This window comes from Gastrolobium bilobum, unplaced genomic scaffold (genome assembly GCF_033153095.1).
Source record: "Gastrolobium bilobum isolate Gb01-03AN ecotype WA unplaced genomic scaffold, APGP_CSIRO_Gbil_v1 utg33326, whole genome shotgun sequence".
Taxonomy (NCBI): Eukaryota; Viridiplantae; Streptophyta; class Magnoliopsida; order Fabales; family Fabaceae; genus Gastrolobium; species Gastrolobium bilobum.
In genome coordinates, this window is record NW_026895554.1 from 22,325 (window position 1) to 94,413 (window position 72,089).

Genomic DNA, 72,089 nt, shown 5'->3' on the forward strand with positions numbered 1-72,089 from the left:
ATCATTTGATTTGGATACCCGAGTCAAAAGTTATTGTCTTTCAAAATTTTACAATAACGGGACTAACGAGATTGTGCCACGTGGCACAATCATATGAGTTCCCCAGGGGATGAGGCGTCACTTAATTGAAAAAAAAAGAATGTGTGAGTGACGTGGGGGGTGGTTCGCGGCACTCAGTGCCGCTGGGTCCTCCTCGCGTCACGCAACGACCCCCATTTGTAAATACCATGAATCAAATACCAAATTGGTACATTAAAATCTCAAAAAAAAAAACAATGGGTCAAAGAGCCATCTTATGACTCCCTATTCTAATAGTTTTCCTCTCTCATTCCTCATCACCATTGATTAACCATAAATGATTAGAGTCATTCCACGTGACAAAGTCATATTAACTAACAGATGAGAAAATTCATTTCCGAGAAAACTTGATGAAAATTGAGACACAATGAAAGAAAAATACAGCTATAGACTTAGCATTTGAACTATTACTTTTAGGTATTTATGTTTTTCTACTAACGCAAGAAGGAAATTTAATTTCTCTCAAAGGATTGACCTATTTATTTTAAGAATTTTTAATTCATGGATCGAATGAAATTAAAAATTAGTTTATTTCATTTATTATTTACATATAATTTGAAGGGGTTACAAAAACAATATATGGAAAGTGTTTATATAGTGAAGGCCCTTGTGTCAAGACCTCAAGTGGCTTATGTTGCATGATTGTCTCCTATATAGAGAGATCAGGACAATGGAGTCAAGATCCAATCACTACCCTTCTTGCCCTATGAAAGAGGAAAATATTACAAATGTAAATGTAAATAGCGGAAAGTCAAGAGTGAAGAAGGACCTTGTGTGGACAAGAGACTATATCTTCTAAAAGAAGATGGGTTAGGTTTGGGGAGTTTAAAAGAAAGAGAACATAACACTAGTAATAAGGAGTCAAAGTCATGTAAAGAGTGCAAGTAGCAATACTTTAGGCACGTGGGTCTCTGGATGGCTGTATAATAAGCCTTAGGGGGCGTTTGGTAGGAGTTTTTTTCTCAAGATACCTAGGCATTTCAGAATGGTATTCCAGGTTATCCATGTTTGGTACAAGTTTTTAAAAAATTCACCCAGTAAACTGATTTGCCCATCATTTCTCGTTTCTTTGAAAATTGTGATAAAAAACATTATTTAAGAATACCACTTCGAAGGTGGTATTTTGAGATTACTGGCAAAATGAAAAAATGAGCACAGAGTAGATGACGAAAATGACCCTCTTCTAACCCTATTCATGTACCATGCAATATTATTTAGTCAAGGGTTACTTTCATAATTTCACCCTATTTTTTCATCAATATTTTATATTCAACCAAACATAGACTTAGGAAACTTAAACCAATAAACAACTTGTTTTTGGCTTACCAAAAAACTTTTTTTTAACTTTCCTATAAAACTCACTTTTCCACCATATTCTCAGTAATTGTAATTCCCTGGTAAAATTTTTTTTTCTCTTCTATCAAACGCCCTCTTAGAGTCTGTACTAGGAGTATAAATGAAAAAACACAATAAACAATTTTGTTATCCTTCAGTTACTACCTTGACCATTCAGTTATAGAGTTTGCGTCTCTGTAACAAATTGGTGCTTTCATTCAGATTCCATCCACTATGCGGGTTCAAGAACTGGGGAAGGAATTCTCCAGTCACCGTGATAAGATCAACCAGTGTCTGGCTCAGATCACAAAATCCATGGACACAAGATTCACAGCTATGGATGTGCATTTCCGAAAAAAATTCGCTAAAGTTTCTCAATAGCAATCGTATGCAACCCAATCACCATAAAATCATTCACAACACCGTCACTCGCAACAACAGATGCCTATAAATTCATAGGATCGGCGTTCCTTATTGTGGTATGTCAAGATGGAAATCCTTTGTTCAAAATCCAGACAATTGTATTTTTAAGATTGAGCTTTTCTTTAGTATACAACAAGTATTGCAACGACCCTTTCTAGAATCGGGTAATTATCATCAATTATGATATTAAGCGTAATTACAATCACCGTATTTAATTAAAATAGGCGGATATAATTTTTCTTTTAAAAATAATTCTTTCCTTCTTCGTTACTTGACATAATTTGATTCTAATTACATTTAATTTAGATCTATGATTGCAACCTCTGTTTCATATGGAATTATTCCACAATTGCTTAATATCAAGTGCCAAATGGCTCCCATAAGCAAACAAGGCAATTAAATTGAAAAATACATAACTGCATCGGCTCGCTCTAGCGAGCTCCCTCTTCCTTGCTGAAGCAGCTCGCTGGAGCGAGGAAAAGAGCGAGCTGAATTAATTTGAAGACCGAGAGCAAACCCACTGCAGGGGCTCTATAACACCTCGTGTCGACCCAGTTTGTTAACATCAGAATGATATTAAGCGTAACTAATTAATCAAATAAATGTGGAAGCTAAACTCATTAGAACGTGGATAAAATTTTTCCATTCTTCATAAAATTATAATCATTACTTGCATGTCAAGTTAACTGCATATATCATTTGTTCAATCTCTTACTTACAAATTACATATATGCTTACTTACATAATTCATAATCTATGTCTTACAAAAGAATGTCCATTAGTTTAATGTCTACTCTTAGCCATTGGTTACTCCATTATACCTACTTCATTCTTCATATTTACACACGCCAAATTAAGGTATTACAATTCTTTTAACCTACATCTTTTCTCTACATAAATTTCTTTATATCTTAGTTAATAAGAGTGATCCTTATAAATCTTAGTGTCTCACTTAGAACATACATTTCTTGTTATCTAAGTTATCATATTACTTACATTCTTGGCATAATATATCTTCTTAGCGATCCATTAACTAAGTTACTCATTCCCTGCAACATTACTAAATTCATTAATTTCTTAGTCATCCATTACATAGACTTCATATTATACAACTTCTATCTCAAGACATTAATATATCCAACATGTCTGAACTATATCGCCTAGAATCCATGGCATACGCGTTACATACATAACATAATCTCAATCAAGACAACATAGGTAATTATGTCATATGTCCTATAACCGAAACATCACAAATACTAGGAGTGTTCATCAACCGATCCAAACCGATTCAAACCGCGAAAACCGAACCGAAAAACCGATAACCGATAACCGAATAAACCGAAAATCGAAAAATCGGAAACCGAAAGAAAATCGCAAATTTTAATTGGATTGGATCGGTTTTCGGATGGGTTGTTGAAAACCGATCCAATCCAAACTGATCCAATATATTAATTATCCTCTACCTACTTGTCTTTTGTCCAATCATAGCCCAAAAATTTCTAAACTCAAGACCTATTAACTCATCAACTAAACCCAAAAAAAAACTTAGTCACCTCTCATCAACTATAGTATTGTTTACTGATATTTTTGTATTTCAATTTTTTTTTTTACAAAGTCAATATATACAAAAGATGTTATTTGCACAATAATCACGAAACTAATTTTAGGATATTCAAAAAACCGAAAACCGATCCAATCCAAACCGAAAAATTGGATTGGATCGGATCGGATTTGAAAAAAAGTCTAAACCGAATGGATGATTACATGATCAAACCGAAAGGATTGGATCGGATGAGTTTTACTTCCAAAACCGATCCAATCCAGACCGCGAACACCCTTAACAAATACCCAGCATCATAAGCTTATACATTATCCTGATTAAGTAAACAAGTTTGTAGCAACATGGCATAGACAACCCCTATGCTCACATCAAATATAAATATACACAATAGGATGAATCACAATTATGTCTCGGATGAAGATACAAATATCAAATGAACGCAATGCAACATGTTAACACCTCTAGATGCACCCATCTCATGAGCCTCAACACTTGAAAAATGGTCTCCAAATGAGGTGAGAAAATAATCTCAGTAACTAGGGGTTCTCGAAGGATTCGTCTGCCCCTAAGTTTACTTTAGGTATAACAATATAAAAACAGTATAATGTCATGCCACACACACACACACACACATATATATATCATGCATGTGTGTATAAAATTCTACTGGCCAGAGAATAATGTAGGCATTACGCACGTCTGCAACCTACCCAAACACATCATACTTATGTATTCCCATCGTTTGAGGACATACCCCACTCAGGGATTACCATCTTATGTAAAAACACTCCCCACTTAGGAATTCCCGCCGTGTATGGACACCTACCACACTCAGGGATTTCCATCTTGTGTAGAGGACACACCATCGTATACATGTATAAGAGTGCATCATTAACATATCCATGTAACAACATACCACACCAAAGAACCATCATCCCTTGGAGTCTGGTAGAACAAACAAGAGATTAACCCCGAGAACCGAAAGCTTACCTTTATCAGCAATATACTCCAATGTACTCTTAGTATCCAAAGGACCACAACCATAGGCCCTCAAAAAATCAGAACATATTTCAAAGATGTAAAGGCAATTAGCAAATATACTAGTTTACAATATTCTTTTCAATATTGTCTTTTACGTAGTCATTCTTTATGTAGGGACACCTACTCAAGATGAGAGAAACTAAGTCAACTCTCTAAGGTTCCATAACTCAAGTGTTTGGTGAATGGATGAAGAAAGGTAGTGTCTTTAATGGGAAAACAAGAGTTTTCTTGGAGAAGAGAGGAATGGAAACCATGAGAGTGAGAATGAGTGTTGTCTAGGGTTTAGAAAATGAGAGAAATCAACTACAAAGTGAGGAGAGTGCATGTGTTAGTCATTTAAGTAGGTCTCAATATCTTAATGGTTAATTATTCACTTAACACACCCATCAATTCTCTTCCTACTTAACTTAGACATTTTTATGATCATATTACCTCTCTAACAATTATGAATAATAATTAATAAATTATTTTTAGATTTTCAGGTAATTTCACTAGTACTCATTTTTACCATGAAATACCCGGTATTTATATTTTCTCTCAAAAAGTGATTTAATTTAAATAAATAAAATTCCCTCTAATTATTCTATTTTAATTATTGAATAATTCCCTAAAATCATAATTCATAGGTTTGGGTTATTACAAGTTTCACCTCGAAACGCACAATATCCTCAATTTTCACAGAAAATGGTTTAATTTTAAATACTTAGAATTTCCTACTAATATTAACATAAATATTTTGTAGTCATTTTTTTTATAAAAAAATATATATTTTGTAGTCATTTTAACTTCATAAAATTTATGGAATAATAGTCACTAATTATCTTTAAGATTCAGGTAATTTTGTCCGCTGCATTTTTATCGCGAAACACTCAGTATTTACCTTTTTCTTTATATTGCTTTTTTTTTACTTTGAATGTCAACCTAATAATGCAAAAGGAGGACAATATATAAGAGTTTTGGCTATATAAGATTCTACGTATCCTATTATGGTTTATGTGTGTGACTATGTAGAGCTATAATTATAGGGATATGTTATACTTACTACCATTTTTTCTTATTACCAACTTCGTTATCGTTAAATCAAAATCATATCAAAGGTTACAAAGTAACATCAAGTGAGAGCTGTTGATTTGATTTTGATCCAGTGATAACAAATTGATAGTAAGAAGTGGTAAGAAAAAAAGGTAGTAAGTATAACATATCTCATAATTATAATATGCTATAATTTGGTTCCAATTTTCATCTAAAATGAAAGCACTTAATGTTTGTTTTATTCACATCATTTCATGAAAGACTGTTTATGATGTAGGATCACGGTGAATTGTTATTGATGGATGGAGAAATGAGATTTGATGCTTACTTATTGGATCATACATCTAACTACTTCTGATTCACCAAGAATTTAGCAACATAGAAATATTGGAAGTTACACATTTCCTGGAGTCATTTCATTGTGTAATCTCTTTGATATAATTTCTTGTTTCGTTAGTGGACATAGTACGAGTTAACTATCTTCATTTTGTTAATATTTAGCTAATTTTGTAAACTTTATAGTATTCAAGTAAGTAATATTACTCATCCTTCGTAAGGCGACAAAGAATGAAAAAAACTTTCTATCACACATCTTTACCCTCATCTTTTTTTACCTCAAACAAAGCCATTATGTGACATGTGATTTGAACCTTCTAAAGATGTTGTATGTTGGTTTCAACAAAATGTTGGTATGCATGTATATTAACATGAACTAATTAGAATTAAATTAAAATAAAATCATATTCCCATGAACTACTTCATGATCTCGGTGAGAATTGAGTTTTTGAGCTATTTTTAGTAGATTGCAACCTTTATGCATAACCCCCTTCTTTTCTTCACTCTATTTATAAGATAAGCAAAACATGTCAATGTATAAAAATGGGAGAACAAAACAGCACAAACACAATGAACAAATGTAACACCCTTATTTGAATAATTAGCATTACCTATAATATTTAAACATTAATAGATTTTTCGGAATTAATCCAATAGCTAAAAAGATGTCTTCTCCGCAAGCCTATCTACCTCGATGGGTTGGAAATCACAAAATGGGAAAAATAATATGAGAATTATAAGGTTTCCAAGAACCATGATCTAGGTGGTTATAGTGGTTTGTTCTAGCACCTTGAAGCATGACCAATAATGGAGAACCACGTGTGAATTATAATCTGAACGTAGGTCATGGTGGTTATGACCGAACCAAGATAAATTGAGTTTGCATTCTCTCTATCATTTATCTCTTTTGGTTTTTTCAAACAGAAATATTTGGTTTTTTTAAACAAATCCTTTCAAAGAACAAAAATATTTCCTTCTCAATCCAAACCTTGAAATTTCCTCCTTTACTTTGGTTTTTTCTTTCTCTTTCTCTTATTCACCATTTTCTCCCTATTTTTAATTTCTTTTTCTTTGTAAAATCTATTAGGACTAGGATCTTTTAAGAAACATAAATAAAAAAATTAATTATTTAAATTTGTAATCAATATTTGACCTTAAAATTTTTTTGAAACACTTGAATCTCGATAAATAATTAAATATTTAATAAAATAATTGATCATTTGAAAAGACAAATAGTTGAGGACATCATGCCTCAATAAATAATCGATTATTGGCAGAAACTTTAAGACTTTCATGTGTCTCATGTATAAAGTTAGTGTTCATTTTGATTTAATGAGTAAAGGGCACAAGGGTAACTTGACTTAAGGAAAGTGAAGATATAAAAAGAGATAATTGTTGATAAGTACAGTTATCATAAAGTGAAAGGATTTTTTTTTCAAAAGGAGATAAAAAAAATAAAAAACCTTCATGGTCTACCCATAAGATTTGTAAACACTCATTTTTTACAATACCCCATGTCCTTACTTCCCCCAACCCCATATTTTTCTTTCGCAACAGAAACCACTCTGAAGAGTTGTTACTATTGTTGATGCACAAATTATCTTATCATGATGATGTAAGTCATCTCTTGTAGGCCATGAATATAAAGGAGGGAAAAATAAAAATAAAAATGTGCGAAAGAGGCAACCTTTTTCACCACCGAAAATCGTAGCCAACACACTAGTCATCATCCTTCCTTCTCTTGAGTCTAGCGACCTCCATTGAAGGATATTGGGTGTTTGAAAAAGCATTTTTCTCTTACAAGACAACAAGGTGGTGTGGACTTCCATCAGAGGACTTGTGTTCTTGAAGTCTCAAGTTGTGATGAAGAACACATTTGATCCAGAGTTTTAATCCGAACAAAGGTAAGTCTTTAACCCTAACATGTCTAATTCATGATTCTTGGGTTGAACATGTTGAGGGTTTATTTTTCCCTCCTTTATGTTCATGGCCTACAAGAAGCGACTTACAATTGGTATTAGAGTTTGTTTCTTTACTATCAACAAGTTAGGATACTTTTGTTTAGTTAAAAATGTGATCTTTGCATTTTGATTGATTAAAGATTTAATCTTTTATGTTTTGATCGGTTAAAAATGCGACCTTTACATTTTGGTTGGTTAAAAATTTGATTTTTGACGTTTTGATCGGTTAAAAATGTGACCTTTACATTTTGGTTGGTTAAAGATTTGATCTTTGACATTTTGATCGATTAAAAATGTGACCTTTGTATTTTTGTTGGTTAAAGATTTGATCTTTGATGTTTTGGTCTGTTAAAAGTATGACCTTTGCATTTTGATCGAATAAAGATTGGATCTTTAACATTTTTTGTTCGGTAAGAATGTGATCTTTGTATAATTCTTGAATTTTAGCGCAGTTTCCCTGGGTAACTTATGAGATTTTGAACACTACCTCCGAGATGAGTGTGGATGATGTGTTTGGGCTCCCTGTCGGGAAGTTGGAGAATTATGATATAGTTTCTCCGCGAGAAGATGAGCCAGTTTGTTATGGGAAGAATTCAGATGAACCTTGCTTTTTCTTTTTCTACCGGGATCTGGTTACTCAACTCGGCATTAGGTTTCCCTTGACCGAGTTCCAGATTTGTGTTTTAAACTATCTCCATATAGCTCATTCCCAACTTCATCCCAATGGGTGGGGTTTCGTTAAAGCTTTTGAACGTTTTTGTGCCTATCTCTCCTTGCCTAGTTTCGTTTCTGTCTTCTTTTTCTTTTTCCAAGCTATTACACCTCGAACTGGCAACGAACCACCAGAACGGAAGGGTTGGGTCACTCTCCGGGGTATCGCTGGTCGAAAACTTTTTCATGTTTATTCTGAGTCGTTTAAGAACTTTAAGGAGAAGTTCTTTAAGGTTTCTGCACAACCCAGAAAGGAAGCTTGGTTTCTCAAAGCTTCTGATTCGGAAGATGTGGAAGGGAAGTTTCCCTTGTATTGGTCGTCTGACCATTATAATTTTGCTTCCTCGTGTTACCATTTTAAGGAAACCGAATTGAGTTCTGCTGATGTGAACATTATCATTGCCATGGGTAAATATATCAAGTTGCATGGCAATGCCAGTGTTGCATCCTTTATTTTCAAGTCTCGAGGAGCTTGACTCTGAAATAAGTATAAATTTTGTTTGGGCACTTACACATATAATTATTATTATGTGCCTTTATAACCCGGTTCTATGTCTTTACTTTGCAGTTCCAGGTATGTAGAATCAGCAGAATGAGCAACCCAGCTTCCTGGCTACCCTTAGCCGGGGTAAAAAAGATGAGATTGTCAACTTGAAAACCAAGAAAAGAAAAGCTCCTGACCCGAAGGCCAAGAAGCCTGCTGTTGGCGATAAGGTCAAGGGAACCCCAGCTAATAAGGGTGCCTCTGCCTCTTCTCAAGCTTTGGTCGCTGCCAAGGGTGTTCCTGCCTCTACTCCACTGGTCAAGACTCCTGCCCCTCCTTCTGTCACTAGTCTCGCGAAATATGCCTTATGGCAATCCGGGATTAGTGGTGATTTCCGAGATATTGTTTGCCCGCCAGAGCATTTTTTTAGTTCTACTCCCTTTACTACTTCTAAGGTGAAAGAGTTAGAAAATATCAAAATTAATTGCATGAAGATGGCTTCGTTGGCGAGGCCTTTACTTTCCTTGAAAAACAAGTATGTTCGTACCTTCAATGAGGTGAACGTAGCTAGGGAAGAGAGGGGTAAGACTTTTGCCGAGTTGGTGAAAGTGAAATAGGACTTCACCACCCTTCAAAAGGATCATGATAAGACCGTTGTGGAGCTGGCGAAAGTGAAGGAGGACTTGACCACCCTTCAGAAGGATCATAATGCCCTCCAGTATTTGCACGCTTGCAACTGTCAATCATTGTAAGATTTTAAAATTATTCATGAAGGCGTTGAGGCAAAGTTGAAGGAAGTCGAGAATGATGCCCAGTTTTACCAGAGAGAACTTGAGAAGTCGGTTGTCGGTTCCTTCAATAATGCACTTAACTAAATTAAGGTCCTCAACCCTGGGTTAGAGTTCAACATCACCGATTTACATCCGAAGGCCTACGTCTGCAAGGGTCAGATTGTTCCTCCTCTTTCGGAGTCTCCAGCCGATGATTCAGTAACTCAAATTGAGGGCGACCAAGTTGAGGGAGGTGAGGAGGTCACTAATCAGGCTGCTGCCAAGGTGGGTGACATTCAGCCACTGAATTTCGGATTTAACTGTAATACATCTTCAGTTTATCCGCGTTCCATGTTCTCTTGATAGGCTTTCCTTCTTTTGTTTTAAAGATACATGCTCCTTTTCTGAGCTTTTCTTTAACCCGGTAAGGGTCTTCCCAGTTAGCAGCTAGATTTCCATCTCTGGCATTCTTGTTGCCAATATCTGTCCTTCTGAGTACTAGGTCATTTTTCTCAAATGCCCTTGGTCTCACCTTTCTTTTGTATTTTGCCGCTATCAAGCGCTTTGTTGTCATATCACAATAATGTACCGTAACTCTGACTTCATCAATGAGGTCTAGCTCAGTTGTAAGTATCTTGCTATTTTCTTCTTCCTTTTGTTTGATAGCATTCATCCTTCTCCACGAAGGTTCCCCTATCTCAATCGGGATCATAGCTTCGCATCCGTAGGTAAGCCTGAATGGAGTTTCTCCTGTTGCTTTTTGGGTACTTGTTATGTATCCTCATAGAACAAAGTATAATTGATGAACCCAACTTTCTTTGGCATCTTTCATTCATTTTCTGAGTCCATCAATAATTACTTTTTTTGCAGCTTCGACTTGCCCATTCAATTGAGGATGTTCCACAGACGCAAAATAGTGCTTGACTTTTAAGTCTTTCATCAATTTTTGAAACCTTTTGTCAGTAAACTGAGTTCCATTATCCATCACCACCTCAGTCGATATTCCAAATCTAGAAATAATGTTTCTTTCAAAGAATCTTTGCACATGAGTCGAGGTTATCATGGTAACGGGTTCTGCTTCTATCCTTTTGGTGAAGTAGTCAATGGCTACAATTAGCCACTTCAGCTGTCTTTCAGCAGCTTTGAAAGGTCCCAGCAAGTCCATTCCTCATTTGAAAAAGGGTCACGAAGCCGAGATGTATTTCAACTCTTCTGGAGGTGAAAGAATTAATCTAGCATGTTTCTGGAAGCTGTCACATTCTTTAACATGCTCTTTAGAGTCAGCTTCCATTGTTGGCCAATAATATCCTGCTCGAAGAACTTTTCTAGCCAAAGCTTTAGCCCTTATATGCTGGCCGTTGATTCCTTCATGTATCTCGACTAGGACATATTCTGCTTCCTTCGAGTTTAAGCATTTCATCATCGGGGTGTGCAACCCTTTTCTATATAAATGATCCTCCACTATTGCATATTGTGTTGCATCCCAGATCATTTTCCTTGACTCCACTAAGTCTTCTGGCAATGTCCCTCTTTCGAGATATGCCACTATTGGCTACCTCCAATCATTTGTCGAAGTGATTATTATCACACAGCTCGGTTCGACTATACTGTGTTGGACCACGGTCCTGTGATTTCCCGGGTTCTTAGTACTTGCCAGTTTGGACAAGATGTCAGGTATGTTATTCCCCCTCGAGGGATATGAGTGATTTTTACTTCTTCGAACTCGGCCATGATTTCTTTGACCTTGGTGAGATACTTCATCAGCAGAAGTCCTTTGGCCTGGTATTTCCCTTCAATCTGAGAAGTTACCAGTTGGGAGTCACTAAAGATTTTAATTTTCTTGGCCCCATGCTCTTTAGCCTGCATCAATCCGGCTATTAAAGCTTTATATTCTGCTTGATTGTTTGAAGTCGGGAAGCTCAAGTATAAGGAGTTCTCTATTGACACTCATTATGGACTTTCAAGTATGATCGTGGCTCCACTCCATTTGCCATTGGATGATCCATTGACGTAGACCTTCCAAATGTCTTTTCCTTCTTCAGTTCCAATATCAACCAGGGTGAGCTCCATTATGAAGTCGACGAAAGCTTGTGACTTGATGGCTTGCCGACTTTCATATGTTATGTCGTACTCAGAGAGTTCTATTGCCTAGTTAGTCATTCTCCCAGCTAAATATGGCGTGTGCAAAACCTGCCGCATGGGTTGATTAGTTCTGACTATTATCTGATGTCGTTGGAAATATGGCCTTAGTCTCCTTGAATAATAAGCAAGGCAAACACCACTTTCTCCAGCTTCTGGTACCTTAATTCGGGTCCTTGCAAGGCCTTGCTAACGAAGTAAATTAGCTCATGGCATTTACTTGTTTCTTTGACTAGCACAACACTTATTGCTTGTTCTCCAATAGCCAAGTATAAAATCAGGGTATCTCCTCGTTCTGGCTTCGACAGTATTGGTGGGGCTGCCAAATATTTCTTTATTTTGTCGAACGCGGATTCGCATTCCGGGTTCCATCCCTGTACAGCTTCTTTTTTCAGCAACTTGAAGAATGGGAAGGCATTTTCGGCCGACTTAGGTAGGAACCTGGTTAAAGCAACCAGTCTACCCGTCAAATGTTGAACCTCATTTTTGCTCTTAGGAGCTTTCATATCGATTACCGCCTTACATTTGTCGGGATTTGCTTCAATTCTTCTATGGGTTAACATAAAACCCAGGAATTTTCCTATCGGGACTGCAAATGCGCACTTTATCGGGTTCAGATGAATGTAGTAGTCCCTAAGCTTCTGAAATGTTTGTTCTAGATCTCGGACATGATTTGTCATATCAAACGAATTAACAATCATGTCGTCTATGTATACTTCAACTTTTTTGCCGAGTTGATCCTCGAACACTTTATTCATCATCCTCTGGTATGTAGCCCCATAATTTTTGAGCCCAAAGGGCATCACATTGTAGCAGTAATTTGCCCTTTCAGTAATAAAGGCAATTTTTCTTGATCTTCCGGGTGCATTGGGATTTGATTGTAGCCGGAATAAGCATCCATGAAAGATAGCAATTGGAATCCGACTGAGTTGTCTACTAGCTGGTCTATGTTGGGCATAGGGTAAGAGTCCTTTGGGGATACCTTGTTTAGGTCTGTATAATCTGTGCAGACCCTCCATTTTCCGTTAAGCTTTTTCACCATAACGACATTGGCGAGCCAAGACGTATATTTGACTTCATGTATGAGCCCGGTATCAAGTAACTCTTTGACATGTTCTTCTAAGACCTATTTTCTTTATGGCCCCAGTTTTCTTTTCTTTTGTGCCACTGGCTTTGATCTGGGATAAAATTTCAACTTGTGGCAGCAAAATTTGGGATCAATGCTGGGAATCTCGGATAAATTCCATGCAAAGACATCTGTGTTGCTTTTAAGGAATTGAATTAATTCTTCATTGACAATGGGATTAATGGTCTTACCAATTTTGATAAATTGACCGGGTTCTTCCCCTAATATAAGGTCTTCCAATTCTCCATCTGGTTCTGGTATGTGAATCGCTTCTTCCCTCATATCTAATTCAACCATATTAACTGATTTACTCAAATGGTGAGGGGCTTCCTTTTTCCCGACTTTGTCTCCTGGATGAATCCGGGGTGTACTCAAGTGCTCGCCTTCATTTCCCTTGACGGCTTCAAAGTAACACTCTCTTGATTCTTTTTGATCCCCATGAATAGTGATGACTTCATTCTTATTGCTTACCATCTTTATCTTTTGATGTTTCGTGGAAACCAGCATGTCCCATTTATGTAGGGTTGGTCTCCCAAGGATGATATTATATGGAAAGGGGAAATCGGCCATAATGAACCTTACACGTTCTGATTTGAACGCCTCTTTTGTTCCTAGCGTTAACCTGAGATCTATATAGCCTTTGGGAGGTGTGTTTTCCTCGTTAAAAGCTATCAGGGTTGTCTTACAAAGCTTGATATCCTCTATATCCAAGTTTATCTTTTTGAAGGCATCCCATAGGATGATATTGACACATATAATAACCCTAATTATATGACTTTTAAATTAGAGGGTTATAATGAGGACCTTATAGTCATAAATGGAATGAGCATAAAATTATAAGAATTTTGATACCCATATTGAGGTATTATGCACAGATGAATTTTTATCTGTTAAATTTGACTGCTGACGTAATAACAGTTAGTAGAATAGCTCCAAGTTAGCAAATTATAGTTAGAGAGCTAATTTAATGATATAAACATCATGAATGAGGTTAGGATATGATTTGGTGAAGATTGATACCCATATTGGGGTATTTTTGAAAAGTCACTTCTGCCAGGTATTTTGTACTGCTGTAGCAGCATCCGGTATAAGAAAATAGAAATAAAGACCAATATATGCCTAACAAGTCATAATTAGACCAAAAATGTTAAAGTTAAGAAGATTATGAAATCCGGGTACAGTTAAGAACACCGGTAAAGACTACAGTGCAATTAAACAACTGTTAGTGGATCTGTGATCTACTAATCAAATTTTTAAGTTATGAACATGATAATTAGACAAAATTAATGTTAAGTACTTAAAGTTAGAGTCTTGAGAGTTTCCGGGTAAAAATTTGACGACGGATCAGTTAAAAATTACACCGGGTCTCACTAAAGGACGAATATCACTTAAGTGACATGGCACCCCTCATTAGGGCACCCTCCTCTCCTTCCCTTCCATTTCAGATCAGCAGCCCCTTCACCTCCTTTTCTCTCTAAGTTTCAAATTTTGAAAACTCTCTCACTTCTCTCTAAGATTTCTTCACCTAAATCTCTCTAAACCACCAAACTTCCTTCACAAAGATTGTTCCCCTCACTCTCCTCTTCACAACCATACCATTTTCATGGTGTGAATCAAAAATTTCGTGTCCCTTATCATCCCAAACAGCCATGGTTTTGTGGAGAGCAAAGGCTATGGAGTTGTGTTCTTGAGCTCTCTTGAAGAATCACACTTGCTTACTTGTTTCCTTTGATTTTTGGGTGTGTGCTTGCTTAAATGTGTGTTCTTGGTGGAAAAAGGTGGAGACTTGAGCTAAAGGAGAAACCTTGAAGATGTAAGCTCCCACTTGGGAAATATGAACCAAAAAGCCTCCCTTTTTCTTGTTGAGTGCCTTGGTTTTGATATGTTCATGAGGAGAATGTTGTTTAAAATTTCGTAATGTCATGGTTTGATGATGATTCTTAAGTGTGTGTGTGTTTGGAACCATGGAATGATGGATTGGATGACTAAAGGTGCCACCTTTGGACCTTTGAGTGATGTTCATGTAAAAAGATGACTATGAACTCAAAAATGGACCATGAACATTTCAGCCATATCATGTAAGGATAGGGTTTGATGACAAAAAAATGTGATTAAGTTGTTAAGTGTGGAAAAATGATTAGAAAGATTAACTAGGTAGGTTAACTCTAAGTAAAACTCACTAATCATGATTAATAATGGCTAAAAATCCTAATTAATATAGCTAATCAAATCTGCCCCATAAAGTACATAAGGGTTTAGTTGTGTTAAAATTAAGGAGATGATGAATTAGGTGATTAATTAAGGGTAGAGATTAATTAACAAAAGTAATCAAAGATTTAACTCTAAAATTGGACTAAAGTAAGGTTTAGGTACACTAATTAAATAATTAGTAAAATTTAAGTATCATGACATAATGGGACTAAGGATATTTCATAATGTGACTTAATAATAGAAAAAATCTAAGAATTAATGTGAATTAGGATTTATAATCAAAAGTAATTAAGGTTTGTTAAGTAAACACATTTAAGGCTAAGTAACCAGTTTTTAGGCAACATTTGGGAGAGCATATCTCCCTCCACAAAGGTCATATAGGGATGTTCCTTATATCAAATTGAATATTGAGATGTTATCTACGTGGTGTCAAAATTTGGTATCAATTGAAGATATATTCCATTCTGTATGTTCGTTTGAGTGAGAACTGCACATGGAGGCATGTGCAGGGGCGCTGTACATGGCTGACACTTCCATGAATTTTTTTCTCCCTCAATTATTACTCAAATTAGGCTCATAATATGTCTAATTAAAGATAAAGGTGTCTAGTTGTCTACATAAATTTTTTAGAGCAATTTATTTAGTAGAATTTCCATAATCGCAGAAATGGTAAAGGATGTTTAGGGCCCTGTTCAGAGTTGGCAAACAGCTTTGTTTGTCCAACTTCAAATGGTGATAACCGGAGCTAGGAAACTTCAAATGAGGCATATGATACCTTGTTGGAAATTTAATTGAGTCTAGATTAACATACTAAAATATGAGAATTTTATAACAAGTGAGTCACGCCCTGTAACTAGAAAACAGAAGCATGTACAGTTATGGAAAAACCGTAAAAGTGATATTTAAGCTAAGTGGGCTTAGGGGAACCCTTAGTAACTTATAATAATCATAAATATGACTTGGATGAGTTGAAAATAATCTAAGTGAGCCTTGCATGTGATTCTAAGCTATGTAAGTAATTGAAGATTAAAGTGGCTTGTAATAATGCACTAAAATATGTAATAAGTAATAATTGGTCTAGGCTTGTAATGGGCATATTATTGGCATATGAGTATGAAAAGTGGAATCATTAAATGATTAAGTCGTGGATATGATTTGATTAATTAATATGTAATTAATGATGTGAATGGTTCCTACTCTAGGTGTGCCTAGAGAACCGTGCACTTGAGGATTTTGTTGGAGCATACGTATTATATTGGAGTGTGGGCTTGTGCTAAGCTCCCTAAGGTAAGCTCCTAGTTCTAGTTGACTCCTCTCTCTTGTGGCCCCACCGTGATGGTGGGCATTATGGTTATATTGTATGGAAGTATATGGTATGATGTATATGTGCATTCATTCACATTCATATAGATGTTATATGATCTTGATGTTATGATGATGCACTGATGATATATGTTATGAGGATCCTGGCCAGTGATCATGGTATGTAGGCTGCCTATGACTTGACTCTGGGAGCTATTTCATACTGAGGTTGTGTTGACTGTCTATGGCTTGACCCTGGAAGTCACACATGTGTAACCGTCTATGGCTTTGACCCTGGGGTTACACAAGGATGATATGATGATGCTATGTTTATGCTGTATGTCTGTATTATATGCTTTATATCTGACTTGTTATGCAGGAAGTGGGCTCGAGGGTTAGAGGATCCTCTATGAACCTTGAGCTTACTGAGATGTTGTTATCTTACCCCGTTTGGGGACATCATTTCAGGTACCCAGAGTAGTGGTGATGCTTCTAGGGGCAAGGCCCCCGCATTGGAGTAGTTGATGATGCAGCTGATGATTTTATATTATGTTTAGATTTGATGTGGGCATGTAGACTTGTTAACATGCTTAATTATTTTATGGAGATTATTGTATGTATTTATTTAGGCTCATGATAGTATTCTTAGAGCCATGGATTATTTACTGATACTTTTATACTTCGAATTAATATAGACTTGATGCATGTATTCAATTAATTTGGGCATGGAGCCTTATTAGTTGTATTGACCCATTAAGGGGATTGCAGACCGTGTGGGACTTGCAAGCTATCTGTTTAAATTGTTGTATTAATTAGGTTCTCTGTATGTGTGGAATCATGTTTCTAGTTATCCGAAATACAGCCGTTATGCTGTCCGTGAGACTCCGTCAGGAATGACACTTGATGTCATATCTTGATGGTCAATGGCCACTAATACTGGCTCATGGGATTAATTAGTAGATGTATATTCAGATTTACGCTTTCGCAGAATCTGACGTGAACGTTTTTAGAAATGTTTTTATGAAATGTTTTGGAAAAAGTTTACTCGTATTTTTATAAGATGCTTTATTCCTTTTCAAATAAAGTCTTCCGCTGTGAATGTTAAATATCATGTATGTTAACAACCAGAGTACTATGGGGTGTTACAACACAGCTGCCTGCATCTATGAAAATCTTTTTAACCCGACAATTAACCAGGGTTCCAGTGATGACCAGACCATCAACATGCCCTGGAAGCACACCTTGCATATCTTCCCTAGTGAAGTAGAGTAAAATGGGATCTGGCTTATTGGGGTCATCTTTAAATTTCGAACGATCTCTGATTGAAAGTACTTCTCTGAGGTAATTTCGTCTGGCACTCACTGTATCTCCTCCTCATCCGAGGGCTCCACTAATCACATTGCAATCGAATTCGGCTTCTGGGAATTCATCATTGTTGGAATCATCTTTTTGTTTTTTATCTTCTTTCTTTTTCTTTTCAAGTGCTGGGCTCTTGCTTCTATTCTGGCTGCCGGGTTTCCTCTTATTGCTTTTCAATCCCTGTGTGTTAAGGACATATTGACACAGCTTCCTTTCTCTGACAAACTTTTCCACAGTATCTCTGAGATCCCAACACTGATCAGTGGTATGCCCCGGTCCATTGTGGAAGGCACAATATTTGGACTTATCCAAGCCTCATCTGTCAAATATGGGTCGGGGTCTATCTGCTTTCTTCATGTCCGTCATTGCCACTTCCCTCCATATTTGAGAGCGTGGCACATTCAACGGAGTGTACTTTTCATATCTTCTAAACTGGTTTCTATCATCCAGAATTCTCCCACGGGAATCCTTCTTTTTATTGCCGGGTCATTCTTTTCTCTTGGGGCCGAGCTTCTCCTTCTTGGGCTTGTCCTCTTGTTCTCTTCACCCTGCGCATTTGCTATCTCCATTTGTTTGAGTTCCAAATACTCCTTTGACTAGGTGCTGGGCTTCTCTTTATAGACTGATTTTGCCAGCCTAGATGATTCATCCAACCCGGCTACAATGAGGTGGACATGGACGTTTTCCTGCAGACCCGGTACCTGCAATGCCGCATCTTTAAATCGGTTCAGATACCTCTGGAGTGTTTCTTCGGGTTGTTGTAGTATCTTTCCAAGTGCGAACTCGAACTTCGGATGTTTTTTGCTTGTTGCAAAATTCAACAAGAACTTTTCTCCGAATTCTTCAAAAAATCTAATGGAATTAGCAGGTAGGGTTGAAAACCATGCCTGTGCAGCTCCAGTTAAGGTTGTAGCAAATATCCGGGATATTATTGGTTCATCAATTCCTCGGATATACATGTCCGTGTCGAATGTATCTATGTGGACATGAGGTCTTGGTTTCCGTTATACTTTGGCAAGTGTACTGAGTCAAATTCCTTCGGGAATGGAGCATTTAGTATTTCACCAGTAAAAGGGCTGCTATTATACTGCACCCTACTGTACTTCCTCCTGTAAGCACCGGGTTCAACACGCCCTCTGACAGGTTGAGCATCTTGGTTAAGATGTGTCCTATACCTATTTCTCTGCATATTTTCTCCTGCTTTAGCGTTTTGGGCCGGAGGTTAGATATTCACATTCTGGCTTTTAATTCCATGGGTTCCCAAATTTGGGTCCATAGCAGCTCCAACATTTTGCCTTCCCTAGATCTTAACCTCCCTAACCCAGATTTGATTATCCGGGTTATGATCCCTATTCTGACCATTACCATCTCGGCCCTGGATCCCTTCAGATCCCAGTCCCCTCAACTCCAGTAAGTGTTGCTCCATATCTTGCATCCTTCTTGTGTTTTCCTCCTGAAGTCTTCTTGCCGTTGGAGGTTATTGTGATTTTCCATATCCTCCATCCGCCGTATAATTTCGGCGAACGCGTTTTGAGCAAGCGGGACTCAGGATCTGTAGCCTGCGCAACGCGGGCAGCTACGTCCATCGAATTTTGAGAAAGAGGGGGAGGTGGAGCTGGGTCTGTAACTCAGTTGCGGGGGCTGGCGTGGAGGCAGTATCCGAGACGTCCTCACTGACATGGATCGCATCATAGTCCACCTCGTTTTCTGGTTGGTTTTGAGGTTGATTCACCTCTTCCAAAACCGGATCCAATGGATGATTGGGAGGCTGCGGTTGTTGGCTATTACTCCTCGTATAGACTGCCATCTCTAGTCAGATCGTGGGAATATCAAATTTGTTGATTCCCCACAAACGACGTCAGTGTTTTGTCTTGGAGACAAAGATGTCTAGCCCAATAGACTAGTATGTTGATCTAGGATCTAGTGCCCTCTCCAATGTATCTATGGAGGAGATACCCTTGAGTCAAGCAGATCACTGTGCACAACAAAACGATAACGGCTTTGCCAAATGGGGTGTATCTGTGCGCACAGTGACAACATAATAGTAAGAGAGATAGCATAACGTACATGTAGATTTTACCTCTTATTTATAGGATTTACCTATAGATAGTAGATTCTGGACTTTTAGTGCCTCTGATGGTGGCCCAGGCCTATCTATCATCCTGTCATATTAGGATTGATATTCTTCGTGGATGTCCTTCCGTAATTATGTTTAATTTAAATCTTAGATTGCTTCTTATTGGACTTGTCTTTCAATGGAGCTCCTTATATGAGTCCATAACAATTATTTACATCAATTTAATTCCATAATTATAAAAAAAGACATACTTTCAAATATTTTTTATATGCAAATTGTAAGAATTAAGTAATCAGAACTTTTAATTTAACAAATAAAAGTGGCATACAAATTGATGAATATTTTATTATGTGAGAATTAGCTGGTACCATGATCCATGATTGAAACTATTCCATGAAATGCAAGTGGATTTGTTATATAGTTTGTACCCCACACTCTATCTAATTTTATCTTCTTCTATTTTTCTTTTTCTTTTCTATTTTTCTTTTTCTTTTCTATTTTTCTGTATCTTTATTGACCAATCTACCAAAGTAGATTCCCATTTTGAATTTGTGGATACATTCTTCCCCCCGCCAGCTAGAAAGGTTAACACAAACTTCAGTAAGATATGGATCACAAATTTCAAATGCTGAAGTTATCAAAATAATATACTCCGACTGCTCAAACAGAGTAACCAGGCACATTAAAAATCAAAATCAATGATCCGACCCTTTTAAAACTATTATATAAAAATCTACATAAATGTATTTGAGTTTATATAAAGAGAAGAGAGAAATTTTTTTATATATAATTTATATGTGTGTAAGAAATAAAATTATTTTTTAAAATATAAAATACATTAATCCTATATAAAAAAAATAAATATAAACTGACGACAAAAAGTGAAAGAAAAATATATTAATAATTAAAGAAAGAAGTAAGGGTGTAAATATAAAACAAATAATCCCGAGAATTCATATAACGAATTGTACTTCAGTATCGCAGACTGTACAGTTATTATTATTTTTTTAAATCCTAAATATATATTCAATGGTTTATGTATAAACCATTGAATGTGATAGTCTTTTGTGGAGAAAAATTTTGGTACATGGGAAGTGTCGAGTTTGATGTTTCTTTCTTTTTATTAAAAATAATTTTTTCTTTCTTTTTTAATTTGAAAAGAAACTCGAGTTCTATACTTTCGGTGCACTAAAATTTTTCGCGTTTCCATTCATATAAATTATAAAATATTCCACACGTGTAATGTGCGAAACACATACTGATATAATAAAGAAAATAAAATTTAGGGTTTGTTTTTTCTTGCACATAAGTTATCTGCAGTGAACTCAATACGATATTGTTTTGCGTTAGAAATCATAATATTTTTATAATTTTAATTTATTTCAGGGTTATTATAATTTTTATAATTATAATTTTTTAATTTTTCAATCCCAAAATAACATCATTTTGAAAGTAAATGCAGATGCAAAATATTTTTCTGTAAAAATTAAAGAGAAAGCAAACAAAAACAAGGGCCGAAATCCTCTGTCCGGGATTGTTGGTAAATAAAAATAAAAATCCTCTCCCCCTTTATGTCTGAAATAAAGTTTCTTTTAAGGTCGTTAAAATGAAAAAAAAAATATAGATTGTTTTATATTGGTACTTAATATAAATTTATTTAAACATTGAAAAATGCAAGTAACATAGTAATTGACAACTTTTTCAACAATTATTTTTATTATTTCGGAAAATCTCATATAAGTCCTATTAATATTAATTTATTAAGGAAAAAAAGTATGTAATATTACTTTAGACAACTTTATCTAATGTTCATCGAAACGACGTCATTTTGGAGTTGAAAAATTAAAAAATTAGAATGATAAAGATTATTATAACCATGAAATAAATTAAAATTACAAAAATATCACGATTTCTGCCCCAAAATAATGCCGTTTCGATGAACGTTAAATAAAGTTATCTAAAGTAACTTTAAAAAAAATAAACCCATTTATTAATTACTTGACTATTTCAATTCGATCATTATTTATCCATTATAGAATGCAATTCTCCAAAACCATTTTCTTTAGTCTAACATTCATAATTAAATCTTTACATTTTCAATTTAATCCATTTAAGGCCAAAGTTAAATGAATCAATTATCTATGCTAAAAAATTTCATAAGGTAAAGTAAGGAGCGGTGAAAATCTAATTCGTGATCATTTTTAGTTATTAATTCTCTGATATCATATAAAAAATTAATTTAACCAAAAAATTTAAGTTGTTGGGTGAAATTATATTAATAATTTTTATATATCTAACACTTCCATTATTGATAGAATACGCGACTACATGTAGAAGGATTGGTCTATTCATCTAAGCCATATCTTTGAAAATGCTATTACGTACTGGTTAGCTACACACACCAAAGAACACTACTAAGAGACGGTAGTTTTAGGGCCCATTTGAATGAATTTTTTTTATCTCCAAAAGCTATTTTTATTCTTAAAAAAAAGCACTTTTTATTTTTAATTCATTTGGATGTTTGCTTTTAAAAAAGTGAAATTACAAAAAAAGTTAAAAGTATACTTTTTTCAGAAGCTGAAAAATTTTAACTTTTAAAAAAGAAGAAGTCAAAGACTAAATATTTTTTTTCAAAAACTAAATATTTTATAAAAATATAAATAGTTTTAACTTTTGCAAAAAATACTTCTAAAATAAGAAAGAGATAAAAATTACTTTTTTGAAAAGACGAAACAAACGGGCTCTTAGACAACTGACTCTCGACTTTATATTAACTAATTCCCTTGTATTAATTGGTTAAACAAATTAGATCGTTAATCGATTATGTTATTCGTTCGAATATTATTCGATTCAATCATAGTTCAATAATAGTGTAATCACAAATTTAACTTGTTAAACCAATTGAACATTGATCGAAAGGTCTCATCAATTTAATATCCAATTTATGTTTTAAAACATTTAAATGATAATAACTTAGTTGACGCATGAGAATTGAGCAAGTGAGGGTAAGAACATATAATCGATTATCCCAAATACCCTTTTTGAAAAGGGTATAAAGCCTAAATTCTGGAACTCACCTTATTTCTTGTTTTAATACTTGAGAGGATTACGCATTTACTTTTTTTATATTATATTCACTTAATTCTGGATAACTATTCAAAAAAATTCAAAATTATGTCATTTTAAAATTTAAAATAAATAATACAAGATATTTTTTTATGATAAATTTTATTATAATATCATATATATATATATATATATTTGTTTTTTTAAAATAACTTCGTTTTGGGTCACCAAAAAAAATATTAAACTCAAAAAATTATTACTACCTTATAGTATTCAAAAACAAAATAAACAGGAATTAAAATTTAGAAAAGTTTGATAAATTTATTCATTCAGATGAAAATCGTAATAAGAGTAGAAAAAGGAAAGTAAAAAAGAAAGAGAAATTGAATTTTAAAAAATATTTTTTCTATTATGTGCACTTTATAATTTTAAATTTTCTCTCATTTTTTTTCTGTTTTCTTTCTTGCATACAAAAAAGAAAAGGAAGTGAACCACCAAAGACAACAAAGAAAAGGACGTGTTTATCCAGTAAAAAAATAACGTAACAATTTTCGGATTAATAAAATACTAAAAATTTAAAAATGAAGTGGAAATATAATTATAAATAGTTCTTTTATTTTCTTAATTTACCCACAATTTTGAACCCACACACAAATCTATTAGTTTTCTCAAATTAACGTACAGTAATAATGATAGTAATCTTACTTATTATTTGATAAATTTTTTTCTTTTTTAATAATTAGAATAAAAGTATTAAATAATTACATGTCAATATGATTTATTTATATTAAGAGTACACACTCTAAAAGACCATTACATAATAATCTTAATTAACATTTATATTTCTCTCTCCTTTTTAGATTCTGATCTAACGGTGTTGGAGAGTGGTAGACAAAGATATATAAAAAAAAGATAAGTACGATAGCTTATTCATAAAAGTAGGAATAATCTATTTTATCTTTTTTTTTTGCTTACCTTTGCTTATCACTCTAAAAGACCATTAGATTAGAATCTTAATTAACATTTATCTTTCTTTCTCCTCTTTAAATTTTTATCTAACGGTATTAAAAAGTGGTAGACAAAAGTTGACAAAAAAAATAGATAGAACAACTTATCGTTTACTTATATTCATAACAAATGAAACAAGAAATAACGAGTTATTATTATTTCTGTTTCTTTAATAGAAAATAGAGATAAGTTATTTTACCTATTATTATTTTTTTGCTTATTTTTACCTACCACTCTCCAATATCATTAGATCAGAATCTTAATAGGAGAGAAGAATAATAAATATAGTTGAAATTCTGATCTAACAATATTAGAGAAGAGTGTACAATGTTGTTAAATCGAGATTTTAAGTAAAATCGGAATATGACTAAAAAATCGTAAAACGAAAATTATAAGGTAAAAAAATCGTAAAAAATCTTAAAAACGTAAAAGCGTTTAAAATATGGGTAAAATTATTTTGATGAAAAAAATCATAAAAACGTAAAATTGTAATGATAAATTGAGATTTTAACAACTATGAGAATATAGACAAAAGTAAACAGAAAAAATATAGGCAGAATAACCTATCTTTAGAAAATATCACTTAATACAATAAGAGAGAAATCAAAGAGAAAGAAATTATTAAAAATTGGTTTAATTTTCATTTAAATCTTTTTTTTCCTTTCTTAGAAAAGAAAAAGGGTAAAGTAAAAGTAGTGTCTAAAATAATGCAAATTTTCCGGTTAATAAAAATATTAAAAAGATGATTATAAAAAAAAAATATATATTAAAAAGATAAAACTTCAAAAATAATTGAAAAAGATGGCAAGAAGAGCCGTTAAGTCTAGAAAAGAAAAGTAAAAAACATAGGGACCCGGGACATGACATAGGAGTCAGCAAGTGTCTTCTCTCTCCCATGTGATGCACTGAACTCGCAGACTTGCTTACTTCATTCAGTTCAGAGCTCCCACTCTCTCTCTCTCTCTCTCTGTGTGTGTGTTTGTGTGCACAGAACTTGAGAACAGATTCAGTGAGGATCACGATGTCATCACCATCTTCTTGGTTCTTCACAACGCTTATATGTTTCTTAGATGTTGCTTTTGCAGGTGACCCTTTTGTTTTCTATGATTGGACTGTTTCTTACACCTCAGCATCCCCAATTGGAGTTAAACAGAAGGTTGGTTGGTTTTCCTTCTCAAAATTCTGTTCCCATTTATTATCTTTTGGCAATTCTGGTAGTTTCTTGAATAGTTTGCCTTTTTTTTTTTTTTCTCTTTCTTTCATATTCTTACCGTTGGATGTAGTTAAAGGCCAAGAATTGTTTTTCAAAGTTGAGTTTTGGGCCATTGGATGCAGTTATGGCCAAGAATTGCTTTTCAAAGTTGAGTTTTGGGCCATTGGATGCAGTTTAAGGCCAAGAATTGTTTTTCTTTGTTTTTCAAAATTGAGTTTTGGGCCATTGGATGAAGTTAAGGGCAAGAATTGTTTTAGCATTCTGTGTCATGAATTGCAAGTTACAGAACTCAATTTGCTTTTAGTTGTGAATAAGGATACAGCTTGTAGTGATCTGAATCTTGGTTTTTGCTTTTGGATTTATAGTGGAATGATCAGATTTTTCCTAATTAATGCTGGTAATTCTGTTTTTAGCAAGAAATACTACTAGGCGTATACCTTAGTTTCTATCTACACTGTTAATATGCCACTTGATATTTATTGTTATTTGTTGCAAAGCTCATTGATAGAGGCATCTCATAGCACCGAGTGCTATAAATTTTTTTCTTCCTTCTCTTCTTGCTATACTTTTTGTGTCTTTGTTCTTCTATATGCATTTTTAGTGTCCAATTGAACAAATCTCTACTTTCTATTGGGAATTTAGAGTAAGTGAAGAAGTTTCAATTTGGGAAAGAATGAATTAAGTGATGTGCATATAAAATGGAATGATCCGTGGACTTGATGTCTTAAGGTTTTAGGTCAAGATTTCGTTTTCAATCCACAAGAATGGTTCCTTGCTAAGCCTGTAAAATAAGTCTCTATGGTGTTTTGGGTTCTCCCCGACCTAATTCAGCTTCATGATTATAAGTTTCTAACATATATATCATGATGTCTCTAATTTGATTTTGCATAACGCAATGTTAGATCATCAATTAACTCCAAAATTCATTAAACTACTGATAAAGTAGCCTAGACTTTTTCAAGCTTTAGATATGCCACAAACTAGCAACCAAGCCCATTTTGACTGACCCTTACACAGCTTCCTGTACCCAAATGCCAAACGAAAAGTAAGGATACTGAAACCTTTTCATTCTCTCATATGTTTGTACATTTAGAATTCTATTTGTCCCACATTCAATTTTACTTCAGTTATATATTATATTAAGGGCAATTAGTTTGATTCCGTCATTTTTATCGTACTAGTGCATGTCCAAAATGTGGTTTGTTTCTATATTTTTTGTTATATACTCTGTAGCTTATGGTTTTTACATGTTTCACTAATACTTAACCAATGAATGATTTACAATGCTGCCTCTCATCCCACTTTATTTGTAACAAAAAACTGCTACTTCAGGTGATTGGGATCAATGGGAAATTTCCAGGACCAATTCTGAATGTCACCACAAATTGGAATGTAGTTGTCAATGTCAAGAATGATCTTGATGAACCATTACTTTTGACATGGTAGCACAATTATGTTTTGTCAAGAATGATGATGTAACTAATAATGACAATGATAATGATTATGTTGCGTAGTTAAATGTAGGGATGGTGTACAACATAGGAAAAACTCCTGGCAAGATGGTGTTTCAGGAACTAATTGTCCGATACCAGCTGGTTGGAATTGGACATACGAGTTTCAAGTTAAAGATCAGATAGGGAGTTTTTTCTACTTTCCTTCCCTAAACTTCCAGAGGGCTGCAGGAGGATATGGAGGAGTTATTATAAACAATCGAGAAGTTATTCCTGTTCCCTTTGGATTGCCAGATGGAGATATCACTATATTTCTGAGTGACTGGTACACCAAGAGTCATAAGGTCTTACTGCTTGCTATGAATTACTTTTTTTTAATATTATCTATTCATTCAACGGTTGTTGACCATTGCATATGGTGAAACAGGAACTCAGGATGGTTGTAGAAAATGGGGTTGACCTTGGAATCCCTGACAGTGTGCTTATTAATGGACTAGGTCCTTATCGCTATGATGACACACTTGTCCCAGGTGGCATTTCTTACCAAATAATAAATGTGGAGCCGGGTAAGTTTATAGACCATACATTTTTTTCTTTCTTGTTTTATATGTGGGGGAGAAATACTTGACGTATAGGGCAACAATATGCCCTCTCCTTTGAACGTGGAAGTTTTTTACCAGTGAAGTTGATATGCTCTTTTTGTTGAAAGAAGAGGAATAGAAAATTAGACAATGATTTCTCTATCAAGGGATACTCCCTTTCACTGTGCCTACTCGCAGTTAATTATATGATGCTTATTAGAAATCTGAGAGTTGCATGGAGAAGAGAGAAGAAGATCTGAGAGAGAGAAGAGAGCAATCTGAAAAGAACCCATTTGTATTATTGAAGAATGAAAAGTTACCATACGTTTCAGATACAAGATGATATATATACAAACTACAAACTGATGACTCAGCATTGAAGCTTACAACTGTCACACACTTAGCTTACAGCTGTCACTCTAACTAACTCAGAAGTTCACTAACACATTTATATAAGCTAGAGTCTAATACAATGAGACCTATAGCAGAAAGCTACGCTAATACTCCCCCACAAACTCATCAGGGCTGGAGCTGCAAGGCAGAATCCAGGACTGTGAGTTTGGCACGAAAAAGAGCAAAGGGATATGGAGAGAGTGGCTTAGTAAAGATGTCAGCTATCTGGTCTGAAGCAGGGACATGAGCAACAGTGATCTGTTTGAGTAAAACCTTCTCACGTACAAAATGAAGATCCAACTCAAGATGCTTGGTGCGAGCATGAAGAATGGGATTATGAGCAAGTGCTACAGCACTCAGGTTGTCACAGTAAACCTGAGGAACAGAAAGAGGCAGATTCAATTCTTGGAATAATGATTGCAGCCACAGAATTTCAGAGAAAACTAAAGCCATGCTGCGATATTCAGCTTCAGCCGTGGATCTTGCTACAAGAGGCTACTTCTTAGACCACCAAGAGATGAGATTTGGACCTAGGAATACACAAGCACCAGAGGTAGACCTCCTATCATCAGGATCACTACCCCAATCAGCATCACAAAAGGCTGCCAAGCGAAACAGAGCATCCGAGTGAGGTGTTTGAGCTGCAGTCAGAGAGAGACCAAAGGATATAGTACCTTGGAGATATCTGAGAATTCTTTTAACTATTTTCCAATGATCCACAAGAGGTTGGCTCATGAACTGGCACACTTTATTAACTGAGAAACTGATTTCAGGTCTTGTAATGGTAGCATATTGGAGAGCTCCAACCACTGATCGATATAAGCCAGGATCCTCAAAGTAATTGGAGCCAAACTTGGATAATTTGCAGCTAGAGGGCATGGGGCTGGAGATAGCCTTAGCTTCAAACATATTAGTTTTGTGAAGAAGTTCTCTAATGTATTTTGTTTGAGTAAGGAAGAGAGATCCAGGGGACTGTCTTCTGACTTCAATTCCCAAAAAGTAGTCCAGGGCACCCAAATCTTTGAGAGAGAAAATGGAATGGAGCCGAGAGATTAGGGACTGTATGAAGTTGTCATCATTCCCAGTGATGATTATATCATCAACATAAACATAAACAAGCATATAAATGCGTTGAGGACCAGAATTATAAATGAAGAGAGAAGAATCACATCTACTGCCTTGAAAACCAAATGAGAGAAAAGTATCCTAGAGTTTGTCAAACCAAGCCCTTGGGGCTTGTTTGAGACCATAGAGGGATTTATGTAGTCTGCAAACTAAGGACTTGTCATCACTTTCAAACCCAGGAGGTTGTTGCATGTACACCTCTTCTTGTAGAGTTCCATTTAAGAAAGCATTGTTGATGTCTAGCTGTCTTAGTGTCCAGCCATAGGTAAGGGCAATTGTGAGCATAGTCCGAACAGTTACAGGCTTGATGACAGGGGAAAACGTTTCTGTATAATCCAAACCAGGTCTTTGATGAAACCCTTTAGCAACCAACCTTGCTTTATATTTGTTAAGGCTGCCATCTGAATTTTCCTTTACTTTAAAAACCCATTTGCATCCAACAGCTTCTCTGCCAACAGGTAAAGGAACAAGAGACCAAGTTTTGTTAGATTGTAAAGCATCATATTCAATTTCCATAGCCTTTAACCAATGAGGACTATTGAGAGCTTGTTTGACTGTAGTTGGTTCAAGATGAGTGAGAAGAGCCAAATTTCTAGCCATAGTTTTGGACTTGGTAATAATAGAACGAGGAGGAGAAGAGGTGTGAAGGGAACCGGATGGGACATACTCAGAAGATGAGGATGTGGAAGATAAAGATGAAGTGTGAACTGGAGAGGATGGAGAAGGAATTGGACTGACATCAACAGGCTGTCTAACAGGGGATTGATCTCCAATAATAGGAGAGGAGGGTGTATGCTGACTTGAGGGAGGAGGATCATTGGTGTGCAGTGACTGTATGGGTAATGGGGAAGAGGGCTGAGGCAGAAATGGGGCATTTGGTGGAGAGGATAAATGTGGGGAAAGAATAGTAAGGGGAACAGAGGTAGAGGTGGGTTGTAAAGTGGGAGAGGATGTATTGTTTTTCCAAGAGGTAAAAGGAAATCTATGTTCATTGAAGAGTACATCCTTGGATATGTAAATTCTGCCATAAGGACTAAGACACAAGTAACCTTTATGGTTTGAAGAATAACCAAGAAACACACATTCCTTTGATCGATATTCCAGTTTATATTTATTATAAGGTCGAAGCAAAGGAAAACATGTACACCCAAAAACTTTTAGGGAGGTATAATCTGGATTTTTATTGAACAGTTTAGTGTATGGAACAGTAAAATCAATAGAAGAAGAGGGCAACCTGTTTATGAGATATGTGGCTGTGGTAAATGCATAGTCCCAATAGATCATGGGAAGGGAAGAGTGTGCAAGTAATGCAAGACCTGTTTCAACAATATGCCTATGCTTTCTTTCAACAACACCATTGTGGTGATGAGTATGAGGACAAGTGACTCTATGATGGATCCCGTGAAGTTTTAGATATTGGGTAAAAATTCTGAATTCCCCACCCCAATCTGATTGAAATGACTTAAGGGGTGTTTGAAATTGGTTTTTAATCATTGCATGCAACTGTTTAAAAATGGAAATAGCATCAGATTTTTGTTTAAGTGGATAAATCCAAGTATACCGTGTACAGGCATCAACAAATGATATATAGTAGTTATTACCAAGAGTAGATTTGAAGGGTGATGGTCCCCATAAGTCACTGAACACCAATTCAAAAGGAAATTTATAGTGAGAGGTAGAAGGTGATGAGGGTAGTCTATGAGCCTTTGCAACACAACAAGAAGAGCATAATTCTCCAGCTACTTTATTACTTAAAGGAATATTGCAAGTTTTCAATACATTTTTGAGAGAATCAAAGTGTGGATGTCCTAAACGACAGTGCCACAATGTCCTATTTTCAGTGTTGACACAACTATTTTTACAATCAACACTACTGTAAACTGGAGCACAATCAGACTGAGAATTACAAGAATCAGTAACTGTAGACAGGCACTTAATTGGAGGACAACTATTACTGGTCACTGGATCAGTTTGTGAAGTAAAATGAATGTCAGAGAAACGATAGAGACCATCAGCTCCTACAGTTCCTTGAAGTAAGACTTTATGAGAAACCTGAGATTTGACATAACAGACATTAGGATGAAATTCAAAGAAGACTGAGTTGTCTCTAGCAAATTTACTCACACTGATCAAATTATTAGTAATAGAAGGAACCAACAATAAATTGTTTAGATGTAAACAAGTGGTAGCATCAAGAGGAGAAAGAAAAGAAGAGGATCCTATGGCTGTAATAGGCAAACCTTGACCGTTTCCTATCAAAACTTGGTCTGAACCATTTAGCTGTTGGCTGTGAGAGATGTTTTGTGCTCCTCCAGTTACATGGCTAGATGCACCAGAGTCTGGCAACCACTCCATCAGTGGTATGGTATTTGGAGTAGGTAACAGTCCTTGTTGTGCAGTAACAAAGGCATGTTGCTGATTTGAAAAGGCATGTTGCTGATTTGAAGGCCTGACATACTGAAATGATCGTGTGTTTTAAGGTTGCTGCTGTTGAAAGAACTGAGAATATGGCACATGTTGTGGAGGTGGCAAGCTACGCGCAAAGTTTTCATCAAACCGGTGCCAACAAGTAGTGACATCATGGCCAAACTTGAAACATAACTGGCAGTGAACATTAGCTCTGTTTCAACGTCCTCTTCCTCGATTGTAGCGTGTAAAAGAGCGTCCACGACCTCTGTTTTGATTAGTATAAGCATTGGAGGAAGGAAAAACAGGCTGTGAAAATTGCTCTGTTCGACTCTGTTTTCTGGTCTCAGAAACAGAGTCGTCTTCTTCGTTAGTAACTTCCTGGAGCGAACTTGGAGAACGTTGGGTGAGGTTCACAGCTATTCCTTCAGTTAGGAGATTATCATTTTGCTTGACTAGAAGTTGTTCATGAGCCATTAGCTCCACTGTCAGATCTGCAACAGAGCAATCACGCTCACGTCCGTGTATCATCATAACAAACGGAGTATATTCTGATGGTAAGCCTTCAAGAATAGTTTCAGTGTGCTCCTCAACTGATATAGGCTTTCCAATCGATTTCAGCGAATCACAAAGAGTTTTGATGCGTGCTAAGTATTCCTTGATGGACTTTGAGCCTTTCTTCATCGTTTTCAACTCAGATCTGAGTTGACGAGCATGAGATTTCATAACTCCATGAAACAGCTTATGAATATTATTCCAGGCCTCAAAAGAATGCTTAACAGGTAAGATATCATTGACAATAGATTCAGAAATTGTTGACAGAAGCCATGTAAGTAACATCTGATCTTGATTAAGCCATGTAATATATTCTGAGCTCAATTGATCACTCTCTCAATCTTCGTCTGAATCAAATTTAAGAGGAATTTTTGGATTAACAAGAAAATGATGCAACTGATGTGATGTGATTACCGGTTCGATAATTTGATTCCAAAAAAGATAGTTATCTTCTGTCAGTTTGGCAGAGATCTGAAGGTTAAACAGAGAAGTTGTCTTGATCTTCATTGATGAGGAAGTAGATCTGGAAGATCGTTGATTCTGAGATTTAGATCTGGAATGTGGTTGATTCGAGTCAGATGCGTTTGAATCAGAGTCGGAAGCGGAAGACATAGTGGAGTTCTAACTGGATCAGGCCCTCAGAAAGAGAGCTCTGATACCATATTAGAAATCTGAGAGTTGCATGGAGAAGAGAGAAGAAGATCTGAGAGAGAGAGAAGAGAGAAATCTGAAAAGAACCCATTTGTATTATTGAAGAATGAAAAGTTACCATACGTTTCAGATACAAGATGATATATATACAAACTACAAACTGATGACTCAGCATTGAAGCTTACAGCTGTCACACACTTAGCTTACAGCTGTCACTCTAACTAACTCAGAAGTTCACTAACACATTTATATAAGCTAGAGTCTAATACAATGAGACCTATAGCAGAAAGCTACGCTAATAATGCTCAAGATACCCCCTCCTCCCCTCAAACCAACCTATTTATTATTAGGAACAACCCTTCATTTCCGAAACTAACGCACTCAATGCCTCCCCCTTATTTAACATTTCTTTTATTCACTTAACATAACTTATTATTCTCCTTCCCCTTCAAAGCATTTATTTCTTCTGTTATAAACACTTGAAAAAGGTAGTGAAATATATTATTATATTATTGAATTGTGTTTTACAACTGTACAAGAGCTCTCTATTTAAAGAGACTAAACGACCTAATGGGCTAAGCCCAAAGAAGATTCTAGAATGAATAAACAAATAACTAATTACAATTATTTACAACACTCTCCTTCAAGCTTAAGAATATATATTTATCATTCTCAGCTAGCTCTTGAAACCTTTCTGAGGGAAGTTCCTTCGTTAGAATATCATCTAATTGTCGTCCAAAAGGAATGTATGGAGTGATGATCAACCCGCTATCAAGCTTCTCTTTGATGAAATGGCGGTCTATCTCAATGTGCTTAGTCCGATCATGTTGAACTAGATTATGAGCTATACAAATGGCAGACTTATTATCACAAAGCAGCTTCATAGGTCCTTCACATCTTATTTGGAGATCATCAAGTATAATTATCAACCACAATAATTCACAAATGCTTGAGCCATAGCCCGAAATCCAGCCTCTGCACTTGACCTGGCAACCACATCCTGCTTCTTACTCCTCTATATCACTAGGTTACCAAAAAGAAACATACAATAACCAGTGGTAGATCGGCGATTAGTTACAGATCCAGCATAATCAGCATCAGTAAAAACTTCTAAAAAAAGATTGCCATCACGTCGGAATAACAGTCCTTTACGAGGAGTGGCTTTAAGATGCTGAAGAATTCTCTCCACCGCCTGCATGTGTTTTACCTTTGGATTATGCATAAACTGACTCACAATACTAACAACATAAGCTAGGTCTGGTCTAGTATGAGCCAGATATATCAGTCTCCCAACTAGTCGCTGATATTGTCCTTTATCAACTGGAGGACTCTCCTCTTCATAACCCATCTTGTGATTCTGCTCAATAGGAGTACTAGAGGGTTTACACCCCAGTTTTCCCGCTTCTTTAAGAAGATCAAGGACATATTTCCTTTGACTGATAAAAATTCCTTCATTTGAACGAGTTAGTTCTATCCCTAGGAAATATTTCAATCTCCCAAGGTCTTTAACTTCAAATTCAGAGGCTAGTCGTGCTTGTAGAACATATCTCTTCACAATATCATCACCTGTTATAATAATGTCATCGACATACATAAGGAGCACAGTGAGCTCCCCATCTTGAGAGTGCTTAAAGAAAAATATGTGATCTCTTTGACTCTGTTTGTATCCTAAGGTCATCATAACCTTAGTAAACCTCCCAAACCAGACATGAGGAGACTGCTTTAATCCATACAAGGCCTTCTTTAACCTACAAACTTTATTTTCTCCATCCATAGAGTCAAACCCAGGCGAGATCTCCATGTAAATCTCTTCTTCTAACTCACCTTTAAGAAAAATATTTTTTACATCAAATTGATTGATATCCCAATTGTAATGGGCAGCAAGAGACAACAAGGCTCTCACAATATTCATTTTTTCAACTGGGGCAAAAGTTTCTTCATAATCAATGCCATAGGTCTGAGTGTAACCTTTGACGACTAATCGAGCCTTATATCTCTCAAGAGTACCATCAAAATTATACTTTATAGCATAAACCCATCTACACTCTACTGCTTTCTTTCCATTAGGTCTATCAACAACCTCCCATGTTTTATTTTTCTCCAAGGCATTCATCTCCTCTTGCATGGCTTGAGCCCAATTCTTATTTTTTAATGCTTCATGTACTGATTTTGGGATTGAGATAGAATCTAGTGCTGAAATAAAGCTTTTGTGCTGCACAGAAAGGTTAGTAGAAGAGACAAAATGAGAGATAGGATGCTGAGTACAAGAGGGATAAAATCTTTGGATACAAGATCTTTTTTCTTTCCTTAGGACAATGGGCAAGTCATCAGAGGTATTAGAAGCAATAGGCAAATCATGAGAGGCAATATCAGAAGCAATAGGCAAGTCATTAGAGACAATAATATTAGAATCAGAAACAGGAGATTTAGGAGTTACCAGTGGTTCAGACGATTGAGGTTGCTGGTGAAGCCGTATGAGTTGTTTCCTCCTCTGATATACCAATTCATGTGTCAAAATCTTTCGTATCTCAGGTGTATTTGAAGGTTCTGACACACCAGGAGCAGACACACTAGGAAGAGGTGTAGGAGTAGACAAAGACGATCCAGACTCAAAGAAGGAAGGGGACGAGTCTTCTGAAGAATTGCTCTCCTCCTGAAGATGAAGACCTAGGAAATAAGATTCAGATTCATGAAAGGTGGCATCCATAGAAACAAATTTTTTTCGATTTGGTGGATGATAACACTTGTAGCTTTTTTTATCAAGGGCATAACCAAGGAAGACACACTTAAGAGCCCTAGGATCCAATTTATTGCGATGTTGTTTGAACATGGACAAAAGCAACACACCCAAACACTCGTGGTGGAAGACTCTGCAAAATGGGAACAGAATGAAAGAAGGAAGTCATGGAATGAATAAGACTGGTATTGTTAATAAGGACCCGTGAAGGTAAGCGGTTGATCAAAAAGACTACAGCTAACACGGCTTCTCTCCAATAAGAACTAGGAACAAATGTCTGAAAAAGTAGTGCTCTAACAACTAGGAACAGACGTACTCAGTACCATTATCAGATCTTAATATTTTAATATTCTTACCAAACTGAGTCTCAACCATGTGATAAAATAAGATAACTATCCCTGGTACTTCAAACTTGTCCTTCATCAAGAAAATCCATGCCACCCGAGTACAATCGTCAATAAAAGAAACAAACCACCTTGCACTTGAAACACTATGCACTTTAGAAGGGCTCCAAACATCAGAATGGATAAGAGAAAAGGTTCACTGCTTTTGATAGTACTAGATGGAAATGACACTCGATGGTGTTTTGCAAATTCACGAACATCGCAATGGAAGGTCTCAACTGACTGATTTAGAAACAAAGAAGGAAACATTGACTTCAATAAATTGAATGGTGGGTGCCCCAGACGCTTGTGATAGAGCCAAATCATAGACCCTGTAGTAGAAGGATGACATGTCATCAATAGCTGATTTTTGGTATCATTTGTAGCATGTTCTGGAAGGAGATAATACAACCCACTTTGCTCCTCTGCAACTCCAATTGTCTTCCTCGTGGTAAGATCTTGAATAACACAATGAGAAGGAAAAAATGTGATAGAACAATCCAAATCAGTTGTAAGCTTTTGAGTGGAGATAAGATTAGTGTAAAGCTGAGGAACATAAAGAACATTTTTAAGAAACAAGGAAGGTGGAATTTGAATGTTACCATAAGCAATAACTGATTTATGGGATCCATCAGCTACGGCTATAGTATGACTACCAACAATAGGATGATAAGAAAGAAAAGACTCAGCAAGACAAGTCATATGATCAGTTGCACCAGAATCCAAAATCCATGAGGTTTTAAAATCAGTGCAAGAAGCAAGAAGAGATGTAGAACGTGTGTTCTTACCAGACAAAATCAAAGAACTATCAGATAGCTTACACAAATTATCAATAGCGGCCTTAAGCTGCTCCAACTCCCATTGCCGAATATTCACATATGGAGTAGCACTATTACACTTCCCATGAAGACGAAAACACATGTCTCTTTTGTGTCCAGCACTTTTACAATAGGTGCACCAATGTCCCATGGACAAATAAAACTAATCAAAGAGAACAACCTAAAAGAAGTGGGTAGTTATCAATGAAGTCAAAAAAAAAAATCTACAGAGAGCCCAAACAGCAGAACCACTTCAAGTTTAAGTCCAAATAGAAGCAAAATTATTAGATCTGCAAAAAGAGGAACCGGAAAAAGCCAAAAAAATCTGTAACTTGTGGCAAAAAACACACAAATGCACAACTAGACAATGTTGTAAAAGCCTATGAACGTCCCAAACAGCAACAAAAAATTAGATCTGATCAAAGGAGGTTCGAGTAGCCAAAAAGATTCAATTTTTATGACGAGTAGAGGTCTTTGAATGTCCCAAAGTAACAAAAAAAATCAGATTTGATCAAAGGAGGCACGAGGGGCCAAAAAGATCCAATTTTTATGACAAGTAGATGTCTCTGAACGTCCCAAACAAAAAATAAATAAATCAAATCTGATCAAAGGAGGCGCGAGTAGCCAAAAAGATTCGATTTTTATGACGAGATCAAAGACCCATTGCTAGAAACGTTCATAGATTGATAGATCTGGAAAAACGGAGTCAAACAGTGGTCCTCTTGGTCCAAATGGTCCTCGAAATTTTTTTCCGATGGCGGCTAGTGGTGGCGAGAGGCTAACAAATAGGATTTCGCTCTAAAGGCGGCAGTTACAGAAGTAGAGCCCTCAGGATCGAGAGCTCTGATACCAACTTGAAAAAGGTAGTGAAATATACTTTTATATTATTGAATTGTGTTTTACAACTGTACAAGAGCTCTCTATTTAAAGAGTCTAAATGAACTAATGGGCTAAGCCCAAATAAGATTCTAGAATGAATAAATAAATAACTAATTACAATTATTTATAACATAATCTCTCCAAATAATAGTTGACTGTTGGATATCCCTAACCCCCTAATTGTTTCATTCACGTTAATACCGCCCTCCTCTGAAACCACCTTGTCCACATTGTAGTGACATCCTAATGAGCATGAAACTGTCCCTGCATTGTAGTGACATCCTTCCCCGAATCTTTCTCAGGAGGAAGATGCTACTACTGAATTAAGACTTGAGCGACCGCTCTCCTTGCTGCTGAACAGTGTGTCTCCCTGTCATTGGAGCAAAGTGATGCTGCACAGCCTTCGCTGGCAACTCTTCTGGAAGGTGCTTCTTTGTTGGAAGTTTGCTTCCAGCAGCCTGATAGAAAAACATCAAAATTTGGAATAAAATGTTGCTAAAATAGTTAGAGATATCACTCAAATCAGGTATTTTCAACGTCCATGACTATTGAACCCCTGCTCCCTCAGATCTGACACCTATTAGTAAGCATTCAAACTCTATTCCAGAAATATAAACATGATAAGCCATATCAAATAAGCATGGTGCAAAAAAGCTAATCCAACTGTGCCCCTCAATAGCTGAAGCTATATCAAGTAAACCTCTTATAGTTGATCGAGAATCAGATCCCAAAACAAGAACTGCTTGTCTTGCCCCAAATACAAAAACAAATAAGCATTCCACAGAATTCTGAATTTCCTGTGTTGATCATGTTGAAGGATTATTCTGATAACAACCATATAAGAGACATCATATATTACTTCAACATTAGCATTCTTTAGTAACATTGTCACCATATCTAATGACCCAGCTACCAAACCATCAGTCTGATTTTGGGGTTTATTTAAAATTGGTAGAATATATGGAAAAATTCTTGAAACCAAAGGATTTATTCATCCAGGAAGATTTCTAATTACCATAGAGGGGGTTTTAAGCTTGAAAAACAAGTCATCAAGATGAAAGGATGCTCCACTAAATTAATGAGTTAGGAATTAAAAAAAGGATTTGCATTATAACACCTTAAAAGGATCTTCATGGGAAAAACGATTTGGTCAAAGATAGCTTCATGAGATGCTTCACCACAACCCCCAACATATTCAGCCAACAAAGTCGAGATTGCAAGATGAGCATGTAACGTGCTTCCTCATCCTTCCCTTTCTCATTCATGATACACATGGATGCCGCCACAACCAACTGTGCTTACTCCTTCTCTTTCAATCCTCCACTTCCAGATGGACAAAGGGTTGGTGGGACAAGCAAATTTGGTGGAGGCCACTTTGCTGGCAAACGTGTGTCCAAAACCATCACCCACAAGCCGACATGAACTCTAGGAACGATCCTCTCCTCGTTGTGCCTCGTAAGATTCTCAGAGGTCCCTTGTTCACAAAATTAGTCAAATCGGTAGAGCTACGGGGTCTTTGTGAATTACACCCATTTAAAATGGGTTTAGGCCTTCACCTGATTTCGTTACTTGCATTTGCTAATGGGTTCATTGAACCAAACAACAGATAACTTGTCCGAGCACCGACCCAAAGACCTGTTCAACTTCTCTTATGTTGTAATATGGAATCCCACTGGAGGTCCACGATGTTTCCATATCCTCTTCCACTGCTTATGAGTTTTCCCCTTTCAGCTTTATGGTCACTTCGTCATCCTCCATGGATAATTCTGGGTCTTCTTCCATCGTCATCTTAGTCGGCACGAGATTTTGAAAATCATGAACTTGGTAGTTATTTTAATTGCCTCTCCATCTTCTTTATCAATTTTCTTTGATACTGGTTTGAAATTTGACTTTGTTTGTATATCTTCTGACAAATTGAGTTCGCCTTCCGTGTCAGTCTCCTCAACTCCATGCTCTGCTTACAAGCCCATCTTCCACCGAGTTATGCTGTACTTTTTTCTTGTTGTCATGTTTTGGTCTTAGGTCTCCAGCACTCCTGACCAAAAAAGCTGTGACTATCTTTTCTGGCTCATCAACCCCTTCAAGATTGACTTAAGAAGAAGGTGGTTCAACTACTTGGCCCAAGATTGTGTCCTTTCGAATTTAGTGGGTAATTCTTCCGCCTTTTCTTTATACTCGTCAATTTTTTAATCTCCAGCCACTTCTACAACATTTCTTTCATTTCTGAAATGGTTGATCTCCATTAGTCAAGTATCCAACGAGTACTATTGACAATATGGAATGCAGTATCTTGTTGGGCCACATTACTAATGGCCATATTGGGTTGATTTAGAAGCCTCTGCAGTTGTTCAAATTGGGCCTTGCTAATGAATACACCACTTGAATCACTTGATGCGCGAGGCTCCTCTGTCTTGTCTTTTGCTAAGGTCTAGTATGCATGCTTTTATTTCGCCCCTTTGGTTTTTTTTTCCCAATTTGCTGGTTTTCCATGTATCCCCAACATTTCTCACGGGTATGTCCACCCTTATTATAATGTGAACACCAGTGGTGGTCATCACGTTTTGAATCTCCAAATGAACGGCCAATTGACCCTTTAGCAACTAGGGTAGACACATTAGATGTCCTCTTATTATGAACTGGTTCCTTTTGAGCATAACTCGCCTTCGACTAGCTTCTCTTCGTACCTCGGCAAAGGCATCAACAAGGGATGGTAACGGTCGCTATCCTAGTATTTGCCTACGTTCTTTCTCCAATTGCCTTTTGAATTTTGTATAAACTCCAAGCCTCCAAGATTGGTGGCATAGTGAAGGTCTAGTTCCTGCTACAGATTTTTTAATTTTATTAAAATATTCAGTAATAGTCATATGTCCTTCATGTAGGTCTTTTAACGTGTTTTTCAGTTCAAAGACTTGAGAGGTGTTCTTGGGGTCTGAATAATTTTGCTCGACCGCATCCCAAATCTTCTTGGTAGTGTTGAGAAATAGGTACGTTTGACTGATTTGTGGCTCCATGAAATTGGTTAACCAAGCCATCACTAAGGAGTTATTTATCTCCCAATCTTCATATTCAGGATCATTCTCAATAGGCTTCTTGATTTTTTCCATTGATATAACCCATTTTACCCTTAGCTTGGATGACCATTATGACTGATTGTGACCATTGTATAAAGTTTTTGCCATTCAATCGATAACTGGTAGTTTTCAAACTAACATTATCTCCAGAGGACTACATATTAGGGGCAAGGGACAATGCTGAAGAGTTTAGGGATGACGCCATTGAACTAGTGTGAGATGCAGAATGACCAAATTCATGTAGCTCCGATTCTAGATCTGATGGCCGAAATGGGAAAAAGGAGGTTTGATGAGTCAGATGGGACCAACGACGAAGAAAATAGACATCAGCAAAGTGGTTTGTGGGCTTCACTCGTCGACGAGGGATGCAGCGCAGTGACGGCACGTGACGGCGATGCTTGGTGGGTCGGCCGGAAACATGCGTCTAAGGTTGATGGTGGCCTTACTTCTCCGGTTCGAGTTGTGTAGGTGGGACTTTTCGTCCTTGGCAATGGCTGAACCAAGTTTCTTTTGCACGTTTTGTGCTTTCCAATCCGTGACTAAGGCTTGGATAGCTAACTAAGGCTTGGATAGCTTTGGGATTATGTCGACTCTTGATACCATGTTAGAATTCTAAGAAGAAAGGTTTCATTGAATTGTATGGTGTGTGTATATATACACACACCATGTGTGATTGAAAAAGGAAATAAAAATAAGAAAAGAAAACTAATCAATCCTAAATAAAAATGGAAAAAAACTTATCCTAATTGATTGAATACCATCAATTAGGGATTTGACAAAATCTCTTAATAAATGCGGAAAAAATCTTTAGATTTGCTACAAATACTTGTAACTATTGAAATTGATACCAACATTTGCCATTGTTCCTACGCAGATGAGATTTCAGGTAAGGCCAGGTATATGCATCACATCCGATAGATTCTTGATTGTTCCATCTTTCATCTTTAGCATTATCTTCCCATGCGCTACAGTATCAAGAGTTGTGTCATTCTCTCCGTAACTTTAGAATATAGCTCATAACAACAAAACCAATACCTATGAGGTGTCATATGAAAACATGCTTCAGTATCAATTATCCAAGTCTCCTGTGTCGTCCTCATCATTCTTCTATGTACTAGAAGATGACTAATCGTCTCGTTTCACAAGACCTACGCTTTTATTTTGCAATTCTTTTTCAAGTATCCAACTAGTTTACACTTCTAGCACCTTATTTCAAATTTATCAGAGGATTTAGACCTTCCCCTGGATTAGACCTTACTTCAGATTTTTCACTACTTATCCCTTTAACAAATAGAGTCTCATTCGTGGTGCTTTTAGAGCCCACCCTCCTCAGACAATAAGATAGCAACAACTGTCTCAAAAGAGTCTACCATCACTAGTACCAATTAAAACAATGATATGCTCCCAAGAATTTGACAGTGAACAAAGTAAAGTGCTAGCGTTATCTTCCTCATCCAAGTTGATAGCTATAGATGTATGTTTTTCACAAATAATTCATATAAATGTGCAGAAAAGGAATCACCTTCACTCATCCATAGATTGTATAGCTGCCTTCATAGAAACATCTTATTCACGAGTGACTTGCTTTGATAAAGACTTCTTGGTTTCATTCAGAGATCCTTCGTTGTCTTCTCTAAGGTCACGTTCACCAAAACGTTATCTGCAAGTCAAAGTCAAATCAGACTTTTGATCATCTTGGGTCAGCTTTTCCATCTTGTCAGAAATATCCGCCCCGGACGCTCCATTTTTGGTAGTTTTTTCTAATGCGAAAGGTTTATCTTCTTCAATCATGTAGCACACATGTGTCAATGAGCAAAGCCTCCATCTTCAATTTCCATGACTTGAAGCCATTTCCCCTGAACTTTTCTACTTCAATTCGTGATTGATCAGTAAACATCTTTCACGGATCAAGCATATAGTGTAACACCTCGTGTCGACCCGGTTCATTATTCATTATCGTATCATAACCGCAACTTATGATTCACAAAAATATGGATTGAACAACAATTTATATCCTTAAATACAACCCCGGACTTGAACTAAATCTATGCCAAACAACTCATCAAAGTCCTTTGCTATAATTAAAGTAAATGATGCATAGATTCTTAACATTATGTGTAGCATAATCACCATAACAATTGCAACATGCCTATTAATAATTCAGCCTTTCATAGTACACATATAACATTTACTTGCTAGTTACAACAGCCCCCACAAGGTACTAAAGCAAACTATTAAAATTGACGTCAAACAGAAAACAACAAAGTCTGACAGTACTGATTCAAATCTAAAATGGGACTGCATATTAGAATTTGCTTCACAGGTTTCTTTTAATCAAGAGACCTCAATTCGACGAAACCCTATTTGTAAAAGAAACCCTAATCGTCGAACCAAAGCTCTTGATGCCAAATGTAATGAACAGAGCAATCACATACACAAAGGTAAATGAAAAAAAAAAAAAAAAGAAGAAGAAGAAGAAGAAGAAGAAGGGAAGAAAAACATGAGACAATTTACCCTTGTTCAACCCAATATAGGGATATGTCCAGTAAATCTGTCACTAAATTCTCCTCAGTGCACTCGTTATGATGCACTTAGTTACAAAAGAATATAAATAGGCTAAGAATATCCTAAGATATAGCAGCTATTCATAAGTCCAAGCTCGGACTACTAAATAAAACAAATTACAAAGAAAGGCCCACAACATGCCGCTATGAGCTGAGACCTCATTGACTTTATCTATGTCAAGGGGACATGAGTAGTCAACTAGATGCAAATTAGGAGCCATACTTATGAGCTATGTAAAAGTAATTTGCTACCGAAGTTTTAAGTTGTTTAATTTTGCTGTATTCATTTATTGTCAACTGATTATCATTCTGTCTGAAACAGGGAAAACATATCGCCTGCGGGTCCACAATGTTGGTATCTCAACAAGCTTAAATTTTAGGATACAAAATCACAACATGCTTCTTGTGGAGACCGAAGGATCATACACAGTTCAGCAAAACTACACAAACATGGATATTCACGTGGGTCAGTCATATTCATTCTTAGTTACAATGGATCAAAATGCCAGTACTGATTACTATATTGTTGCCAGTCCTCGGTTTGTTAATTCATCATGGGCTAGGGCTACTGGAGTTGCCATTTTGCACTACTCCAATTCTCAGGGACCTGCTTCAGGTCCTCTTCCTAGTCTTTCTGATCAAGATGATCCTTCTTTCTCCATAAATCAAGCAAGATCAATAAGGTTATTATTCAGTACTTTGTCTCCTTTTTCGATTCCGGAACCATTACTTGATCTCATTAGAATCTTATATTGATTGGAAACTTTTTCTTTTATAAATAAACAAGTTTAATACTAATATGGGAAATCCAAATTAAAGATGATTGATTTTATAATCTAAGACCATAGTCAAGTCCCTACGTGATTACAATTTTTATATGGCATTGGAATTTATGGGGACAATCCCTAAGAAAGCTGTTAATATATTTGCTTCCCTTTGACCACACTTTTGATTGTATGGTTGATTATAGGAGTATTTTAAGATCATAAAATCCTGACAGTTCAAAGTCTCATCCAATGATGGTATATTATAGGTGGAATGTGTCTGCTGGTGCTGCCCGTCCAAATCCACAGGGTTCCTTCAGATATGGTGATATTACTGTGACAGATGTATATGTTATTCTTAATAGACCTCCAGAGCTTATAAATGGAAAGTGGCGTAATACCCTTAATGGTATATCATATTTACCATCTTCAACACCTTTGAAGCTTGCGCAACAATTTAAAATTCTAGGGGTCTACAAGCTTGATTTTCCAAATAGATTGATGAACAGACCTCCAAAAGTTGATACTTCTCTGATTAATGGCACTTACAGAGGTTTTATGGAAATAATCTTTCAAAACAATGACACGACAGTCCAGACCTACCATATGGATGGCTATGCATTCTTTGTTGTTGGGTGAGATTTTAGCTTTAAAATTTTAATTTACCATTTCTTTTTGTTATCTATTCGACTTTAAATTTCAGAATAGGATTTAGTAAATTTCTCATTTGAACTGTAGCATGGACTTTGGAGTATGGACAGAAAATAGCAGAAGTACTTATAATAAGTGGGATGGCGTGGCTCGTTGCACTACACAGGTATTCCTGTCTTACTTTCTTGACCCTATTGTAATTCTCTTACTCCATGCATTTGCTTAGGAAATTAGGTGAGAGCTATATCGGAATGGATAGAGATGTGCATGGGTCGAATCGAATCGGATTTTTTGAAAGCCGAACCTAATTGGTTTAAATGGTTTGGTTCGGAAGTGGTTCGGTTCGGTTCAAAACTAGTTTGGTTCGGAAGTGGTTCGGTTCGGAACCGGTTTGGGTCGACCCTCTCTCTTTTGAAAAAAAAAAAAAAAAATTTAAAAAATAAAGTTATAAAAATCAATTTGGTTCGGTTTGAAAAGGATTCAGTTTGGTTCGGAAACGGTTCGTTCAGTTCAAAATGGTTCGGTTTTTAAACTGGTTCTAAAAATCGGTTCGGTTCATGAACTGGTTCTTTAAAAACCGGTTCGGTTCATGAACTGGTTTTTAAAAACCGGTTATTTTAAGGGGCGGTTCGGTTCGGTTCATAGTTCGGTTCAGTTTTTTGGTTATTTTGTACATCCCTAGGAATGGATCACTTCAATATGTTACAAGAGAGGGTAATAAGACAAATAGTAGAGGTTGTTCATTCATTCAACCAACAAATGCTTCATTTCTCCTTGCTTGGCTAAAATTTAAAGATTTCCTTTTAATTTGACCATGTTATTTTATCTACTTTGCTTCCCCTTAATTAGAAGAATCCATGTTTGGTGGGTTTGATGGATTTACAATTTCTTAATTTTGTTCAACAAGTAGTACTAGTATTCCTACGAGTTTCATATATATGTCACCATGCTGAACTTTTTGTTCATATGTTTGTTCACCTTCGAGTACATTTCCCCCTCTTTGAACAAGCATAGGAATATAAAGTGGCATAGGAATATAAAGTGAAATATCTGGAGCCTAAGATATTAGGAATGTGGCCTCCATACTCAAGAGGGGGGTGAATTGAGTATTACAAATTTTTTAGCAAATGCCCCCTTCTTGTTTTTAAATTACCTTTTCATGGACACTTTGATAATCTACCACAATTATATAACACCTACTAGTACATACATACTGTCAAAGAAGCAATTAAAGTGCTGGAAATAAAGAGTTTAGAGTGTACAGATTTGCAAACACAATATGTCCTGGTTAGGTCACCACCACTTGTGACCTACGTTCAGACTGAAGCTGCTCGATCAACTTTTCACTAACTATCAAGCTCCACAGGTGCTTGACAAACCACTACAATCTTCCAAGACTTTGGGTTCTTGGATGCCTTATAATCTTCGCTCCAAATTTACTAAGGTATTTCGGTACCTTTCAAACTCAATGGGTCTCACAGCCCTCTCAACTCAAGAATAAAAAGAAAGAAGTGTTTGGATATAAATATATACTTTCAAAGTATGGATATACAACTTGAATCATTATGGGTATATGGATTTTCAAGATATGAGCTCAAATATGTTTGATTTTTGAAAGATATGGAATAATATGCAAATGATAATGTAAAAGCTCTCAAATCATCCTTAAGATGTGTAGGAATAGTGATCAATTGGTTTAGGGCCATGCGAAATGTATATATAATGTTTTTACCTAAAACTAGCCGTTTATAGATGTTCTGGTGAAAACGGAATTGATTCCCATGCCTTGGGAATCGATTCCCAACCCTCTTAAAGGTTTGAATTTTGATAGCAAGAATATTGTTTCGTATTTTGGACATAACTTGAGTTATTCTTGTTGGATTGATGTGGTCTTGGTTTAGTTGGAAAGATAAAAAAGAGATCTATAACTTCTATGAAGAACACAAGATTCAAATCCATCATCTTGGATACAAAGAATTGGCTGGAAGATAGCATTAGAGAGATCTTGACATGATATGAAAAGATCTTTGTTTCAATTCTTTCATATATTCAAGAAAGCTCACATATAATTATCTCAGTGTGGATATTAATCCAAGCAAGGTTTTCACATCTCGATATCACTTGGAATAGCACTAAAATAACTTGCAACATCAAGTAAAATTTAACAACCTGCCTAGGCTATTCTTTCTTGAAATGGTTGAAACATGGCCTCAAGGTTTCATCATTTTCACAAGCATTCCAATAATCATTTCATGGTCTATTCTATACCACCCTATACCATGAGTAACATTCATCATCAAATCATAACCAAACTAACTTCCTACATAATTTTAATAAACATAGTCGAAACATAACATATATGATTCAATGACTTCTTAAGCTTTTCATTAGCCATTTCATAATCTAATGGAACTACACAATCCAATGACCACTAATCATCATTAAGACAACACAAACACATTTTCAACATGCATTTTTCAACACATGGACGAATTGGACATTTAGAGAGTTCATGAAATTTCCATGGTTTCAATGCATATACTTCCATCCATTTTGACTCAAAACCATTAAGGATAACATTCCACATCAAAACAACTCCAACATGCATTTAGACATGATGACTGAATCATGGAGCAAGAGGGTTCATGAAACTTACAAGCTTGCAATGACTCATATATGGTTCATTTAACTCCCAAAACTATCAAGGAACATATTTCATCATCAAAATATAACATATAAGCATGGTCTAACATTATCAAAGTTCAGCCAAAACCATTAAAACCTAAGATTCAAACTTGAATTTCAACCGTTTAAAGTGAGGTTTCTTACCTCCAATGACTCCTATATGGTTCATTTAACTCCCCAAACTATCAAGGAACATATCTCATCATCAAAATATAACATATAAGCATGGTCTAACATTATCAAAGTTCAGGCAAAACCATTAAAACCTAAGATTCAAACTTGAATTTCAACCGTTTAAAGTGAGGTTTCTTACCTCCAATGACTTTTAGATCACCTAGAGACCAATCTTCAAGCTATAAACCATCAAAAAGCATTATCATTGTCTCCTTCCAGAGACTTTAGAGAGAGAAAAATCTCAAAATATGGCCTCCCTTGATGCACAAGTACTATGATTTTCTTGCCTAGGTGTCAAGGAACATTTCTTGTGAAGAAAACTAAGTGTTTTAATGAGTAAATAAGAAGATAGAAATTTGGAGAAGTTTAGCTATGGAGGTCGTGGGGCTACTAGACATGGAACACAAAGAAGAAGAAAGGGAAATGAAGGAAACATAGTCTTCTTAATGCTTTAAGTTAACAAAAGTTAATAGTTTGACTTTTGACCACCAAGCTCTCTTATTGGCCAATAATTTCCCTAGACTTTAACATATTATTTCATAATTTCTAATCAAATTCCACTTAAACTAATCTCACTTAGAATCTATAAAATTTCCTAAACTTCCTTAATATAACATTAAAATAAAGTTTAGGCCAAGTTTTGCCTATTTGCAATTTGACCCCAAACTTTTCCCATATTGACACTTATGTCCCTAATCTTTTCTAATAATACCAATTAGGTCCTAAATAACTTGTTTGACGTGTATTGTATCCTCATTCATAATTAACTCATTAATCCCATGAAATTCATGCTTAATTCCATGAATAACTTGTCACAAATTCCATTTAAATGCTTACTTAATTCCTTGCTTACAAAACTTACTGATGTGGGTTATTATATTCATTGTCTCACTACAACAGCAGTTGTGTTAGGCGTACTCCACCAAGAGTTTATTAACGATGGGGATATTCTTGATAAAAAGTTCAGACAAGAATATTTTGACATGAGATGCTGTTCTCTCAAGATCAAAGATTTAGAAAAGCATTTCAAGAAAACGATGCAAAGTTTTTATTTCCTGAATGGATACAATGATCCTAGTCTCAAAAATACTTATGTGGCTTCCTTGCCAAAAGACATTCAACCTGAACTTAACTGAATGGCTGTAGCACAAAACTGAGATTTTACAACTCTCACAATGAGACAAATTCATCAAATAATGCTAGAGGCAGTAGACAAGCTCTGCTAGCAGCACAAATACATCACTGATGTAATGAAGCAAAAAGCAAAATATTCAAAAGCCTGCAAAATACTTCTACTTGGTAATAAAGTGTAAAGATGATAGTAGCTGCAATTGCTATTTAAAGAAGAAGAACAAACTCAAGAGTTTTGAGGAGAAAACGAAAAGGAAGAACTTAATATTCTTCAATAAGAAAAAATTTAGGGGAAAGAAGTAAGGATGGAGATGTTTTATTTGCATGAAGAAATGCCATTATGCAAAAAATTGCCCCAATCAAGACAACTAGCTCTGAAGGTTCTAGATATATACAATATTCTCACCAATCCATATAAACAAGAGTACTATTTGTGGATAGTCTTGGAATGGTTTTCTCCATTATCTTAGTGGAGAAGAGAATTGTACAAAATCATCCATTCTCGAGAAATAAGTGGGAAAACATGGGAACAGATTACCTAGGTAACCATTGTTTCCATCGTCCATCTTCCTTATTGGAAGAAACATAATGGACTCTTATGGTCTCAAAATATAGCTTATCTGTGGAACACATTTGAAGATTATCCTATATGTCTAAGCAATAAGATTCAATTATCTCAGCATCTAAAGAGATAAATGGATATGTTGTTACACTTCCTGACCCAGTCGGCCCAAGTTCATAAACCAGTCAGGCCTGAAGAGTTTATCCTTGTAAAGAACCTTGGGATACACCACCCCAAAAAGCTAGCTCAAAGGGTGGGAGTGCCCAAGGCCTTATAAACTCCACATTAGTTGCACATACAACCAATGTGGGACTATATATCTCAACAATCCTTATTTTGAAGATTCTCAAGATCCTGATGCAGAGATTATGAATGAGATCATGCAAGAAAAGAAAAAAATTGATTATCCTTAGTATAATACTTTCTATGGTAGTCTTAATTCTGAAGAAAAGAGAGAGCTCAATTTGACACCCCGCCAATCAATCCTGCACAACAATGACTAAAGGAAAAAAAGCCATCTTCAGAAAAGCTACTTTAGTTAAAGGCTACTTTAATAATTTCGTTTGTAGTGTGCTAAAAGTGAAAAGTCACTTTATCATTTTGGATTGTAGTGTGTTTTGTCAAAAAGGCTACTTTTTAGGTTTCGGGTTGTAATATTTTGTCAAAAGTAGTTGTTGGTGTGTCATTATTATGTCTGCCTATGATGTAAGCTATGATATTTATGTTTTTACTACCTTGTCTATAAAAGTAAGCTTGTGGTTTGTAAGAAGTAAAGGAAGAAAGAGATTGGATTAGAAATAAAAATTAGTGTGTTTTTATCCGTGAATACTTTCTAAGTTTCTCTCTTTCCGAAAACCTAGTTTAATGTTATTACCATAATCTCCTCTCAAAGAGAAGCAATTATGCTCTACACTTGCCCTGTTAAGGGATCTTGTGTATTAGAAAACTTCTGATAATGGTTCATACATATGTTTTACGATCCTCTTGTCTTTAAGAATCCATGAGTGATAGTGGTTCAAGTCATATAAAAAAGAGATATAAAGCTAGGGTGATGTTGTGAAAAACTCTATAAAAGATGGTAAAGATGACTAACCTATGGATACTTAAGGATTGGGAGGCTCTCGATCCCATATGACCAGGTTTTTGTCGTCTAAAGATGTTATAGGGACTGAGCAACAATGGTACTATTTCCAATATCATAGCATCTTTAGGGGATTGGAATATTCTATAAGATTTTTTATTTTGGAAGAAATCTTGTTTGGCATAGGTTTATGGAGTGAAAGAGAGGACTTAAACATGATCGGTTGGCTATTATCAGTGTCTAGGTTTTCTATGTTTGAAGTTCTGTTTTTTTCTTACTCACCTTCATATAATATTATCACCATTTTCACTCTCTCTGTGGAAAATCTATAAGGTTTCCTACACCGCCTTCATCAGACCGCCTACCATCAGGTTATGGCTCTGATACCATGTGGGGCCGAGAGCCTCCCAATCTTTAAGTATCCATAGGTTAATCAACTCTAATATCTCTTATAGAGTTTTTCATGGCATCACCTTTGCCTTATAACTCTTCTCTAGACGACTTGAACAACTATCACCCATTGATTCTTAAGGATAGGAGGATCGTAACATAGATGTATGGACCATTATCAAAAGTTTTCTGATACACAGGATCTCTTAACAGGGCAAAAGTAGAGCATACTTTCTTCTCTTTGAGAGGACATTATGGTAATAACATTATGCTAGGTTTTCGAAAAGAAGAGAGAAACGTAGTCATGGATAAGAACACTTATTTTATTTCTCATTCAATCTCTTTCTTTCCCTGCTTCTTACAAACCATAAGCTCCCTTTTATAGGCAAGGGAGTAGAAACATAAACGTCATAACTTACATCATAGGCAGACATAATAATGACACACCAATAACTACTTTTGACAAAACATTACAATCCAAAACCTAAAAAGTAGCTTTTTTTGGACAAAACACACTACAACCCAAAACGATAAAGTAACTTTTGACGTTTAGCACACTAAACTATTGAAGTAGCCTTTAATTAAAGTAACTTTTCTGAATGTGACTTTGTCATTTAGTCATCACTGTGCAGGATTGATTGATTGGGTATCAAATTGAGCTCTCTCTTTTCTTCAGAATTAAGACTGCCATAGAAAGTATGATACCCAGGTTGATCAGTTTTTATCTTTTTTTGCATGATCTCATTAATGATCTCTGCATTAGGATCTTGAGAATCTTCAAAATAAGGATTAAACTCTTCAGGCTTGACTGGTTCATGAACAATATTATGAAAATGAATTTCTTCTGGGCCTTATGATGAACTTGGGCCGATTGGTCTGGAAGTGTAACAGTATATCCATTTACCTCTTTCAGATGCTAAGATAATTGAATCATATAGCTTAGATCTTTAGGATAATCTTCAAATGTGTTCCACAGTTAAGATATATTCCGAGACTATAAAAGTCCATTTGGTTTCTTCTAGTAAGACGATGGACAATGGGAATAACAGTTACCTTGGCAATCTGTTCATTTGTTTTACCACTGATTTCTCAAGAATGGATGATATTGTATGTAACACCCTTGTACATCGATTTGTTAACATTACATATGCATTCGGCGCAATTACAATCACATTATTTGAATTAAATTACGGATAAATTTTTTTCTCTCACTGCTTTCTGTTATTAAACACTTTGTAACCAATTAATTCAAAACTATAATCGTAACTCATACACTATTGCGGAGCAGTATACTTGACTCAATTGTATCATACATTACTTACAACTCATTACCATGTAATCCCCATAAACCAACATGGCACAAAACTTACTTTGTTCATGCTTAACATTGAACAACCTTTAGGTTTCTTAAAGTTGGGACTAATCCACATAACCATTAATTTCAATTTTTTAGTATGTTAAACTAAACATCTTGGGCTTTCCGGAAAGGTATAACATTCACCATTTGGTTAAGTATAGCCGGAATTATGACACTTGCAATGTAATTGCTTAAACCGAACTTCCAGAAATGCAGTATCAACTTTAATTAAAATTGATATTAATCTTCTTAACGAATAGTTTTAAGATTTTACAGAAGTATATCCCTACGTGTTAGCTTCATATAGGTCCAAACCTCACTCAATTTGGATTTCTCTAGCTTAAGTTATGATTGTTGTACTAAACGATGCTGAAAGCTGTAGTAGGTTGGCCTTGGTAGCGCCAACCTGGCGCTGGAAGCGCCACCCTTGATGCCAGAGGCGCCACAAAAATGACTTGCCATTGTTTGCGGCGTTGGGAGTGCCACCATGGCGCCCGGAGCGCCACCATGGCGCCCGGAGCGCCACCATGGCGCCCGGAGCGCCACAGAACAGGGCCTAACTTCAAAATTAAATGCTAAAACTTCCAAAATGAAGTCCAAACCACTTTTCAAGTGGAAAACTCCAATCTTTGCACCTAATACACATATCAAAGCTATTATCTAACCATTCTAACACTTTAAAACTTTGAATCCCTCCATGAATTCTTCATTAAAGGCTCAATGCCATTTTATTTTCATCAACTAAACATTCATCTATGCAATTGCCATAATTCTCATCTTTCACATACTCATCTCAACTCATCAACCTTCTAGCCTCATTGGCATTAGACTTTACATCTCATGCATATTAACGCAACTTAAATGAATATACATCATTACATAATCTATTACATCATCCCATTACACATTTACATGATTCAAGTACATTTACATCTTGGACATATAAGCTCTATACATAATCTCTAACAAATGTACCAAAAGGCTTATATCAAAATGTGTAATACAAACTATAATTTAATCATGTCATAATCTACTCAAAATTGATTACATATCATCAAAACAGTAATTAGGCATCATATACTAAACAGTCATGCTAACTCCAAGGGAAGTCCCCACATGATGCACCAATACCATCACTGCTGGTACCTGAAATGATATTCTCAACACAGGGTGAGATAAAAATCTCAATAAACTATAGATCCTTGGAGGATCACTCCACCTTATAGTTCACTTCATGTGTATCAAAGGAAATAAACAACATGTAATACATCGTCATATCATACATCATCTCAACTCGCAGGAAACTTCCAAGAAAACCTCTTGCTCTCTTAGATATCTGATCTCAAGGAGGTCCCCGTTGGGCTAACTCCGAGGGAAGTCCCTACAGTATGGTCCTTTCAAAAAAAATTTGTGTCTCTTAGGCATCAAATTCCCAAGGAACCCTTTTGCTCCAAGTAAAGTCCATACATTCAGTACATTATCAAGAAACTCTTTTGTTTTGTTAGAGATATATAAAACCATTAATATAACCTCACCCACTAGTTTAAGCTTTTGGGTTGAATTGGTTCTTTACATGGTTCGGCAAAAACAATTGAGCTGCTGGAATGAACATCAGCAACATGAATGGTACTCCCCCTGAATGGGGAACTTCTTAACACTCCCCCTCAAGATGGAGGATGAATAGCATGAACACTCCATCTTGGGAAGAAAGAAGATTAAAAATGAAGCTTCACGGAACATAAGCTGGAGAAATCGGTAGCACAAAAAATCATCTGGAATGACCGTTAGTTTGAAGAGCTGATAGCAATGGATGACTATGACAAACATTGGCAAAGACAACTACAAATATCCCTCTCAGGCATTTCATCAAACAGTTGGCAAGCAACACTTCTTTCCCCCTTAATGAGAGAGAAAAATAATAAATAACACAAAAAAAAAACTAGAAACACCACAAACATGTGGAAATAAAATCAAAGTGGCCAAATACAAGCCTAATCAGAACAAAGGATCAAGCGCGTTGGGGTACGTGACGTGGTATATAGGGTAAAATCCTTAATTTCATAGTCTTTCCCTCTTCTTTCATCGTATGGCCTCATATTTTTTATACATGCTTCAGTGTGTCACGAACAGGTCCAAACAGGCGTGGAAATCCTTCTTTTGGGTATCTTTTTGGTCTTCTTTTTAGTACAATTATGTGATACAACTCAAAAATGACGAAAATCGAAATAAAATCAAGGAGGAAACCTAATCATTAACCCCCTGTTGTGGATTTAAGCCATAAAACCATAATTAAAGCAACATTTTTATGAAAAGAATTATAAGATAACATACAATTGGTGCAACCAAACACTATAGAATCCTAGGTGTCATATATCATGGAATAAACAAAATTAAAAAAAGAACTAGATTCTCATCCAAACGCACAATCCAGCTCTCATACCACCATTTGGAGGAATAATTGGATTACCGGAAGCATGTAGGACCATTGTGGTTTCGAATGGTAACGAATCATCGTAGTTCATCAATGCAAAGGGTATATCTATTGTAGCATAAGCGCGCAGAATACCCTTGTCTGGCATTGAATCTCCTCTCTTTGAATAGCTACAAATGAATCTTCTCATAATCAGCGACTACAAGATGGTCAGATCTTCCAAGATAAGTGACTAAAGTGAGTATATATAGGATCTAACTTAGCCCTATGCTTCCTTGGACCCTTCTCATATACTAAAGCCCAAGAGACTTGTAACAAAAGCATAACCCAACAGCTTAAACCCCTAAAAGTATAGTGTCTTTAATTTCTTTGCTATTTTATTTTCTCTAAAGCCGAAAAGGCTTTCTTGCTGTGTCTTTGTAGAGGCTTTGCAGCCAATTTCACCAAAGCAATTTTTCTATTCATTATTTATGAAACACTTTCTTATTAGTTGTTCAAGTATATAAGAACATATAATTGCAAGTAAAATGAAACATGAATTTGACTTGCTCTGCAGAAGTAGCTTTGCATGGCCAAAAACGGAGAGTATGTGTTTATAATAACTTATTTAAACCTTTCTGTAGGTTTTTCCTGGGGCTTGGACAGCCATTTTAGTATCTCTTGACAATGCCGGCATTTGGAACCTTCGTGCAGAGAACCTCAACTCTTGGTATCTGGGCCAAGAAGTTTATGTGCAAGTTGTAAACCCTGAGAATGATGATACAGAGAATTCTTTGCCTGAAAATGCAATATACTGTGGCTTACTTTCTTCCCTTCAGAAGTAAGATCTCCTTAAAGATAGCAACTTGGGAGTTGTATTTACAAGCTCAATATTTGTGCTTTAAATTAAATAAGGATCTCATGGTAATATATATTATATTTTACTTATAATGTACTACTACTAGTAACTCTAGTTATTGTTTCTCTTCTGCAGGGACCAGTCTCACAAATTCCAGTTCTCTATGGGATCACCTTTATGCATTGATTCTAAAATGATATTATTCATGTTATTCGTAGCACTACTTGAAAGTTTATTTGGTGTGTGGAGTGCTGGACTTTATGTCAATTAAAGCAAAGGAGCAGGTCATTGTTTGTAATATGAATTTAGCAATTTTAAGATTTATATAGGCATTCCTGTTATATTCATAACTCTAAACTAGAATCCTACATTATTTTAAAGTGTTTTTTTGGGGGATAATAACCTACCCCAATGGATATTCCTACTCCAAGCGATTTGATATGGGAAAGAGGTTAAATTAGTTGTATAAATGGTTTATTTCCTATAAATGTTTAAATAGTTAAACTAGTTTGTGATTAAAATATGGGAAAACTTTTTCTAATGCTGCATGAGAATTCAACTCTCATGTTAGTGACCTTTCGATTTGCGTGCAATTTTTTTTTTTTTTAATAAATATGAGGCCCACCACTAGTTGAGTCACAACATGAGAATTGAATTCTCATGCAACATGAAAAAATCAAATCCCTTAAAATATATGTGGTTAAGAGGTTAAATGAATTTGACATTTGGTTAAAATTGTATGCACCCTTAGGTGTTTGGTATGAGTATTTGGTATGGAATGATGGGAAAGTGGGCTGGGGAATATTTATTTACCATGTTTGGTATGGATATTGTGAACAAAATGCCAGCAACTTTTTTTACCCGGTATTTTCCTTTTGAACTACGCAAAGGCAAATTTTTTTTCCGACTTAACCTTCGGTATTTTTTTTCCTTGATCTTGGATTCTCAAAAAGTAACATTTGATTCACTTTTTTTTTCAAAAAAAAAAAAGCAAGATTTGATGATGACTCACTTGGCATATTCAAAAAATTAAGGGTATTTTGATAATTTCATTCATATTCCCATCAATATTTTACCATTAACCAAACATAGCATCAGTAAAATTAACTCAACTTTTTCAGCAAAATTTTGGCCAACCAAACCTTTTTTTATAACTTACCCAGGATAAAAAAATATCTCTTGTACCAAACACTCCAGGGTAAGGTAGTACGAACCCATAATTTTATGTTCATATGTGACTCTGTAGGGTTGAAACTTAAACCCACCATGAAAATTTTAGGTAGCTACTACATATACATGCATAATGTTGTATGTGTTATGGTAGAAATTAAATTAATACACCCATTTTTTTAAAAATACATTTACACGTAAACCAAAGCAGCATAAGGATTTTAAACCCTTTATTTGAAGCAAAAACATTTTATGCATGAATTATATGGGCGCAATTTTACATCTATTGTTAATAATGTAATCATTAATTCATGTGAGATTAATTACTAAAATTGAGTGTAAAATTTGTTATTCTAAACAGATAATCGATACAAGTTAATTTTTCTTAAGGGGTGTTTGGTAGGTGAATTTATTTTGAATTCCTGGAAAAAAGGAGTTGGGAATGTTATTTTCTCATGTTTGGTATAACAAAATGTAAAAACTTTCCTGGGAAAATTACTTTCTCAGGATTTTTATTTATGAAGAAAAATGCTATGTAAAAATACCACCGAGACCATGGTATTTTGCGATTCCCATCAGTTGAGAATATTTGCTAAAGTTTTCTTGGACAAAATTAACCTCTAGCCATTCACAAAATCGAATCGTGGAAGAAGACAACAGCTTCACACCCCTCTGCTACCACTATAAGCTACTTTCCTCCATCTGGGACAAGACGGAGAAGAATCACCAGCAAAGCTAAGATCCATTGTGATAAATTATTTAACTTCAGATGAGCTAGCAAGGTCAAATCTATTATCTGGCAAATCCTAACTGTCCTTCGCTACACAAATCTTGCATCACAAACATGCCATCTTGGGGCTTAACCAATCAGCGATAGGAGATATCATATTTCAGTTCTTTTGTCTTTGAATCTTGCATATTTAGATGAAATGAAAGCATTCACAATTATTCTTTCCAACAATTGAAACGAAAAAAAGAAAGAAAGTGGAATTACCTAGATTGTTGCAAATAGAGAGATGATATGCCATACGCGATTGAGAACGCCATCACGAAGATAAAAAATTGAAATACTTGAGCATCGCCGAACTCGCTCCAAACAACATCGTCCGACGAATAGAGAAAAAAAAAATCGATATTGAAAGATGACAAGGGTTTGCTTTAATTTTTGTCTGTGTGTGTGACTGAGAGAGACAGAGAGTTGAGACTGACAACCATTGTGCCGGAGAGATGGCCAACTATGATCGGAGAGAGTGTGTGTGTTGAGGGGAAATGAACAGAAAGGAGAAATTTTTGGTATTTAAGGTTAATTTTGTAAATTTGGTCCATATTCTCCGTAATGTTTTATAATAAACCAAACATAGCCTCAGGAAAGTTAGCCCAACATTTTCGAAAATATTTTGGCCTACCAAACAGATTTTTAGTAATATTCCCGGAAAATTCACTTTTCCGTCATATTCTCGGATAAAAAAAAAATTTCTCCTCTATCAAATGCTCTCTATTGATGTAAATAGGCCTACGTTAGGCTAGACATAAAACAAGCTTAGATCTTAAAAAATCATATATAAAAACTAGGCTATAGTCCTATTTTTTAAAGGCTTGACCTAAAAGCCTATAGGTTGACCTATATCATATTACTTATCTTAAATAAAATATAAAAAATAATTAATTTTTTTTGTTGTTTGTTCTAATTCTTGATAGGCTTAAAAGACTTAATTCACTTAAATAAGCTAATAGCATATATTAGGTCTATGATTTAGCCTATATTGAGCTAATACATCAGATCAGACTCAATATTCTACATACGTTAATCTATTTGGACCAAAATCTAGTCTGACCTAGTCTACTTAGTGTAACACCCCGTAGTACTTTGGTTGTTAACATACATGATATTTAGCATACATAGCGGAAAACTTTATCTTAAAAGAATAATAAAACGTCTTATAAAAATACGAGTAAACTTTTTCCGAAATATTTTCTAAAATATTTTCAAAGCGTTCAGCTAATATATTGCATTTGCGTAACGTTAACATCTAAGTCTATTGATTAAAACCATTTGGCCATCACTAGTGGTCGTTGACCATCTGGATATGACATCAAGTGTCATTCCTGATGGAGTCTCACGGACAGCATAACGGTTGTATTTCGTATAACTGGGAACATGGGTCCCACACATACACAACCTGATAGATACAATAATTAAATAGACAGCTTACAAGTCCCACACAGACTGCAATCCCCTCAATGGGTCAATACAAATAATATGGCTCAATGCCTAATTAACTGAGTACATACATAAAATCTATATAATTTTCTAAACGTCTAAGCATCAGTAAATAATCCATAGCTCCAATCATACAGTAATGAGCCTAAATAAATACATCATATAATCTCAACATAAGATAATTAAGCATGTTAATAAATATACATGCCATCATAGGGTCTAAACATAATAAAGATAAATCAGCAGCGTCATCCACTACTTTAAGGCCCCTAGAAGCATCACCACTACTCTGGGTACCGAAAATGATGTCCCCAAACAGGATGAGATAACACATCTCAGTAAGCTCAAAGTTCATAGAGGATACTCTAATCCCCTGAGTCCACTTCCTGCATGACAAGTTAGATATAAAGCATATAATACAGGCATACAACATAAACATAGCATCATCATATCATCCTTGTGTAACCCCAGGGTCAAAGCCATAGACAATTACACATGTGTGACTCTAGGGTCAAGACATAGACAGTCAAGACAACCTCGGTATGAAATAGCTCCCAGAGTCAAGTCATAGGCAGCCTACATACCATAATCACTGGCCAGGATTGTCATAACATATATCATCAGTGCATCATCATAACTTCAAGAATCATATAACATCTATATGAATGTGAATGAATGCACATATACATTATGCCACATACTTTCATACAATACAACCATAATGTCCACCATCATGGTGGGGCCACAAGAGAGAGGAGCAACTAGAACTAGAAGCTTACCTCTCTGAGCTTATCACAAGCCCAACTCCAATAGTAAAATACATATGCTCCAATAAATCCTCAAGTGCCAAATCCTCTAGGCAAACCTAGAGCATGAATCATTTAAATCATTAATACTCAATCACTTAATGATTCCACATTTTATTCTTACATGCCAATAATATACCCATTACAAGTCTAGACCAATTATTACATAATTAAGTATTTTAGTGCATTATTACAAGCAACCTCAATCTTCAACCACTTACATAACATAGAATCACATGCAAGGCTCACTTAGGTAACTTAAATTATTTTCAACTCATCCAAGCCATATATATACTCATTATAAGTTACTAAGGGGTTCCCATAAGCCCACTTAGCCTAAATATCACTTTTACGGTTTTTCTATAACTGTACATGCTTCTATTTTGTAGTCACTGTGCGTAACACACTTATTATAAAATTATCATCTTTTAGTATGTTAATCTAAACTAAATTACATTTCCAAAAAGGTATCACATGCTTTATTTGGAGTTTTCTAGCTCCGGTTATCACCGTTTGAAGTTGGACAAGCAAAATTGCCTTCCAACTCCGAACAGAGCCCTAAACATCCTTTACCATTTCTAAGATTATGTAAAATATAAAAAACCAATTTCTCTCAAATTTGTATGCATACAACTAGACATCTTCATATTTAATTTGACATATTATGAGCCTAATTTGAGTAAGAATAGAGGGAGAAACAATTCGTGCAAGATGGAGCCATATACAGCCCCTGCACATGACCTCCCAGGGCAGTCTCCATTCAATCAAACCTAAAGAATGCTATACATCTTCAAATGGTACCACATTTCGAAACCACATAGCTAACATCTCAATATTCAAAATGATATAAGTCACATCCCTATAGGACCTGTGTGGAAGGAGATATGCTCTTCCAAAGTTAGCCTAAAAACTGATCATTTAACCAAAGTGTGTTTAATTAGCAAATCCTAATTAGGTTTAGTTAGAAACCCTAAGTGAATATAAATTTAGGATTTTTCATTTATTTATATCCCTTATGCAATTCCACATCATCACTTATGCATTAATTTATTTATTTTACTAATTACATTATTAGTGGTTCTAAACCCTAATTAGTTCAATTTTTAATGTTTAAGATTTAATTAATCAATTATGCTTAATCCACCTCACTTGGTCCCTCCATTAGTGTCCTAATTAAGTCTTAGAACCATTTTAAGACATCAAACCCTAATATATATATCTATATGGTTGAATTGCATAGTCATAAGATTTAGGTTTTTACTTGTCTTTTTAACACACTTTCATGGTTTAATTAAGTCCCTTTATAACTTTAGTCCCCAAAGGTGTCATCTTTAATAATTTTAACCATTAAACCCTAATATTAATGAAGAGGGCAGAATCAAAGCATGGGGTTTTTAGGGTTCTTAATTCATCCACATCAATAACAACTCACACACAAGCCAAAGGTGACACTTTTTCTTACAAGTTTTCATCTTTCTTGAGTTTTAGACTTCCACCAACACATTTAACCATCAAGACCCCATTTTTAATAATTTACAACATCATTATCAACATATAATCATTATGGCTGAAATGGAAACTGGGAGGAAGAAGGGTTTGAAGTCATCTTTTCCATGGATTCGAGCCTTACTTCTCCAAGATGGCTCATTTAGTTCAAGCTCCAACCTTTACTTATCAAGAATACTTCTTTTTCACCAAGAACACCTTCATGAAATATTCAAGGATTTAGGACCAAGAACATGAATTTAAAAGAGTAAAGGTAGGGTTTTTCAAGAAAAAAAATATAAGGAACTTACACTAGAAACTCAAGGAATGAGCAAAGGAAGTGTGTTCTTCAACAAAGAGCTTCAACCACCATTTTTTTGCCATAAAAGGAAAGAAATGGAGCTGCTGTATGGAGGAGGTTCAGCCATGAAATTTTGGCTTCCAAGAACAAAAATGGTATGTTCTTGAAGAGGATGATGAGAGGAACTACTTTTGTGAAGGAAGTTTGGTGATTTGATGAAGTTTTAGTGGTGGAATCTTAGAGAAAAGGTGGAGAAAATTTGAAAACTCGAACTTAGAGAGGGGGGGCTACTAGGGTGTTGATCTGAAATGAGGGGAAGGATCCCTTACGTTTTTAGGGTTTATGCTATGTTATTAAGTGATTTTCTGTCATTTAGTGACATACGGTGTAATTTTTCTTGAACTGTTATCAAATTTTTACTCGAAAACACCCAAGACTCTAACTTTGAGTAATTAACATTAATTTTGTGTGATTATCATGTTCTTAACTTACAAATTCTATTAGTAGATCACAGATCCATTTACTGCAGCTTAATTGCACTGTATGCTTTACCGGTGTTCCTAACTGTACCCGGATTTCATAATTTTCTTAACTTTAACATTTTTGGTCTAATTATGATTTATTAGGAATATATTGGGCTTTCATTCCACATTTCATCTTTTTCCCATTCCGGGATTCTACCGGTTGCTGCTACTGCAGTACAAAATACCCGACAGAAGTAACTTTTCAGAAATACTCCAATATGGGTATCAATCTTCACCATTTCATATACTAACATCATTCATGCTGTTTACATCATTAGATTATCTCTCCAACTCAGATTTGCTAGATTGGAACAGACTGTTACTGCATCAGCAATAAAAAATAACTGCTAAAAACTTAACTGTTCAGAATACCCCCAATAGGGGTATCAAACTTCATCAAATCTTATGCTTACATCATTTACGTTATTCATATCATTAGGATAGCTCTCTAACTTAAATTCACTGTACTGGAGCTATTCTACAGTCTATTACTGCATCAGCAGTCAAAAACAGCAGATGAAAATTCACCTGACTGGAATACCCTCAATATGGGTATCCAAATTCTTAGAATTTCATCCTCATTCTATTTATGACCATAAGGTCCTCATCATAACCCTCATTCACCTGACCTAGTCTACTTAGACCCTTCATCCTTTGCCATTTAATAATATTATATTAATAACAAAAAGCTTCACTTTCGCAACTTTTGTTTAGAGTGTTATCACTTAACTTCCCTAGAGCTTCAAACTCATCACAGAGACTTTCCTCACACCATTAATTTTTAAGTTTAAATTTCAAAAATACCTTTGTTATACTTCTCCCTCCATAACCTTTGGCTTCATCACCAACCACAAACTAACCCACCTCTTATCCTTCTTTCTTTATTCCTCCATCATCCTCAACGTCACACTCTACCTTCACCTCAAACACCAGCCACCGCTACCCTATCATAATCCGCGTAAGACAATGTTGATTATGTTAAAGGCGAAGCTCTCCATCACCCTTGAATAACTTTTTAAGAACATATAGTCCTAGTTCTTAAGAGGAAGGGAAAATTTCACAAACATTTATTTATTCAATTTTAAGCTTCCTTCTCCTAATCGCAATCCTCAATTACAGAATACTAATCGCACACCAATTATAAGGCTAGAACCGATAATAATAATTACTTGTACCTATGGTTTCAATTAAATATTGATAAAAATCATTCACTGAATCCATGTCATCGACTTGCTACCATCAATTATTATATTTACTATAAAATTGGAGAAAATGCTTCGTGTACTTCGTAAGGAAATTGAAATGCTCTTTGTAACACCTTGTGTGCACCCGATGTACTATCTTTTTCATGGTATTAAGCGTAGCATAATTAATTAAAATCATAATCAGAGTTGTCTTACTTTTTTACCAATACTTGTAACTAATATAATTACATGTGTAGGAATATGAATTAACTTTTACTCTCTATCAAACATGGTATTTAACATGATTAAATACTCTCTTGCTTTAAGTAATTCATACATTCCTTCACTTATTTTACAACACTAAGTCTTGCTGCTTAACATCACCACAAGCATTGGATAATCATGTTGTAACATCAATTTAGGTTGAGAGGAATCAAACTACATCCCCAAGGTTCCATAACATCAAACAAGGCACCACAAGTCATTGGGAGTGGATTTAGGCCTCCCAAAACATGGGTAATCGATTATAGCCTGAATAAGAATCCAATACTTAACTGTCAATAGCAAGTAATCAATTACCTACTGCAAGTAATCAATTACCTGCCTCAAGTAAACGATTACTTCCTGAAAGTAATCGATTATTATCAAGAGAGTGGCTCAAATTGAGCTTCTGCCAGGGAAGTATTGGTTTAGTTTTTGGAAGTAATCGATTACTTCCTGGACAATAAGCAAAATTTTCCCTGTTTTGCTATATAATGGGGGGTGTAACCCTTTCCACCATCCAAGGTGCCACCTAATTGACAATTTATCATATTCCATGCATAATCCAAGCTATCCACAAGCTTATTATATACAATCCATCCATGGATATAATCAAATAGGCTTTAAGCCATAATTTTACATCAATTACATTTCTACACATAATCTCTAATGTAAAATCTCATATATATATATATATATATATATATATATATATATATATATATATTATATTATATGAGCATTCAAATTACATAATACGATACTCAAAGTCAAAAGATTACATAAATCATTAATAAGCTCCCAAGCTAGGTAGCTTCAAATGCAACTTACCTCTAACTTACTCCAACCAAGAAATGCCTACACAAAAGGTCATTTCCATGTTCATTAGTATCATAAAGACCACTCAATTGGTCATTCAAGCAACGAAGCAAAGGTGTTTCAATACTTACCAAAATCCTTTTGGTCAAGGACCAAAGGCAATCCCAAAGCTCCAAGCTTCAATCCTCAAGAATCAATCCTCCAACAGAGAGAGAAGGAGGCAAGAGCGAGAGATGGCGATTTTCGGAAAGAGAAGCTTGAAGAAGATTGAGCAACATTGATTCTTCTTCTTCTTCTTCTTCTTCTTCTTTATGAGTTCTTTTAATTCTTTTTCATTCTTTAATTTGTTAAAGCCAGATATGTCTGGCTAGTTTTCTTTTTGTAGTTTGGATCACGGATTCAATGTGAATCCTTTTTAATTTTTAAATTGTTTTATAATTAATTTAATTTATTTAGTTTTATTCTACCTGTGTTAATTTTTCCATATCCTTTATAGAATTGATCGCTCTATTATAGGGTTTTGAGGGTTAGAACTCACAATAGGAATTTTGGGGATTTAATCTTGACAAGGGTAGAATAAAAATCTGTGTATGATCTAGACATAGGCTTACATAGATTGCAGACTTCATAATTAATTTGCTTAATGCTTAATTCAAGAGGAATTACTAGGACACTAGGATTCTAATTGGGTTAAAGGGTTGAAAACACTAAGACATTATGGTTCAACTATTTAATAGGGAAATAATGAATTGTCTGAGCTAATAAATTAGTTAGTTATTAAATTCAAGTTAGGAATGTAAAGGAGGATCAGAGGTGAAGTGCGTCTTGACTGCAGTTTCTCTTACAATTTTAATCACTCATATTCTCTTTGACATTCTTGCTTAATTCTTGCATGTTTTTGATTATTACTGTTTTTAAATTACAACAACAATTATTTTCTAAATTAGACCGAGTTTTCCAAATTAAGGGGAAGAGTTAAATTAGTAGTTGGTGCATTAATCCTCGAGGGGACGATCTTTACTTATCACTTTTATTACTTGAAACGAACGGTATACTTGCCAATTTCGCAATAGTAGTTTAAAAAAAATTATTTCTAGAGTTGTAGACCTCCAAATAGGGAAAACGATATATCAATTTGAATCCCTAGATGTCTACTTTATACCATAAAAAATTCAAGTCATTTGGCTAAGTTTTTGATTTTATATGAATTTCCTACCAAAGACTATTTTTCTAAATTTTTAGGCAACCAATTTCGAAAATTAATGACCATGTTGGTTGGTTGTGAATTAGATGGAGGGAATGGCCCACTGATGTATATACCTCGGCCTTAATGATGAAAAATGAAGTTGGAATTATTGTGAGGCATTTATGAAATGTCACGGTGTTAGTGAAGGCTAATGGAGCCATAAGAATCGTTGTTTGAAATTAAAACACAAAGGTTGATATTTTGGGCTTGTTTGGCTGAGAGCTTGATGATGGCTTGGAATAGAATGTGTGTGTTATCTTGCTTAAATTTTGTTGTCAAGTGTGTTGTTGATCATGTGGTGGTATAATCATGTAGATGAAGACTCTTGGACACTTCAATGGAGGTTGAGCTTTGGACATCTCATCTTGGAAGCCTTGGTCCTTGGTTTCAAGGATTGTGGAATTGTGGTGGAAGAACATTAAATGTGGGCTTTCTTGTTGAGCAAGGAAGCGAGACTTGGAGGAACCTATTGAGGTAAACCCTTGGTACTAGGGTTAATCCCCATGTGTGCTCCACCATGCCCAGGGGGTAGTGGTTGGAAGTTGTTGATTGTAAGGATATGTGTTATAATATGACCATGCATGTTGACATGTTGTTTGGTGTATGTTGGATTATACTTGTATCTCTGGCTAGTAGATTATTGTCATATTTGCCATATGGGACTTCCACTGGAGAGGCCTTTGTAGGGAGTTCTAGTTGGCCGGATGCCACAAAGTTGTTATCCGTTGAGGAGTACTCTTGGAATATCTCAGGAGTTATAAGATGAGTGCCTTGAATAATATCCCGGTGATATATTCTTGGATGTGGAGCCGATTGAGATGTCATATTGCCGCATTGTCGTATTGCCATATTGTTAAGCATATCTCATTATATCTGTATTATTACTATTGCACATCTGAGTAAGCCATTGGGTGGAGTGACCCTCCAGGACCTTTGGTTTACTGAGATATATTTGTATAGCTTACCCCGCGTTATGGGGCCTTATTTCATGTTCATTTAGCGGTGTTGCAGGAGTGTTGGGAAAGAGGCCTACCTAGTGATATGGAGTGGAGTATTTTGGAATGCACCATGCATTTTGCACCTTATGTATTTTGGGATTCCATTTTTTATATTAGACTTAGTGCATGAACATATAGCATAGCATGATTAATATGTACTATGCCTAGAGTTTGTTCATGTATCATTTAGGGGATAAGTCTAATGATTATGTATTTATTGTTATTTTGGCATCATGGTGTAACAGTTATATTTGCTATTGGATTTAAATGTAAATTGGCATATTGAGGATCTTGTAGAATTAACTAGGGATGTATGTGATGGAAGAGCAATAGACCTAATTTAGGTAATGATGTTGTTCCTTTCTGAGAAATGCATCTAAATGGGATTATGTGATTGAAATGATTAATAACTTGTATTTCAAGTAAGTGGTTGATGATAACTTGAGGAATAAGCAAAGATTTAAATAGATGTTTATTGTGGATTGGAAGAGCACCAAATTGTTAAACCTTGTGTGCCACCCTATGGTCAATTAGGTACCGTTTGGAGATTTAGAACACACTTGAAGAAAGTGGGATTAGTTAAAAAAACAAAGGAGATACTGTCAAAATTTTTAAGAAAATGACCTGAATTTTACTTAACTTTGGGAGACTATATCTCCCTCCATAGTTGTCCACTTGAGGTGTACCATACCTCGTTTTAAATTTTAGGACATCATCTATATTTTCCTAAAATTTGGTCTCATTTCGAGTTGTATAACGCCCTGTGTGTTGAAATGAGTGGAGACTTCTCCAAATTGGCGTTTTGGCACTACTCTCGAATTGTACTTTCAAAAATTTATATCTCCCCCATTTCTTACTCAAATTAGGCTTATGATATATCAAATTAAAGGTCTAGGTGTTTACTATACTGTATGAAAATTTGAGAGTAATTGGATAAGTAGAATGATTGAAGCTTCAGAAGTCGTGAGGGATGTTTGATGCCATGTGCGCATAGAGTTGGCAGTCTTGTACGTTTTACTTGCGACGAGCATATCTCCTTCATTTATCATTGAAACAAGGCATACCTTATGTCAAATTCAAGCCCTAGATGTCTAGTTTATTTACACTATTTTTACAGAATTTTCTGGGCATGGGAATATGCCTCTATTTTGGGATTTATGAACTATCCTCGGAATTCCTATAGTTCCACTCTAAACAGATTTTAGGAATTAATTTACGGCGAGCATATCCAAAGTTATAGAACTCCAATTGAGGCGTGTATATCTCGTTGGATATCTAGAAGAGTCTAGTTTAACATACTAAAAGATGGGAATTTATGGACATGTAATACATCTACAGTTTTCAGAAAATCGTAGGTACCTCAAGTCGGTAAAACGTCAAATTGTGTATTTCAGCTTTGTTGGTTTATGAGAACCACTTAGCAACCTTAGATAGATGTTGTATGATAGTTTGAGGATTTGTTTGACTGCATGCAAATTAAATTTGAGGATTGGTTTTACTGGTTCACAATTGAACAATATTAGTAAGTTAAAAAAAAAAAATAGCCATGTTTGGATATTAAATTTTTTAAAACCAAACAGTATATCAGCCACGGTTGAGACATATCTAAATAAACATATCAAATTTTATTTTACAGTAATTAGCTACGGTTATTCGCGTGGCTAAATAACTATAAACATGGCTAAATAAATGTTACCACATTCATAGAGTGTGTGGCTACATAAAACAACAAACGTAGCTAAAATTTTGCAACGCCACGATTAGCCACATTAATCAAAAGCGTGGTTGCTTTATTTAGTCACATTTTTTGTGCCAGTTAGCCACGTCTTAAAACATGGTTAAATACCGCTGTTTTGGAGTAATCTAATATTCCTTTCCCTTTTTGTTTTTCGTTTGTTTTCTATACTTCCCTTTTGCAGTCAAATGCAATCTCGAGACTTTAAATGTTTCATAAACAATTATTTTGGAAAAATAATTTGAAAATCTTTAAATTAAAAAATTGTTAACTCCAAAATACAAAGGCAAAATGATTTGTCATATGACCAGATCTAAGGTTTGGTGTGGTCAAAAAATTATAATTATGTACTACGGTAGTATATAATTATAATATTAAATTTGTATTTTTCTCTTTCTTCAAAAAATTAACTATGTATTACGGATATTATATAGTTATAATATTAAAGTTATTTTTTTCTCTCCTACATCACTCGATAACTGTTTGAAAAGTTACTGATGAGAGAAAACAACTTTAATATTAGGGAAAAGTTCAAAACCTCCTTGTAGTATTATTTTGAATCACTTACACCCTATGTTTTTTTAATCAATAAACCCCTTATGATTTTTCCATCCACAACCCTCCTTAACACTGTTAGAAAATTGATTAATTATTTCTATTCTACCCTTTTTAGAAGAAATATAAAGTGATAAAAAAAAATAAGACCAAATATTATGAAAATTTAGAACACTTAATAAAAGACTAAAAGAAAAAATAGTTAAAAAAAGAAAAAAATGTATAAAAAAGAAAAAGAAAATATAACAAGAACAAAAAAAATAGAAGAAAAAATAAGAACAAATATATTAAAAATCGCAACATTGACAAAAAAGATTAAAATTACAAAAAAATGAAAATTAGGATCATATCATTATCCGAATATGATATCACGTACCATCCCGGATAGAGTCACACGGACAGCATAATAGCTGTAAACTAGACAACTAGAGACTGAATCTCACTAATAAATCTTGTACCTGATAACAGATAAATCCTATCCACATAATGACCTACAAGACATATGGCTCCGTGCCATTACTGATAATATCTCACAACATAATATACACCGTATACATAATCCTAACATATCATGATTTTCAAATATTTAATATTATAACTATGTATTACCCCTAGTACATTATAATTAAATTTCTAAAGAGAGATAAAAAAATATAACTTTAATATTATAACTACGTACTACCCGTAAAACATAATTATAATTTTTTGATTGCACCAAATCTTAGATCTGGTCACTGTAAATACAAAACTAGTTCATGTTGGGGCGGTGCAGTGTGTTAACCAAATGGGGTTTTCTCCCCCTAAATTTTTTTAAATATCTAACACATTACACGCAGTGGCGGAGCCACATAGTAGCTGGGGTGGCCTCAGCTCGGGCTAAATTTTAATAAATTGTACTTATTATATATAATTATATATAATTTGGTCTGGGTTAAAATTGTAATTTGGCTCGGACTAAAATTTGTATTTAGCCTTATCTAAAAATTAAAATATATTTGGTAAGAGATTTGGATAAGTTGTATTAGGTTATGTGTTCAATACTCACTTGTATAAAAAGAAATTAAAAAAAGTTAAAAAAATTAAAAGTGTTTAATAAACTATAACTTTTCTTAGTGCTGCCTGCTCATGTGCTTTGTATTTAATATAATTTAAATATATTATAATATAAATTAATTAAATTTAAAAAAAAATACACATAAAATTTTTGGTCCGGACTCAAATAGAAGCTTGGCTCCGTCACTGATTTCACGTACATTTTTTTCAACAATTTTCTTGAACTTGAACCCGTAACTAGAATTGAGTACTGCCTGTGAGAAAATGTCTGTACCATCTAGCAGACCGTTTTGGTATACGCTTGAGATTTTGATTAAAATCAACATAAATAAGACCCTGTTTACCAGAGAAGCCTCGGTGAAATTCGAAGGTGTCAAATGCTGACCACACGAAGTATCCACACACATTTACTCCAGAGCTGTAAATGTAAACATGTCAAAATGTGTCACCATACCGATCATAACAATTTATAATATATTCTCTTTCATTGAGTACATAAAATAATTAAATATTTTATATATATTTGTAATATTCACTATGTATATGTATGCATGAAATTCTTAAGATGATTACTTACTCAATTGCATTTTTTGTCATGCTTATATGTGAGGCAATATAATGCATCCGGTGTGTATCTTTCAATACATTCACTATGGTTCCGGAAGAAATACCTACAATAAAGAGGGTGCCAAAGTTTAATCAAATTTAGAGGAAAAAAAATGTTTATTTGTTATAATGCTAAAATGTGTAAAGAAAAGCATCATGGATTCACCAACCATTTTCAGTGATGTATATCTTGATATTTTGGTACTTATTCCTCAAGTATATTAAGACGTTGAATAATCCTTCTGGATATACGAAGCTTTTAGTTGCATTATCCTGCAATGTAAGAAGTAAGAACATTGACATAATGTTTAAATAAAAAGAAGTAGGATTCTTTGACATCAGTGTCAAATTTAAAATTTGACACCTCATCTGAGAACTATTAGATAAAAAAAAAATCAATGGCTCTGATTTGTAAGCATGTGACACCATTGATCTTTTTTGATCTAATGGCTCTCAGATGAGGTGTCAAATTTTAAATTTGACACTGGTGTCAAAGGATTCTACCTCAAATAAAAATCCTTAATTTAAATCATTCGTATAAGGTGTTCTTCTATTGATTATCTCACCATGTAACCCAGCGCTTTTCCCTCTGAGCTAAATACTACAATACACAAGGAATGAGCATAGTGAAGTAATAATGTTGTTTTGTCTTATAATGTAGGGAAATAATGATCACATGTTGTATGAGATAATTATCTCATGCAACAGAGACAAAATAGTAGGGTCCATTATTTATTTATTTATTTTTTTTGAAAAAGTAGTGGACTCCACAATTTTATCTTTGTTGTATGAGATAATTATCTCATGCAACATGAGATTAATAGATCCCTATGCAACGATTAGAATGAACTTGGAGCAAAAACTTACATTCTTTTACCGCCAATGAGTCAAAATTGTCCAAATTTTTAATAAGCAATTTGTTTGGTTCGTCTCTTGCAAAAAATGATCTATAATAATTTACTCCAATGAAGTCTGCACTTCCTTTCACTAAGATTTTCTCCTCTTCAGTGAAAACGGGCAACCTATCCCCCACTAGCTGTTTCATGCTTTCAGGATAATCCCCATTGAACAATGGCTCCAAAGTCCTGTTTTTTGAAAAGTAGTAAAAAACAAAATTGTGTTGCATATACATAGTGAACATTAAAGGAGAACTAGCTAGCACAAAACGGGTATGGTTTAGTTAATTGCACTAACCATCCCACGAAGAAATCCTTAAGCCTTTCAGCAGCAGCAGCATCCTCCGGTTTAGAACTATAAGGAATGTAATTTTCAACTGCAATAACAAGTCCAATTTCTCCCCCTTGTGTTGCCTGCATCATATATATTAGCAAATATTCATTGACAAATACCAATTTATTTATTTATTTTTACTTTAAATGCATGTTACTCGTGCTAGTTTAATTTTTTATTTTCTTTTTTGGTCTTCTAGGGGTGTTCCCGCCCATTTGGATCAGGCTAACCCCTTTATGGTGTAGTATGTGAACTTGAAGGTTTTTGCTACTTGTCTCAAGTTATGTAACGTCTGACAACTTATAAGGATCAACGACTGTCCCCACACACTAACACGAGACTTCTCAGCGTGCTTTGTCCTCACTCGCACACTTCCCGGGAAAACTTCACAGGAGGTCACCCATCCCAGAATTGCTCCAAGTCAAGCACGCTTAACTATGGAGTTCTTCCGTTCCGGGCTACCGAAAAGTAGATGCATCTTGTTAGTATAGGTAGTACCAATTAATTCTTATAAGTCATTCCCAACTGTACCGTCCCATACCAGCACAGTCTCTGGAATCCCTCTCTTTCGGGTGTTGATTTGATTCATTCATGTACCCCCGTCCCTAGAAGCCTGCCAGGAGCCGCTCCTTGTTTGTGCCCTTTTGCACCATGCCCTTTCGCACCGGCGATCACTCCCCGCCCTCGTCAGCGCCCGGGATGTTACATGTCCACCAGCTTCCGCCTGATTCGTCCTCGAACCACACCGTACTGGAAGAGAGGCCCTGCTCTGATACCACTTGTAACGCTTGACAACTTGCAAGGATCAACGACTGTCCCCACACACTAACACGAGACTTTTTAGCGTGCTTTGTCCTCACTCGCACACTTCCCGGGAAAACTTCCCAAGAGGTCACTCATCCCATAATTGCTCCAAGTCAAGCACGTTTAACTATGGAGTTCTTCCGTTCCGGGCTACCGAAAAGTAGATGCATCTTGTTA

At 35.4% G+C, this 72,089-nt stretch overlaps 1 protein-coding gene across 1 annotated transcript; it reads left to right on the plus strand.

Moving 5' to 3' along the window:
• The first annotated feature begins 25,044 nt into the window (after positions 1–25,044).
• Positions 25,045–55,304, plus strand: LOC133316187 (monocopper oxidase-like protein SKU5). The gene is made up of 9 exons (XM_061517913.1): positions 25,045–25,179; positions 26,569–26,678; positions 26,761–27,031; positions 27,115–27,253; positions 43,173–43,533; positions 43,884–44,249; positions 44,353–44,431; positions 54,700–54,896; positions 55,050–55,304. The coding sequence occupies exons 1-9, from the start codon at positions 25,045–25,047 to the stop codon at positions 55,183–55,185; spliced, it is 1,794 nt and encodes a 597-aa protein (XP_061373897.1). The 3' UTR covers positions 55,186–55,304.
• Positions 55,305–72,089: the final 16,785 nt, after the last annotated feature.

Coding starts and splice junctions, on each gene's coding strand:
- LOC133316187 (XM_061517913.1), top strand. CDS start 25,045: ATGTCATCACCATCTTCTTGGTTCTTCACAACGCTTATATGTTTCTTA. Junction 27,032..27,114: donor GGTACACCAAGAGTCATAAG/GTCTTACTGCTT, acceptor ATGGTGAAACAG/GAACTCAGGATGGTTGTAGA. Junction 43,534..43,883: donor AATCAAGCAAGATCAATAAG/GTTATTATTCAG, acceptor GGTATATTATAG/GTGGAATGTGTCTGCTGGTG.